Consider the following 69262-nt stretch of genomic DNA (forward strand, 5'->3'; position numbering starts at 1 on the left):
TGGCTGCAACGTACGGTGCAGAAAAGTTCCAACAACATGCATTGTTTGGCGCCTGCCAGAATCGTTCTAATCCCGGGATTTCTGCGCTTGGAGTCGTCCTGAGCGTTTGCCACCGACCTGTTTCTAGCGATGACTTGTTTAGTAGAGAGGTGGTGATTATTGGCGGCACGCTTTGATCGCCATTTTGCACAACGTCAGTGTCAAATGATGGTACGGTTTTGAAGTCTTCCCCCCCCCTCCATTTACCAAGCAGTGTATAGAGTTATGCACTGCGGACGGTTTAGCAGGTCAAGAGTGGTGGGGTAGTGTGGGTACACGATCACCCTGGAAAACGATTCTCATCGTTTAAGGGTAGACCCAAGTATCCCTTGCAGCGAGCGCGATGTCGCCCCACGTCGCCAGTGGCGTGAGCGAGCAAGTGCAGGGGCCGTCTGCGTGCCGACTAGTACACCACCACGAGAGGGCAGTGTCGGTGCGGACTCTGCTGCTGGGAATGTATTGTGAGTTGTGCATTATAGATGCGGTGACGGCGTGTGTAAGGCACACACGCACAGCCTTTAACCCTAAAGTGCTGATTTGTTAGCAAACTTAACTATTTACCAGGTAAAACTTGCTAAGCTATGGCTCTTCAGAAGCAACCTGGCCATATGACGGCGCAATGAGGTGGCTTATTGCGTGGATGTTGATGGCAGCCAAATAGTCTTGTACCGTTTTTTAATGTGGAGGGAAAAACCGGAGGAAAATTCATGGGGAAAACATGCAAACTCCAAATACATATATAGGAGGCAGGGTGGGGATCTAGCCCACGTGTATACCAGGGGAGATTAGTTAACGCGTTCCTTCCGAGTGGGCAGGCGGTCGGGGGGGGGGCAGTTTGAGTGGGCGTGTTTACCCCCCACCCTCCCCGACATCGTCAACCAATCGCGGCGTTGCTCGGAGGGGAGTGCCTGAGTGGGCGTGTTTACACCTCACCTCAACCAATGGCGGCCCCGCTCGGCGTTTGGGGGGGGGGAGTTGGATGAGTGGGCGTGTTTACCCTTCCCCCCCCACCCTCCCCAACATCCTCAACCAATCGTGGCCCTACTCGGCGGTCGGTGAGGGGGGGGATGCATAAGTGGGCGTGTTTACACCCCCCCCCCCCCAACATCCTCAACCAATCGCGGCTTTGCTCGGCGTTCGGGGGGGGGGAGGTGCATGGGTGGGCGGAATTTCGATGCACGACAGACGGACACACAATCCCTGGTGGGCAGTGTGGCGCCTGTTCATCTACCTGTAACATCTCGCCACTGCAGCACACCCAGTCCCGACCTCACTGCTCTCAGATGGAAGCCAGTTGATGGTCTCGGCATGACTATCGATGACTCGCATGGAGACCCGTGGAGTTTAAGTTGAGACCGGGTTTTCTCATGGAACGCGTTGATCTCGGCCTGGTCACTAATTCTTCGGCCCATTGACTCTCACTGCCATAGACCGAGTGAAAGGCTCGAGGCAGAAGATCCCCTGGGATTTCGATTTAAAGCTTTCGTGACTGCAGGGATTCATCTTCTTGTTTCTTTCGGTAAAGTCACGTAGAAGGGAAATAATAAAATAAAAAAAATTAAACAAAATAATTCTCACGACGTTTCGGCCACAACGCAAGCAGCCGTCCTCAGGTGAAGACCAGGTCTGTCGGGGAGACGGCGTCATTCAGACGCTAATTATTTTATTATGTTTTATTATTATTACTTTATTACTTCCCTTCTACGTGACTTTACCGAAAGAACCAAGAAGATGAATCCCCTGGGATTTGATCTTCCCCGATGCTGATCATGGCCCCACCCTAAACCACAACACCAACTACACAAAGCAAGGCGTAGTCAAGGAGTCAACATTGGGGGGGACCAAATCTTCTTGGGCCCCCCCCCCCCCCCCCCAGAAAAAATAATCTAAATTTGAACACGAATTTCCAGCCTAAAATATAAGAAAAATTCACTAACACACAGGATGGACTTTTTATCTTTTTAAATGTCTAATGGTGTATTGTATTCCATTGCTCTGTTTTTTTCATATTTACCGTTTGTTTAATTGTATGTAATGGCAGAGATTAGAGATTCATAAAGTACAACCATAACCACACTCAACCATAACCACAATCATATAAACAGAAATAAATGTTATAGCAATATATTGGGTGGGGGGGGGGCATTGTGAGCATATTTGAATGTATATTATATAATTACGGCCTTTGGCACAAAGCATTGTCAGCAACAGCCGCTGCGGGTCGCTGATCACACTGGTCAACACACGTTTTTCTGGCATGAGGTATTCCAGCGGTTGTAAGGTAATCTTGGGGTGCTGATTCCAAATCTGGCATCAGTTTTTGTCTATCACATCAGGTTTTTGAGATATCAAAGATTGCATTTTCAATAAAAAGTGCAGAAGAAAATTATTAAATAAATGTGGATATCTACATAAAATTATATTATAAACGCACTATCCTAAAAATGCAGCACCATATTTTAACACTAAAGCAGTCACTGACCCGCAACAACTTGCAATCATAAGTGACAGAGTTAATTTCGGGTAAAATCAATGAAAATGGGGTATGCCGATAGCATAAAAATGAGATGTGATAGAGCAAATCTGAGATCAGATTTGGAATCAGCACCCTGAAATTAGTCTAAAACAGCTGCAAAAGTCCAGGCCAGAAAAAAATGATTTTTTGTTGTTGACCAGGGCAATGCACGAATCGGAAAGTTGACGTCTCCAGCGGTGGTGTGGGAGCTGTGCAGAGCGGAGAGAGTGCAAAGCAGCAGAGACTTGGCAGCGCGAATGCATTCTAGATTTGAAGCTTTCGTGACTGCAAGGATGCATACCCTTAGTTCTTTCGGACTTTACCGATAGCGCTAATGCACTCGGATGCGGTCATCTCGGCGTGGCCATCTGAATGTGAAATTGTCGTCGTCTGCTCTGCATCCAACATCGACAGCCACACGACAGAGGACGCGCTGAGTTGTTGTCAGTGCCGGATGAAGCAAAGTGCGGGGCCTGTAGCATCTGTTGTTATAAAGGAGCCCTACATATTAAACACAAATATTACAACACCACATTTTTACTTGCTTAGTAAAGTAATTGTATTTTCTCGTTTGCGAAACAGACAGACAAGACGACAAATCGACAACCTTAGGCACCTGACTGCTATTAACTGTGTATCTTGTGTTCTCCACAGGGAATGCTTTATTTGCTCCGCTGCGGATCTCCTGCCACCGTTTTCCCATTCACATGTGTCATTGCTTCTACATACTATTAACATGCCCTCCCTTTGTTAATGCTACCCCCCCTCCCTTTGGTGCTGCTGATCCTGCATAATGCATGGGCATAATATGACTTTGAAACCCCCCCGCCCACCTCCTACGCATTTCCCATGAATATGCTAAATTCCTCTTGATATGCACATTCTTTTGTTAAGGCTCTCTTCTTCTTCTTCCACCTCCAACTCAGCTTATATATAAGCTCCTAGCTTGGCAGTGTCTCATTCTTCACCTGAAGACGGCTGCTTGCGTTGTAGCCGAAACGTCGTGAGAATTGTTTTATTATGTTTTATTTTTATTATTTTATTGCTCCCCTTCTACGTGACTTTACCGAAAGAACCAAGAAGACTTAAGCACCTGGTCGTTCGTAAAAGTTGAAGGCGGTATAGTACTATAGTAATAGAGCAAGTGCAGAATCACTCAACCGGAATTGATTGCTCGAAAGCGTTTAGCGCGGGGCCCTTACATATGTAGTAGCTACATAAGTAGTAGTAGCTACATAAGTAGTAGCTACTGCATATGTAGTCGTAGCTACTACTACATATGTAGTCGGTACTACTACATAGCTACCACATATGTAGTAGTAGCTACGACTACATATGTAGTAGTAGCTACTACATATGTAAAACACAATAGTCGGTACTACTACATAGCTACCACATATGTAGTAGTAGCTACGATTACATATGTAGCTACTACATATGTAAGGGGCCCGCGCTAAACGTCGTAGCTAGTAGTAGCTACCACTACATATGTAGTCGTAGCTACTACTACATATGTAGCTACTACTACACCCGTAGCTACTTTTGCTGCTACGATAATCCGGCACTGGTTCCATGGGAGCGATTGAGCGAACTTACATCCGTTTGCTGAGCGGGAGCAATTGCGGCTTTGGTGAGAGGGTCTTCGTCATCCAGCAGCGGGTTGACCCTCGGCTGACGACGAATCAACCACGGGCGGTGGCCCGGCCGCCCCGCGCCTCACCCTCCTCGTGGTTCGGATTCCAAAAAATAAACTTTTCATGTCGCAATGGGGAACAAACGACCCCTCTGTGATCGTGAGGGATTACGGCGGGAGGCGGTGAGGGCACAAGCTGGGGGCCTTGTGATGAACGCCAACAAACAAGACGAGCTCCAGCCGGGGGAGCAGCAGCCTCCCTCTGAAGCCACGTGCAGCCACAGCGGTGGCAGCCTCACTCGCTCACTCGCTCGCCTCTCTCCCACGCCCTCTCTCTCGCTCGCTCGCTCTACGTGGTGGCGTTGTTGTTGTTCGGCGCGATTGTGCTGACGTTTCGGCTCCCCCCCCCTTCCCCGCCGTGTGAATCGGGAGTTTCTTGAGCGACTGAACGAGGAGGGATTGCTGTCGAGCGGTGGCGAGGGATGTTCACGGTGTGTTGAGATTTTCAGGGTTGCTGGGTGGGTGGGGTGAGAGGGTTTGTTGGGTGGGTGAGTGGTTGGATGGATGAGTGGGTGAGTGAGTGGTTGGGTAAATGAGTGGGTGAGTGAATTGTGGGCTGCAGTGTGAGTGGGTGGATGAGTGGACGAGTGAATTGTGGGCTGCAGTGTGAGTGAGTGGTTGGGTGGATGAGTGGGTGAGTGAATTGTGGTCTGCAGTGTGGGTGGGTGAGTGGTTGGGTGGATGAGTGGACGAGTGAATTGTGGGCTGCAGTGTGAGTGGGTGAGTGAGTGGTTGGGTGGATGAGTGGGTGAGTGAATTGTGGGCTGCAGTGTGAATGAGTGAGTGTTTGGGTGGGTGAGTGTGAGTGGGTGTTGGATGAGTGGGTGAGTGAAGTATGGCCTGCAGTGTTCGTGCGGTGGGTGAATGGGTGGGTGAGTGAATTGTGGGCTTCAGTGTGAGTGGGTGAGTGGTTGTGTGGATGAGTGGGTGGGTGAGTGGTTTAGTGGATGACTGAGTGGGTGGGTGATTGATTGCGTGAATGAATGGGTGAGCGAGTTCATTGTGGCCTGCGGTGTAAGTGGGTGAGTGAGTGGTTGGGTGGGTGAGTGGTTTAGTGGATGAGTGGGTGAGTGGTTGGGTGGGTGAGTGGTTTAGTGGATGAGTGGGTGAGTGAGTGGTTGGGTGGGTGAGTAGTTTAGTGGATGAATGGGTGGCTGAGTGAATTGTGACGGGCAGTCTTGATGCGAGGGTGGATGTGAATCACTGCAGCGGTTAGCGCCATGCTCTACGAACCCGGCGGCCCGAGTTCGACTCCAGCTCACGACCTCTCACAGCGGCGAATATTGGAACCGGCCCCGTTACCTCCCCGAGGTCGACTCATCCTTCGACTGAGCACCTGGTGCGGTGTGTGAAACATCGGCACTGGGGAGACAAAGGCGGCCGGGCGCGGCGTTAAGCCACCCACCCCCTCGTGTGCCCTGTCCGGTCTTCATCGGTGCTCATGAACAGCACTGACCCCAATAGTCTGTTTAGGCGATCCCAGCAATCTTTGTGTGAATGATTGATTGGGCGAGTTAATGGGTGAGTTAGTGGGTGAGTTAGTGGGTGAGTTAGTGGGTGAGTTAGTGGGTGAGTTAATGGGTGAGTTAGTGGGTGAGTTAGTAGGTGAGTTAGTGGGTGAGTGTGTGAATTGTGCCCTGCAGTGTGCTGGTAGTGGTTGACTTAAGTGCGCACGTTTGTTGAACTTATTTCGCACCGTACGTACGTGATCGGAGGTGCAGTGTTGAGTCTATGAGCAGTGTTGAGTCTATGGGCAGTGTTGAGTCTATGGGCAGTATAAATTTCGATTTAAAGCTTTCGTGACTGCAGGGATTCATCTTCTTGGTTCTTTCGGTAAAGTCACGTAGAAGGGAAATAATAAAATAATAAAACAATAAAATACAATTCTCACAAAATAAAACAGATTAAAATACAATTCTCACAAATTGTATGATGAGAATTGTATTTTATTATGTTTTATTTTTATTATTTTATTAGTTCCCTTCTACGTGACTTTACCGAAAGAACCAAGAAGATGAGTCTATGGTACAATGTTGAGTCCTCCCGCCCCCACTCCCACGTCCCCCCGAGCCCCCCCACCCACCAAGCCCCAAGTTCACAAGAACAACAAGATGGCTAAACAAGATGTTTAAATCTCCCCCCAAATCCTCGTCCAGCGCATTCCTGAGACGCAGCGGCTCCCTCTGTAGCCCGGCGCACAGAGCTGGCTGGGAGTCGCCGTGAGTCCACAACCACCACAACCACCAACACCACCACATCCACCACCACATCCACCACATCCACCACCACAACAACCACCACCACATCCACCACCACAACCACCACCACATCCACCACCACAACAACCACCACCACATCCACCACTACAACCACCAACACCACAACCACCACCACAACTACCACCACATCCACCACCACATCCACCACCACATCCACAACCACCACCACAACCACCACCACAACCACCACCACCACATCCACCACATCCACCACCACAACCACCAACACCACAACCACCACCACAACCACCACCACATCCACCACATCCACCACCACAACAACCACCACCACATCCACAACCACCACCACCACAACCACCACCACAACCACCACCACAACCACCACCACAACTACCAACACAACCAACACAACCAAAACCATCGTGTGAGTCCCCCTACCCGAGTTCCCGAGTCGGCGTGTGAGTCTGTGAGTGTCTGTGAGTGTGAGGGTGAGAGGGTGAGTGTGTGAGTGAGTCTGTGAGTGTGAGTGTCTGTGAGTGTGAGTGTCTGTGAGTGTGTGAGTGTCTGAGTTTGAGAGTGTGAGTCTGTGAGTGTGAGTCTGTGAGTCTGAGTCTGTGAGTGTGAGTCTGAGTGTGAGTCTGTGAGTGTGAGTCTGTGAGTGTGAGTCTGTGAGTCTGTGAGTGTGAGTCTGAGTATGAGTCTGTGAGTCTGTGAGTGTGAGTCTGAGTATGAGTCTGTGAGTCTGAGAGTGTGAGTCTGTGAGTGTGAGTCTGTGAGTCTGTGAGTCTGTGAGTGTGAGTCTGTGAGTGTGAGTCTGTGAGTGTGAGTCTGAGTGTGAGTCTGTGAGTCTGTGAGTGTGAGTCTGTGAGTGTGAGTGTGAGTCTGTGAGTGTGAGTCTGAGTGTGAGAGTCTGTGAGTGTGAGTCTGTGAGTGTGAGTCTGTGAGTGTGAGTCTGAGTGTGAGTCTGTGAGTGTGAGTCTGTGAGTGTGAGTCTGAGTGTGAGTCTGAGTGTGAGTCTGTGAGTGTGAGTCTGTGAGTGTGAGTCTGTGAGTGTGAGTCTTTGAGTGTGAGTCTGAGTGTGAGTCTGTGAGTGTGAGTCTGAGTGTGAGTCTGAGTGTGAGAGTCTGTGAGTGTGAGTCTGAGTGTGAGTATGAGTCTGTGAGTCTGTGAGTGTGAGTCTTTGAGTGTGAGTCTGAGTGTGTTGTCTCTCTCTGAGTCGTCCTCTTTCTCCGAGTCGTCCTCTCTCTCTGAGTTGTCCTCTCTCTCTCTGAGTCGCCCTCTCTCTCTCTGAGTCGTCCTTTCTCTCTCTCTGAGTCGTCCTCTCTCTCTGAGTCGTCCTCTCTCTCTCCGAGTCGTCCTCTCTCTCCGAGTCGTCCTCTCTCTCTGAGTCGTCCCCCCTCTCTCTCTGAGTCGTCCTCTCTCTCTGAGTCGTCCTCTCTCTCTCCGAGTCGTCCTCTCTCTCCGAGTCGTCCTCTCTCTCTGAGTCGTCCCCCCTCTCTCTCTGAGTCGTCCTGTCTCTCTGAGTCGTGCTCTCTCTCTCTCCGAGTCGTCCTCTCTCTCTGCACGCGAGCGAGGAGTGACCGCTGTGTGGTGGCGGTGGCGTGCACAGGGACAAGTCGACGTCACCACCACCGCTGCCGTCGTTCAACCCGCAGTGTCAACCCCGGGGCGGGGCCGCTGGAAACCCAACCGCCAACCTCTGCAACTACAACAACAACGACAACAACAACGACGACGACAGCAACAACGACGACAACAACGACAACAGCAACAACGACGACAACAACGACAACAACAACGACGACAACAGCAACAACGACAACAACAACAACAACGACAACAACAACGACAACAACAACAACGACAACAACAACGACAACAACAACGACAACAACAACCACGACGACAACAACGACAACAACAACGACGACAACAGCAACAACGACAACAACAACAACGACAACAACAACAACGACAACAACGACAACAACGACGACAACAACAACGACAACAACAACGACAACAACGACAACAACAACGACGACAACAACGACAACAACAACGACGACGACAACAACGACAACAACAACAACAACGACGACAACAACGACAACAACAACGACGACAACGAGCGATGTCATCGCCCATTGGTGGCGGCGGCGGTGACGTCGGCGTCTGTGACGTCACAGACGCCTCCCGCCGTCGGCCCGTGGCCGTCCCCTCGGCGGCGTGCGCGGGCCCCGTGGCCTTGCGCCGCAAGATCGGCCTGTGGCGCGGGGTGGCGGTGCTCGTGGGCACCATCGTGGGCAGCGGCATCTTCATCTCGCCCTCGGGGGTGCTGCGCCACGCCGGCTCGCCGGGCTGGGCCCTCGTCGTGTGGCTCGCCTGCGGACTCCTCTCCCTGCTCGGTGAGGACGGGGACCAACACGTGGTGGCCGCCATTTTGTCTCTGTTCTCACTCGTCGTCGTCGTCGTGACGGTGGCTAGGAGATGTTGACTGCCTCGCCGGGTGTACAGGAGGTGTCGTGGGTTCGATCCCGACCCTGACGCCTGCTGCTGTGTATTTGGAGTTTGCGTGTCTCTCTCTGTCTCCGCTCCACATTTATCATCAACCTCACGCCTTTTAGAGTATTTGTCTGCTGCTGCTGCTGCTGCTGGAGATTTCCACGCGCCGATGACTACGATGATGGCGATGTTTGTGGCCAGGTCGCTTCTGAAAAAGAGCCACACGGCTCAGTGTTTGGTGCCTTGCGTCTGCTATGATCACGAAGAGCTCAGAGTAGTTGAGTCCAGTGGCTCTTCGCCTTGACTGCAGCCTTGCACCCCATTTGCTTCTGAGTCGTCAAGAAAAGCGACGATGTCAATACAGGCATGGGGTTGGGTGCAACGACAAAGTTGTAACTTGATGTGTGCCCAGTAGCTTCAATTTGTGTTTTCGATTATTAAATTTTCGAAACAAAAACTCTGTCCCTGTCTCGCCGCACCCCTAGAGAGGGCATCTCGCACCCCCACGGCGGTGTGGCAGGCACCCCCAGGGGGGTGTGGCAGGCACCCCCAGGAGGGTGTGGCGTGCACCCCCAGGAGGGTGTGGCGTGCACCCCCAGGGGGGTGTGGCAGGCACCCCCAGGGGGGTGTGGCAGGCACCCCCCCCCAAGTTACGATCAAGAAGAGCCGCTGGCTTAGTTTGAGACACACACACACAGGATGGGAGTGCTACACAGAGTAGAAAGTCGAGCAAGTCACTAATATAAATGTAATATAAAAAGTTATTTATATTAACTCGTGGGTGATTGGGGGTCTCTGTGGCGCGGGGGGGGGGGGTCCGCAGGGGCTCTGTCGTACGCCGAGCTGGGCACCACGTACCGCAAGTCTGGCGGCCACTACACCTACCTGCTGGAGACGCTGGGGCCCGCGCCCGCCTTCCTGCGCCTCTGGACCGAGTTCATTATCGTGCGGTGAGCTCACAACCTCCCCCCCTTAACCCACCAGCAACAACAACCGCCATTCGCAACTAAGTGGCGGTGACGTCACCACGACGCTCGTGCCAGGCCATGTGCACCTTGAGGCCACGTGAAGTGTCGAACGCCTGCCGGCAGGAGGTCACGAGGCAGACCCAGCAGGTGCCATGGGTCGACTGACCGAGATGACCGAGATGACCGAGATGACTGGCTGATGCACCACCTGTGCCCCCTACTGTGCCAACTTGCAGTGCTTTAGCCACCCGCCGCTCCGCTCGTTGTTGTGAGCGTCGCTCCTCCGCCCTCCGTTGTTGTTGAGGGCGACTGCCTCCAACTGCCCAGTAGCGTCCTTCACGAGCCTCCTCCACTGAGGCCGATCTTGACACCGCTGGTACCAGTCATCGGCAAGTCCACTCAGACTCCACATCCTCCTGTACCACGTCACTCCATCTCCTTTCTAGTACGTGCCGCGCCCGTTTAGCCCCCTCGATCCGGCCAAACAAAAGCTGTTTCGGCATGCGGTGGCTGGGCATGCGGGCTACATGACCCAGCCAACGCAGCCTTGCCTGCCGGAGGAGCTCACCGATGGGACTTTGCCCAGATCTTTCAAGGATTTGTGAGCTCCTCACACAATCCAGCCTGGTTAAACCGAGGATGGATCGTTGGCAGGCCAGAAGAAATGTTTCCAATCAGCGAATATTCTCCATTAGGGGGGGTCCACGTTTCGCAAGCGTAGAGAAGGGAGGGAATGACTGTGGCCGAGAAGACCTGAAGCTTCGTGTGGAGCGACAGACCAGGTAGCTTCCACACAGCATTACGCATCCGATGAAAAGATAATGCCGCTCGACTGATTCGGAGTGAGACCTCTGCTGTCAAACCGGAGCCGGTCATGAGCACACTGCCCAGGTGTGGGAAACTCTCCACTCTCTCCACAACTGTCCCATCACCGATTGGCAGCCTCTCCTCCGCAGTGAGCGTTCGAACATTCCACGTGGCCATCCGTAGTGGCTTTTTGTTGTTTCTGGAGGAGCCCCGAGGGTAAAGATTCAATCTCCTGACTCCGCCAAATGGGGTTTGGCCAGGAGACGTCATAGACGCCTGTCCCCCCTCCACCCCCCCCCCGTGTTGCCCCCCCCCGTGTGTCTCCCCCCCCCTCCCCGTGTGTGTGTGGTGTGGAGCAGGCCGGCCATCACAGCCGTGGTGGCTCTGGCGTGTGGCCGCTACGCCCTGGCCCCCGTCTTCTCCCCGTGCCCCCCGCCGCTGCTCGCCGTGCAGCTCGTGACGGCCCTCGCCGTCAGTGAGTCCCCGACTCCTCCTCGAAACCCAGTGTCTCCATGTCTCCATGTCTCCCCGTGTCTCCCCGTCTTCCAGTGTCTCCATGTCTCCCCGTGTCTCCCCAGTGTCTCCCCGTCTTCCAGTGTCTCCATGTCTCCCCGTGTCTCCCCCGTGTCTCCCCAGTGTCTCCATGTCCCCGTGTCTCCCCCGGGTCTCCCCAGTGTCTCCATGTCTCCCCGTGTCTCCCCGTCTTCCAGTGTCTCCATGTCTCCATGTCTCCCCGTGTCTCCCCAGTGTCTCCCCGTCTTCCAGTGTCTCCATGTCTCCCCGTGTCTCCCCCGTGTATCCCCAGTGTCTCCATGTCCCCGTGTCTCCCCGTGTCCCCCCCGGGTCTCCCCAGTGTCTCCATGTCTACCCGTGTGTTCCCGTGTCTCCCCGTGTCTCCTCCGTGTCTCCCCGTGTCCCCCCGTGTCTCCCCCGTGTCTCCCGTGTCCCCCCAGGTCTCTTCCATGTCCCCCCGTGTCTCCCCGAGTCTCTCCGTGTCTCCCCCGTGCCCCCCCCCCCCATGTCTCCCCCGTGCCCCCCCCGTGTCTCCCGTGTCTCCCCCGTGTCTCCCCCGTGCCCTCCCGTGTCTCCCCCGTGTCTCCCCGTGTCTCCCCCGTGTGTCCCGTGTCTCCCCGAGTCTCCCCGTGTCTCCCGTATCCCCCCGTGTCTCCCGTGTCTCCCCGTGTCTCCCCGTGTCTCCCGAGTCCCCCGTGTCTCCCCCGAGTCTCCCCGTGTCTCCCCGTGTCTCCCCGTGTCTCCCGAGTCCCCCGTGTCTCCCCCGTGTCTCCCGTGTCTCCCCGTGTCTCCCGAGTCTCCCGTGTCTCCCCCGTGTCTCCCGTGTCCCCCGTGTCTCCCCCGAGTCTCCCCGTGTCTCCCCGTGTCTCCCCGTGTCTCCAGCTCTCGTGGTGGTTGTGAACGCGTGGAGTGTGTCCTGGACGGCGCGCATCCAGACCGTGCTGGTGGCGGTGAAGCTGGGAGCCATCGCCCTCATCGCGGTGCCAGGCTTGGTGCACATCGCCCATGGTGAGCAGCCAGTCACTCGCTCTCTCCTGCCCCTCCCCTCTCACCTCACTCCACTCCCCTCCACGCACTCTCCTGCCTCTCCCCTCTCATCTCACTCTACTCCCCTCTCATCTCACTCCACTCCCCTCCACGCACTCTCCTACCTCTCCCCTCTCACCTCACTCCACTCCCCTCCACGAACTCTCCTGCCTCTCCCCTCTCATCTCACTCCACTCCCCTCCACACACTCTCCTGCCTCTCCCCTCTCACCTCACTCCACTCCCCTCCACGCACTCTCCTGCCTCTCATCTCACTCCACTCCCCTCCACGCTCTCTCCTGCCCCTCCCCTCTCATCTCACTCCACTCCACAGTGAGAAGTGCTCCACAACTCGTGATGCGATTCCCATGCTTCCACCCCCCACCCTTGCCCCCACCCTGGCCCCCCACCCTTGCCCTCCCCCACCCTGGCCCCCCCCCACCCCCGCCCCCACCCCCCAGGCCACACGGAGAACTTTGTGGGGGCGTTTGAGGTGCCGCCGGAGCGCAGCGTGGGGACTCTGCCCCTCGCCCTCTACGCAGGGATGTTCGCTTACGCCGGCTGGTACCACGTGGCACCTACCACTCACCACGTGACACTCACCACTCACCACCTACCACTCACCACGTGACACTCACCACTCACCACCTACCACTCACCACCTACCACTCACCACGTGACACCTACCACTCACCACCTACCACTCACCACGTGACACCTACCACTCACCACGTGACACTCACCACGTGACACCTACCACTCACCACGTGACACTCACCACGTGACACCTACCACTCACCACGTGACACTCACCACGTGACACCTACCACTCACCACCTACCACTCACCACACGGCAGGTTATATTGTTGTTGCTTCAGGTTCTGTTGTTGTTGTTGTTGTTGCTTCAGGTTCTACATGAACTTCGTCACGGAGGAGGTCAAATCACCCGAGCGGTGAGTCACGTCGCGCGACTCTCGTACACACACAACACACTCTGCACACAACACACACAACACACTCTGCACACAACACACACACAACACACTCTGCACACAACACACACAACACACACACAACACACTCTGCACACAACACACACACAACACACTCTGCACACAACACACACAACACACTCTGCACACAACACACACACAACACACTCTGCACACAACACACACAACACACACACAACACACTCTGCACACAACACACACAACACACTCTGCACACAACACACACACAACACACTCTGCACACAACACACACACAACACACTCTGCACACAACACACACAACACACTCTGCACACAACACACACAACACACTCTGCACACAACACACACAACACACACACAACACACTCTGCACACAACACACACAACACACTCTGCACACAACACACACAACACACACACAACACACTCTGCACACAACACACACAACACACACACAACACACTCTGCACACAACACACACAACACACACAACACACTCTGCACACAACACACACACAACACACTCTGCACACAACACACACAACACACACACAACACACTCTGCACACAACACACACACAACACACTCTGCACACAACACACACACAACACACTCTGCACACAACACACACACAACACACTCTGCACACAACACACACACAACACACTCTGCACACAACACACACACAACACACTCTGCACACAACACACACACAACACACTCTGCACACAACACACACAACACACACACAACACACTCTGCACACAATACACACACAACACACACAACACACACACAACACACACACAACACACTCTGCACACAACACACACAGCACACACACAACAAACACACAACACACACACAACACACTCTGCACACAACACACTCTGCACACAACACACTCTGCACACAACACACACACACAACACACACAACACACACACACAACACACTCTGCACACAACACACACACACAACAAACACACAACACACACAACACACACTCCGCACACACAACACACACACAACAGAACACACACACCACACACCGCACACAACACACACACATAGACACAACACACACACAACAAACACTCCGCACACAACACACACACACACCGCACACAACACACATACACAACACACACGCGACACGCACAACAAACACTCCGCGCACGCGACACGCACAACACGCACAACACAGTCAGAATCTGCATCTACACTGCAGCAGGAATCCGATGAGCTATAAAGCTCTTTCACATCCCCCGCCACCCCCTCCCCCCGTCCCCGGCGGCGCGTGCGATCAGCACCCTGCCGCTGGCGATCTGCATCTCGATGGCCATCGTCACGGCATCCTACCTGGTGATGAACGTCGCATACCTCGCCGTGCTCAGCGAGCCGGCCATCCTCGCCTCGCCCGCTGTCGCCATGGTGAGTGGTCCTCCTGTCTCTGTGGGTCTCTCTCTGTGTGGCGAGTCTGTGGGTCTCTGTGTGGTGAGTCTGTGGGTCTCTGTGTGGTGAGTCTGTGGGTCACTGTGTGGTGAGTCTGTGGGTCTCTGTGTGGTGAGTCTGTGGGTCTCTGTGTGGTGAGTCTGTGGGTCTCTGTGTGGTGAGTCTGTGGGTCACTGTGTGGTGAGTCTGTGGGTATCTGTGTGGTGAGTCTGTGGGTATCTGTGTGGTGAGTCTGTGGGTCACTGTGTGGTGAGTCTGTGGGTATCTGTGTGGTGAGTCTGTGGGTCTCTGTGTGGTGAGTCTGTGGGTCTCTGTGTGGTGAGTCTGTGGGTATCTGTGTGGTGAGTCTGTGGGTCTCTGTGTGGTGAGTCTGTGGGTCACTGTGTGGTGAGTCTGTGGGTATCTGTGTGGTGAGTCTGTGGGTCTCTGTGTGGTGAGTCTGTGGGTCACTGTGTGGTGAGTCTGTGGGTCTCTGTGTGGTGAGTCTGTGGGTCTCTGTGTGGTGAGTCTGTGGGTCACTGTGTGGTGAGTCTGTGGGTATCTGTGTGGTGAGTCTGTGGGTCTCTGTGTGGTGAGTCTGTGGGTCTCTGTGTGATGAGTCTGTGGGTCTCTGTGTGATGAGTCTGTGGGTATCTGTGTGGTGAGTCTGTGGGTCTCTGTGTGATGAGTCTGTGGGTCTCTGTGTGGTGAGTCTGTGGGTATCTGTGTGGTGAGTCTGTGGGTCTCTGTGTGATGAGTCTGTGGGTCTGCGCGTTGCCAGAACTTTGCAGAGAAGACCCTGGGCAGCTTCTCCACCATCATCCCCATCCTGGTGTCGCTCAGCTGCTTGGGCAGCATGCTCGGTGGCTTCTTTGCCTCCGCCAGGTGAGTTCCATCGTCCAGGGGCATCATCAGTAGCTCGCTCCCATCGCCAGGTGGGTCACATCGCCAGCTGGGCACCATGGCCGGCCTTTGTAGTTGCTACTCGCAAGCAGCGCTTGCAACAGCGGCCTGTCCGAAGGCTTTGTGTGTGTGGCGTCGTGGATCTCTGTCCGTGTGCAGGATGGTCTCAGTGTTGTCGTAGATCTCTGTCCGTGTGCAGGATGGTCCTAGTGTTGTTTTGGATCTCTGTCCAAGTGCAGGATGGTCTCAGTGTTGTTGTGGATCTCTGTCCGAGTGCAGGATGGTCTCAGTGTCGTTGTGGATCTTTGTCCGAGTGCAGGATGGTCTCAGTGTCGTTGTGGATCTCTGTCCGAGTGCAGGATGTTCTTCGTGGCGTCGCGTGAGAGCCACTGGCCCCGGCTCTTCAGCATGATCCACGTGCGCAGGCACACGCCGCTGCCTGCCGTGCTCCTGCTGGTGAGCGTGCACCTAGCCTGGCACACACACACACGCACAGACCCGCTGTGAGTGGTGAATGGCGGCCGCTGTTGGCGTGGTGACGAGTCTTGCCCCGGCAGCCTGTTAAGGCTACGCGGGGGATCTTTGTCTTCATGCCCGTGGGTACTGTATCAGCAGCCGGTTTACTCAACTGACAATTCAGACGTCGACTGCCTTAACACCCTGCCGCCTTGCTCTGCTGCCCTCCCCCGCCACCCTTCCCCGCCACCCTGCCATGCCACCCTGCCATGCCACCCTCCCCTGCCACCCTGCCATGCCACCCTGCTGCCCTCCCCTGCCACCCTGCCATGCCACCCTGCTGCCCTCCCCTGCCACCCTGCCATGCCACCCTGCCATGCCTCCCTGCTGCCCTCCCACCCTGCCATGCCACCCTGCTGCCCTCCCCTGCCACCCTGCCCTGCCACCCTGCCATGCCTCCCTGCCCCCGCCCTCCCCTGCTGCCCTTCCCCGCCGCCCTGCCATGCCACCCTCCCCTGCCACCCGACCCCGGCGCCCTCCCCTGCCACCCTGCCACCCTGCCATGCCACCCTGCCCTGCGGCCCCCGCTGCCAGTCCCCGCTGCTGCTGTGCATGGTGTTTGTGGGCGACGTGTACAGCCTGCTGCACTTCTGCAGCGCCCCGCGCTGGCTCTTCATGGGGCTCGTCACGCTGGGCCTCGTGCGCCAGCGCCTGCTCAGCCCCGGCACCCCGCGGCCCTTCCGGGTGAGACGCAGCAGCAGCAGCAGCAACTCGACACTGTGTTCAACTGTTTATATTCTACCAGGTGTAAGGCCCCACTGAGACATATGGCTCTACTTCACAAGCCACTCTGCCACCCTGCTTCCCTTCCCTGCCACCGTGCCACCCTGCCCTGCCACCTTGACACCCTGCCCTGCCACCCTGCCCTGCCACCCTGCAACCCTGACTTGCCACCCTGACTTGCCACCCTGCCCTGCCACTCTGCTCTACCACCCTGCCCGCCACCCTGCCCTGCCACCTTGCCCTGCCACTCTGCCAAACGGAGTGGATTTATTATCGAGTGGACTTTCATAGAAGCCACTCCACTGGAGGAATCCAATGAGCTATGAAGCTCTTTTTTTCACAGATGTCCAGTAGGGGCCACTCGGTCAGAACGTTACAGCAACAAACGGTACAATAACACGATAGGAGTGTAAAGCATAGGAAAGAGAGGGAGACACGCAAACTCCAAATACACAGCAGCAGGCGTCAGGGTCGGGATCGAAACCACGACCTCCTGCACACCAGGCGAGGTAGTTAACATCTCCCAGCCACCGTGATGATGATGAGAGAGAGAGACATGCAAACTCCAAATATACAGCAGCAGGCGTCAGGGTCTGGATCGAACCCACGACCTCCTGTAGACCAGGCGGCTTCGTTGAGATGTCACTTGTGGCCAGGTCGCTTCTGAACAGCGCTACGTAGCTCAGTGTGAGTTTAGTTTCCCCCTCTCCCCGTCTCCGCCGGAAGGTCCCGCTGCTCGTGCCCGCGACCTTCACCCTCTGCTGCCTGTGCATGGTGCTGGCGTCGCTGTACGCCGACCCGGTGAACGTCGGCGTGGGCTTCCTCATCACGCTCACCGGCGTGCCGGTCTACGTGCTCACCGCCTCGCCGTGGGGACGACGCCTGCGCCGCCGCTGGAGATGCGCTGACCGCCTCCTCGGTGAGGGCACCGGAAAAGCCGCCAACGACGACGATGATCATGACGACGACGATGATCATGACGACGATGATCGTGACGACGACGATGATCGTGACGACGATGATCGTGACGACGACGATGATCGTGACGACGATGATCGTTACGATAATGATCGTGACGATGATCGTGACGATGATGATCGTGACGATTATCGTGACGACGATGATCGTGACGACGATGATCGTGACAATGATCGTGACGACGATGATTATTCCACAGGGTGGAAGGGAGTGAGATGGAACAGATGAAGATTAGTCCACACACTTTGCTGTGCCGCCTGCTACCTGGCAGAGCCACGGGGTGGGAGGGAGTGAGATGGAACAGATGGAGATTAGTCCACACACTTTGCTGTGTGCCTCCTGCTACCTGTCAGAGCCACGGGGTGGAAGGGGGGGAGGGAGTTTCGAGGGTGGAGGCGCTGCCTCGCGTTGACGATGTCACTCCGCCCGCCGCCCTGTCTTCACAGCGCGCCTCACCGTGGAGATGCAGCTGCTGCTGGAGGTTGTGCCCCAGGAGGTGGTGACCTACTGAGGCGGCCGCCCCCACACCCCCCACGCAGTGACGGATGGAGCTCAGTGCCGGGCCTGTAGCGCGTCTTGTTGTTGTTGTTATCAAGGGGCAATAAATAAAAAAAAACACATCAATATTTAAAAAACGTATTTTTAACTCGCATAGTAAAGTGATCGTGTTTTTTTGTATTTTCTATACGGGCAGATAATACGACGAATCGTTAAACTTAAACACTCGGTCGTTTGTAAAAGTTGAAGGCGGTATAGTACTATAGTCAGAGCAAGTGCAGAATCACTGAACCGGGATTGATAGCTTGAAAGCGTTTAGCGCGGGGCCCTTGAAAGTGAGGGGCCCGTAGCTACTACACGTGTAGTAGCAGCTACTGCTACTACTAGTAGCTACTACACGTGTAGTAGCTACTACTACTACACGTGTAGTAATAGTAGTAGCTACTACTACTACTACACGTTTAGTAATAGGCCTCGGCAAGGTAAGGTAAAAGCAACGAGCCTACCTTTACCCCATACAAATTACCCGATTACAGGGTAATTACTGGGGTACGACTACACATGAAAAAGGTTTATAATGGTAAATGCTGGGTAGAGCGCTTTATTCATATAGAATACTGTCGATGATTCCAATTTTACACACTTTTTGTTGTTGTCGTTGTATCCTCAAATCTTGTAACTCAATTTAACCCACTTCCCAATGTGGTATCGACTGCAAACCTGGTATACTTATGTCATACTGATGACAATACTATTATTTACCATTGGAACCTCAGTATTATTATAATACTATATTCTATTATTAAAAAATATATATTTTTCAACGTTTTTTTGTTCATATGTTATGTTTCGGCTTGGGTTTAATTGTCCACGCTCAACTGACGTTGGCTGTGATTGGCCACGGCCCCTCACGTTGTGGCGAGTTTCGGGGCCACTTCCTGGAGTCGTGGAGTTCTGCCATTACTAGCACATTCCACTGAAGCGTGTTTAAATTTATATATTTTAGAAATATTACTTGTTAAATGGAAGCCACGGACTGCGCCACGGAGCTTCTAGCGGTAAACAAGGCACCGTATTTACCGGGTAATACTTCGCGCTATCTTTACCCTACCGGGTAATACTTCACGCTACCTTTACCCTACCCTTTACCTCACCCCTTGGCATGTCGACACCTTTACCTGGTAAAAAGGGTAAATGACCTTACCCTGTCGAGGCCTAAGTAGTAGTAGTAGCTACTTTTGCTGCTAGGATAATCAGGTGTTGCTTCCACCACAACCCCCCCTCGCCCCCCCCCACCCCCCCGTGGGTGCCGCTGTCGGGTGGCGGAGGGAGAACGACACGAGATTTTTGATGCGGAATCCGAAAACGTAAAAAAAAATTCGTAGCGTTGGTCACAAGAATCCTGCGCTGCGTAAACAAAAAAAAAGACCCCCCCCTCCCCCACGACGGCGTAGAAACCACGCGGAGGGAGTGTATAATAGTGTATAGTGTACAGTAGTGTATAGTGTAGTGTATAGTAGTGGTGTATTGTAATGTATGGTATTGTATGGTAGTGTAGTGTATAGTGTAGTGTATAGTGCAGTGTAGTAGCGCCGGCTGGTGACCACAAGCGGCAACTGCGGTGTACAAACAGCACGCGCGAGCCAGTGAGCGGCTGCACGCACGTGCGGCTGTGTGGGCTGTGTGGGCTGTGTGGGCTGTGTGGGCTGTGTGGAGCCAGAATGAACGCACTGGGGCCAGGGTCACGGAGGGGTCCATCGGGAAGCCCCTAGGACCTGCTGGTGAGTTCGAGAAGGGGGGTGGGTGGCCAGCACCATGCCCGGCCGCCTTTGTCTCCCCACACACACACACTCGCCAGAGTGAGTCGGACAGGTGCAGGAGGAATTGAATAATTTTAATGGCCGACGACGGAATGTCAATGACAGCGACTACTGACGGCTGCCGTGCTTTGTAACGAACGGGGTGAGAACCGAGATTCACCAAATCTTACAAGCGGTGAGTGGGGGGGGGGGTGGCGCTTGTGGCGGGGAGCTTCTCACAGAGACATGTGGGCGTCGCGGGTAGCGAGATGTTAACTCCCTCGCCTGGTACGCAGGAGGTCGTGATGTTTGATCCCGACCCTGACGCCTGCTGCTGTATATTCAGAGTTTGCGTCTCTCTCTCTCATCATCATCACGTTGGCTAGGAGATGTTAACTCCCTCGCCTGGTACGCAGGAGGTCGTGGTGTTTGATCCCGACCCTGACGCCTGCTGCTGTATATTCGGAGTTTGCGTCTCTCTCCCCGAGGTCGCGTGGCTTTTTCTCGGGTTCCTCCCGTTTTTCCCCTCCACAATTTCGAACCAACGTCACCGCGCTCAAGAGCATTTGGCTGCTGCTATGAATGTCCAAGTGATGATGACGTCATCAGCCACTCTGTCGATGCGATCATTTGCGGTGGCCAAGTCCCGCTTGTGAAAGAGCCACGCAGCTCGGTGGGGACCTCGTCTGGTTAAGCGACAACCTCCACCCCCCCATCTCTCTCGCACCCAACCACCACCACCACCGCCACCACCGCCACCACCACCGCCACCGCCACCACGCGCACGGCAGCGACGGCTCACCCCCCCTCCCCCGCTCAGTCCCACGCACATGCTCGTTATAAAACAGTGATTTTTTTTTAAAACGTCGACAGGATTCTTCTTCACCACGTCAATTTAACTTCATTATCATTATTAGCGTTCACCGCAAATGAAAACAACCTGCGGCCTGACGTGACTAGGGGCTTCAAGTTTGGGCGGCGCTCGGCCGACGACGACGAAACCCCCCAGCGCGAAGGCGTTCGCGTGTGTGGAGCGCGAACGCACGAGCGGCGAGCAAAAATGACGCTCGCGACCGTCGGTACCGCCCCCCCCCCTCGCCACGACAGCCCGACGCGGGCCGCGAGCTCCGCACGACCCGCAGGCCACGCGGGCGGGGAGACTGGGCGCCCCCCCCCACTCCTCAATTCTTCCCCTTCGCTTTCCCCCGGGTGCCACGGCCCCGACCCCTCTTGGGGGTCAGCGTCGCCCTCTTGGGTGCCGCTGCCGGCTGCTGCTGCTGCCCAACCTCCCCCTCCCCCGCCACCACGGTGGGGGGCTCCACCGCATCCCCCGTGGGGGGCTCCGCCGTGTCCCCCGTGCTGCCCTCCGTGCTGCCCCCTGCGCCCGCCTGACCCTCCGTGGACGCGTCCGGCGCGTCGACGGAGATCGGGATGACGGCGGCGGCGCCTTCACTGCCCACCTCCATCGCCTCCTCCAGGAGCGCCGATCCCTCCCCACCCTCGCCACCCTCACGACCCTCCCCACCCTCGCCACCCTCACGACCCTCCCCACCCACGCCACCCTCACGACCCTCCCCACCCTTGCCACCCTCACCACCCTCACGACCCTCACCCTGCGATGCGCCCGCTGCCACCTCTGCTGGCTCAGCCTCTGCTACTGCTACGCCGTCCGCATCTCCCTCCCCGGCCTCCTCCTCCTCCCCCCCCGTGCCTCCCTCCACTCCCTCTTTCCCCTCCGCTCCTCCCTCCGCCGCTCCCCCCTCAGCTTCGCCACTCTTGGCAGCGGCGGCGGCGGCGGTGACGGCGGTGGCCGCCTTCCGCTCGCTCTCCTTCTTGGCGTTCTCCACCATCTTCTTCTCGTGCTCCTTGAACTCCACCGAGAAGGGGTCCTCACCCTGCCAACACCACAACCGTCAAAGACGCGCGGCGGCGAGATGTTAACTCCCTCGCCTTGTACGCAGGAGGTCGTGGCTTCGACCGCGACCCTGACGCCTGCTGCTGCTGCTGAATATTTGGAGTTTGAGTGTCTCTCTCTCTCTCTGTACCCGCGGTCGCGTCGATTTCTCTCCGGGTCCTCCGGTTGTTACATTTTCCCCTCCACATTCAGAATCAACGTCACGCGTTTAGAGGATTTGGCTGCTGCCACAGATTTTCACGCGACGATTACGATTCGTGGCTTCTGAACAAAGAGCGACGTAGCTCAGTGGGCCTTACCTGGTCAAATAAAAAAGAGTTTCATGATTGAACAAACCCCCCACCCCCAACGCCGAAACAGAATGTTGGGCCAAGTGCTGTTAGCGAGCAGCAGCGCCTGCGAAGGCCGGCACGGCGCGCCATCGGAGTGGGGCAGAGGTCGCAACCGGGTACCCGATACCCGTACCCTACCCGATACCCGGCTGGGTACGGGTACCCGTTTGCGACCCTGGTGCGGCCAGGTACGGGTAGGCCGTGAGTCACTGGTGAGTCACCGTTTGTCACTCATTTCGGGTAGGGTACGGGTAGAGAACCCGTACCCAGCCGGGTACGGGTACCCATTTGCGACCCTGGTGCGGCCGGGTACAGGTAAGGAATCAAAACACGTTTGCAACCTCTGGTGGCCAGCACCACGGCCGCCTTTGTCTCCCCCAGTGACGATGTTCACCAGACACCGCGCTGGGTGATCATTTGAGGCCAATTCGACCTACGAGGAGGGGCGGCCAGAACCGCTTCAGATAATCGTCACCGGTGCGTCGGTGTCGGCCGCAAGCGGGAATCCAACTCGGGTGGCCGGGTCCGAAGCGCGGCACAGCGCCGACCGCTACGCCGCTCCCGAGAGAGAGGCACCCGGGTCGGGAATCGAACCCAGGGACACTCGGGAAGACGACCCACAGTGGGTAACGTTTGCTCCGTCACTTGCCTTCTTGAATTTCTCAAACATCTCCTCCACGTCCGGCTGGTTGAGGATGCTCCTGGCTATGTGGAGGATCTCCGACTTCTTTTCAAACATGTACTTCTGCAGGAGCACACGCACAGGGACCACGCGCCTCCAATTAGCGCGGTTGGCTCCGTACGGTGCGAAACAAAGTTCAATACACGGACACACTGACCATAGACTCAACACTGCCCAAAGACTCAACACTGCCCATAGACTCAACACTACCCAGACTCAACACTGCCCATAGACTCAACACTGCCCATAGACTCAACACTGCCCAGACTCAACACTGCCCATAGACTCAACACTACCCAAAGACTCAACACTGCCCATAGACTCAACACTACCCATAGACTCAACACTGCCCATAGACTCAACACTACCCATAGACTCAACACCGCCCATAGACTCAACACTGCCCATAGACTCAACACTGCCCATAGACTCAACACTGCCCATAGACTCAACACTGCCCATAGACTCAACACTGCCCATAGACTCAACACTGCCCAAAGATGGAGAGAGAGATGGAGAGGGAGAGAGACCGCGACAGGCACGTGCAAGCGACTCGCCTCCCTCTTGTTGACGTGCGACGTCGCCGCCATGTGGCCCTCCACCTCGTGTGCCGACAGGGGGATGTAGACGTTGCAGATGTAGCAGGCCACCACCTCCTCGCGCTGCATCAGATCCTCCAGCTCGAGGCCTGCAGCAGCAGCAGCAGAGAGACGGTGGGAGCGTGGAGGGCGCACAGACGGAGAGAGGGAGAGCGCGGAGGGGCGGCGGTCGGCTGGTGACGGGGACCGGGGGGGCGGCTGCGACGCCAGGCGGGGGAGGCTCTCTCGCTCTCTCAATTCTTCTCTAGCCTCTCGGACGCGACTCCGCGGCCCGCCCGTCTGGAACGCTCTTCCCCGTCCGATATTAGGAAGCCGCCGGAAGCTGAGATGAACTTCTAAATCGTCGTCTAAGATGGACAAGCTCACTTGTTTAGAACTGGTGTTGTTGTCCTTCCCCCGCACCTCTGATTAGCGCGGTTGGCTACGTACGGTGCGAAAGAAGTTCAACGTACACACTGCCCATAGACTCAACACTGCCCATAGACTCAACACTGCCCAGAGACTCAACACTGCCCATAGACTCAACACTGCCCATAGACTCAACACTGCCCAGAGACTCAACACTGCCCATAGACTCAACACTGCCCAGAGACTCAACACTGCCCATAGACTCACACTGCACCTCCGACGAGCATGGTTGGCTACGTAGGGTGCAAAAGAAGTTCGTACCGTTCCCAGCAATTGCTGTTAGTGAAGAAATGAAATGTTACATCTGCCCCTTGATGTCGCATCCTCCACTACGCACGATTCCCCGCACACACACACACACGCACGCACACACACACACACACACGCACACACACACACACGCACACACACACGCACACACACACGCACACACACACGCACACACACACACACGCACGCACACACACGCACACACACACACACGCACACACACACGCACACACACACACACACGCACACACACACACACACACGCACTCGCGCACACACACACACATGCACATGCACGCACACCCCTAGATCGGCACATGTCGCATACGTACACACACACGCGCTCGTGCACGCACAAGCGGATACACGACGTCGCACGCGTGCATACGCACACACGCGCGCACGCACCCCCACGCACAACGCAACTGGCTGGCCAAGCGAGCGTGGTGGCGCTCATCGACTTTGGGTCTGGCGGCGTGTCACTGCTTTCGCTTTGCTTGTTTTGACTTTTTATTTCGTTTCGGTTTAGAAAAACGCACGAGGGCCCCAAACGGAATCCAAACGGAATTTCCCCTCCTCCTCGTTTTTAAACCGCAGAGGGTTTACCGAGGCGCGCGCGCGGGCGGCACCGGAGGGGAGGAGGAGGGGGTGTGGGCGGGTGGCGGGGGGGTGGGGGTGAGGACGCGGAGCTGCCCGGCGCTCGTCAGCGCTCCCTGCGACAGCCCTCTCCGGTTTACCTGCCAACGGGTCAAAGCTCTGCTCGGCCGGATCAACCGCGGCCTCTCCCGCCTCATTCGTGGCTTCTGCCGGCGCCTTCTGGGCGTCTTGCTGCGCTTCGGCCGACGCCTCTGGCCGCTTCTCCGCCGCTTCCTCGACAGAAGACGACGAGGCTGGCGCTTCCGCACCCTGCGTGGGCGCGTCGCCCTTCGTCGCCACGGACCCCTCCTCTTCTTTGCGTTCGGCGTCAGCGGCGGTGACGGCGGCGGGTTCGGCGGAGGTGGAATCATCGGCGGTGGCGGCGGCCTCCTCCGCGGGAAGAACAGCAGTGCTCTCAGAGTCTGCCACGTCGCAGGCTTTACCGCCCGTTGTTGTTGTTGTCGTTGTTGTCGTTTCCCCCATTGTTGTTGTTTTCCCCCCCGTTGTTGTTTCGCCGGGCACCTCGGCCGCGACTTCTTCGGTTCCCAAGCCCTCGGCCGTCACGGCGGCTGCGACAACGGCGGAGGCCTCTACCACTGTCCCAGTCGTGTCCATAGATTCGTCGTCTTCTCGTTGCGGTTTGGCGTCGGCGGGGAGACCGGCGGCGGTTTGGTCGGCCGCGAGTGCCGGGTCGGCACCGGCCACCTCGACGGCGGCTGTCTCTTCGTCCTCGGCGCCGACATCGCTCAAAGTCTTCTCCTCCTCCTCCTTCGACTTGGAGCTCTGTGGCTTCTCGTGCCGGTTCACTTTGCCATACTCCTTCTTGCGAGTTGCCAATTTCTTGTTTTTCAACGTTATGTATTGCTACAAGACAAGAAGGGAAAATGTAAAAGTAGATCTGCAAAAGATCGCTCTTTCTCGAGTTGTGACTTCGTTGCGCAGTGCCGTTAGGGTTACACGCACGCAGACGCGCACACGCTGACGGACCACCCCACAAACCCCTCCCTCCCCGCCCAGCAACAGCACAAACACGACAACACGGCCCTGGCTTGCTGTGTGCGGGCTGTCTCACACCCACCCCAGTCCCGGCTCTCCAGAACAACATGCGGCGTGCATCTCAAGCCTACTCCACGCAGACTGCCCCCCACCCCCCACACACACACTCCACCCCCCACACACACACACTCCACCCACTCGCCCCCTACTGTGAAAACTTGTGAGCAAACTATAAGACTAATAAAAACATTGATTTGACCAGGTAAGGCCCACTGAGCTACGATGTGGCTCTTATTCAGAAGCGACCTGGCTATCACGAACCACAGCTCAATCAAGTGGCTCCACATCATCGTCGTCGCGTGGAAACTTCTAGCGGCAGCCACTTACTCTCAACACGTCACGTTCATCCTAAATGCGGCGGGGAAAAAAACAAAGAGGACCCCGAGGAAAATCCACGAGACCACGGGGAGACGGACAGACGCGCAAACTCCAAATATACAACGGCAGGCATAGTCAGGGTCGGGATCGAAATCTGAGCCTGGGTCGTCGTACCCCAGCACTGACGCTCATCTAAGAGCAATTAAGGCCGAACGCTTTACTCACGCGGCGCAACCGTCGGACAAATAAAAAGAACGGATTCTCCGCATCGCATTCGGAGGGCACACGGCCAAACCCGTACCCACGCATTCCCAGCATACGCGGTGTAGAAACCTCCGTACCATCGATTAGAAATCTCCAATTAGAAACCTCCCATTAGGATAGTTGGCTTACGTACAGTGCAAAGGAAGCTCAATAGAGCACAACGGGCAGCTGCGTGCACGCATACTCAAACAGGAAAACACAAATGCACACACACACGCACGCAGACAAAAGATCCCTCATATAGCCTTAACAGACCGTAGGGGCAAGTGCTGTTAGCGAGCACCTATGAAGGCCAGAACGGTACACGAGGGGGTGGGTGGCCAGGACCACGCCAGGCTACCTTTGTCTCTCCAGTGGCGATGTTTACACACCGCACCAGGTACTCACTTGAGGCTGAATCGACCTAGGGGAGGTCCAGGACCGGTTCAGATAATCGTCACTGGTGTTGGCCGTGAGCGGGAATCGAACCCGTGTCGCCGGGTTCATACCGCAGCTCGCTAACCGCTACACTACCGCTCCTCACACACTCGCACACACGCGCACTCACACACAAACAGGAAAACACACACACACTCACAGCCTCTCCCAAGACCCTGAGAAAATAGGGGAGGAGACCCTTTGCCCAACAAGTAGGAAGTTGGCTGACGGAGACAACTGTGGGCTGACTACAGTGTTCACTACCAACGGTTATCAGAAGCAATCAACGACATCTCGGTGACCCAGGTCGTGGGTCACTCTTGCGTACAGGGGACTCATCGCCATCTCCGCTCGCGCTCGCTCTGCCCTGCTTAGACAAGGTCAACTTGAACTGGACAACGGCAGCAACTGATAAAGTGACGGGGCGGGGTGGTTGGGGGGGCGGGAGCGGAGGGAGGGAGAAAGCAGAGGGAGGGAGGGAGGGAGTGGAGGGAGCGGAAGGAGCGGAGGGAGGGAGCGGAGGGAGCGGAGGGAGTGGAGGGAGGAAGCAAGCGGAGGGAGTGGAGGGAGTGGAGCGAGCAGAGGGAGGCGTTGGGGTGCAGGCGATGCAGCCTTACGTGCAGGAACTCGGACATGCCCTTCTCATCGGGGAAGGACTCCTTGATGAGGCGCAGGATGAACTGGTGGCAGGGGCTGCCCAGGTGGTATTCGATGTCAGCCTCCTCCGCCGTGCCGTACTTGCACACGGCGCAGTAGTACTGCTGCCTGCAGACACGGAGCCCGCGTCACGGACTCGCCGGTTCACGGACTTGCGCTACTACCCGGTAAAACCAGTAAAGCGCAAGCGACCTTGGCTAACGATGAAAACATCATTTATAGTACTCTTTGGTTCTTTCGGTAAAGTCACGAAGGTAGAAAAATAATAGATCACGACGTTTCGATGGTAACGCAAGCAATCGTCATCAGGTGGGACAACCACAGCAAGAAAAAACACCCGATGACGATTGCGATTGAAACGTCGTGACCTATTATTTTTCTACCCACGTGACTTTACCGAAAGAACCAAAGAGTATGGATTCCTGCAGTCACGAAAGCTTTAAATCATGATCAATTATAGTATTTGGCTCTGGTGAAGGCCAATCAGTTTCAAAGACAATGCAAATATTATCAGAGCATCTTTGTTTGCATGTTTTGCCACAAGCGTGTTTGCGATTAATGCAGACTTGACGCCTTGCGATAGGGATCTTATTTGGCGTTCGAACATCTAAACACCTCCTGTTTTACATTGCCAGGAAGGGTGAAGCCTATTCTGAATTTTTTCATCATTTTGATAATGGCAAAAAAAGCGTCCCATAGGTATCAACTGCCGCCCTGCAACGTGTGTTGGTCACCATGGCCACCACGCACGCTCACGTTAGCTGCGTGGAAGTTCCACCCACACTCTTTGGTTTTTCGGTAAAGTCACGTAGGTAAAAAAAATTTAAAGAAATTAAATCACGACGTTTCGGGCGCAACACAAGCGTCCTTCTTCAGGTGGGGACAACTTAGGGAAAGCACACCGCTTAAGCTTAAGCTTTGTACCTACGTGACTTTACCGAAAAAACCAAAGAGTATGAATCCTTGCAGTCACGAAAACTTCTAATCTAGTTCCACCCATCTTGACACAGCCACTCATCCCAACCGGCCCTGCCACTCCGTGGCGGTGACGTCACCGCCCCGGGAGAGAGAGGCTCGTGCCAGGCTAGGTGGCACTTTTGAGGACGTCACGCGTGAAGTTTGCAAGGCTTCTCGCTGCTGGCTGGCTGGAGGGAGGTCACGGGACCCCAAGCGGATGACCGACTGGGGCATGTGCATGGGGTGCCGGCAGTGGCTAGGAGATGTTAACTCTCTCGCCTGGTAAGCAGGAGGTCGTGGGTTTGATCCCGACCCTGACGCCTGCTGCTGTATCTGTGGAGTTTGCGTCTCTCTCCTCTCTCTCCAAAGAGTAGAGTGGATTTTACTCAGGCCCCTCCCCATGTAGAATCGACGTCGCGCGTTTAACGAGTATTTGGCTGCTGCTATAAATTTCCACGCGATAAGCCACTTCGTTGAGCTACCATTACGTGAGGCCAGATCGCTTCTGAAAGAGAGCTACATAGCTCGGTGGGCCTTAGCTGTCGTCTAAAAAAAGTACGCAAAATATACACTCGCATCCACGTGTCAGTATACAATAGGACACGGGGGAAATAGTAATTGATGACATCTGGTTTTACTCTGAATGTGAACCTTACTTGAAGGACTCCCGTCTGTTCTTCATCCTGCCTGTGGAGAGACGTGAAACACAGCGGGGATGATGGCGATTAGAATGCGCGCACGTAAACATCGTCACTTCCGAGATCACGGTCACAACAACAGCAACAAGAGTGATTTCCTGCCCTCCTGTTTACAGCTCCTGCAGAGCCAGTGCTGGAAACTCCACATTACTATGGCGGGGGACAAGTATCTCCACAGGACAACCACACGGTTGAACTTCCTCACTCAAAGTGGTACTCGTTTTACCCACTCCGGAGGGATGATGATGATGGGCCAAACACACTACTTCATTACGGATCGGTTATGAGTATTTGTTTACCTATTTGACAGGAGCGTGATGTTCAGCGCATGAATAAAGCAGCCCCCGTGTAGGTGACAGACCTAACGACGTTGTGTAGGCGCGTCATCACGCGCTTGCTGCGTGCGTGTGCGCCGCGCACTCATCCAGCGACATCCCTGGGCCACGGGGAACTTCCAAGTGCGACGTGTGGACGGCTTGACAAGCCAGCCGGTCTCTCTCTCTCTCTCCACCAAAGACAAAGATCCCCCGTGTAGCCTTAAAAGACCCGAGTTCGATTCCCGCTCACGGCCAACACCAGTGACGATTATCCGAACCGGTCCTGGGCCTCCTCCCCTAGGTCGACTCGGCCTCAAATGAGTACCTGGTGCGGTGTGTGAACATCGCCACTGGGAGACGAAGGTGGCCGTTCCGGCCTTCATAGCCGCTGGCTGCTACTCGCGATCAACACTTGCCCCTGACGGTCTGCTAAAGGCTACACGGGGGGAGGGGGGGATCTTGGTGTTGTTGTGGATGAGGTTGTGAGAAACTCACGGCCAGAATCATCGTAGTCCAGCTTCTCAGAGCGCTGCCTCTGTGAACAGACACAGCACAACGATGAGCAGATGCCCACCCCCCACCCTGCACAGCCTACAACTGGGTACATTTGTTGTTACATCAACCACGTGACAAGATGAACTCATTGCACACTCACCCCGTGCTTGTCATCTCGGTCGAAACCTGGGCACAGCAACAGGGCAAACAAGGCAAACGTTATTCACACGGACAGGGGACGCGCCCCCCCCACCCAGAGAGCCGCAGGGGAGCGTGAAGCGCCCTGGCGACGCCCACTCACAACTGGGGCGCCACGCAGAGGTCGCAACCGGGTACCCGATACCCGTACCCTACCCGATACCCGTACAGGTACGGGTACCCGTTTGCGACCCTGGTGTGGCCGGGTACGGGTAGACCGTGAGTCACTGGTGAGTAACTGTTTGTCACTCATTTTCCAACGTTTTGTCTCTTCTCACAATTCAAGTTCCTAGAATCAACCCACCCGCGCCTGCAACATGGCTTCATCCCAGAGGTCGCAATCAGGTACCCGATACCCGTACCCTACCCGTACCCAGCCGGGTACGGGTAAGGTACGGGTACCCGTTTGCGACCCTGGTGCGGCCGGGTACGGGTACGGGTAAGGAATCAAAACTCGTTTGCGACCTCTCGCGCCACGGTGGCAAGATGCCAGCTCCCTCGCCCGGCACGCAGCAGGTCGTGGCTGCGGTCACGAACCTCACGACGCCTGCTGCTGCTGCTGCTGCGTGTTTGGAGTTTGCGTGTCTCTCTCTCTCCGTGGTCACGTGGATTTTTTCCCCGGGTCCTCCGGTTTTTCCCACCACATTTAGAATCGAGGTCACGCATTTTAGAGTGTTTGGCTGCCACTATATATTTCCACACGATGACGATGAGCCGCTGCGTTGGGCTATCGTGTGTGACAGCCAGGTCGCTTATTAAGAACGGGCTACATAGCTCAGTGGGCCTTACCTGGTATCATAACAAATAGTTTTTTGCAAAGGGACATGGAAATGTGATAAATGGTCACCCAGGCAGTGCCGAGAATCGATTCAATGATCGACTCTGAGTTATGTCTAATTTTTGTTCGTCTTGGTTTGTGTTGCTTTGTCATTTATTTCCGTTCAGTTCGTACCACTGAACCTCTACGCAGGGCACAATCAATGCAAAGACAAAGATCCCCTCTAAAGCCCTAAAAGACCGTTGGGGCAAGTGCTGTTAGCGAGCACCTATGAAGGCCACGCCCGACCGCCTTTGTCTCCCCAGTGGCGATGTTTACACACCGCACCAAGTGTGATGGTTGTGGGGCGCGGCAGTGTTTTGGTTGGCGCACTGCGCTACCAACCAGACGACCCGAGTTCGATTGCCGCTCATGACAGATAAGAGTGGCGAATCTCTGACAGGTATTCGACCTTCCTCTAGGTCGACTCAGGCTTAAATAATGAGCTGGTGCGGTGTGTGCGAACATCAGATATGGGGGGTAGACAAAGGCAGCCGGGCGCGGAACTGGCAACCCACCCCCTCGTGTTGCGTGCCGTGACGACCTTTGTAGGTGCTGCTCGCTAACAGCACTTGCCCCAACAGTCTGTGAAAGGCTACACGGGGGATCTTTGTCTCTTCTTGTTGTGTGACGGTGAAGAGGTGCGATCTGTAGGCAGGTGTGCGCTGTACTTACTGCGCCCATCGGTGTCGCGGTCGCTCCTGCTGTGTCTCTGCAAAAAAAAAAGAATACAACCACGGTGAGCGGGTGTTGGAAATTCCACATTCCCTACGGCGAGAGCGAGTCTACCCGTAGCGCACAACCACCGTTGATCCTTCCCCACACAGAGTGGTGCTCAATGTATTGACCCTGGAAAGAGGGATGACAATGATGACGATAACGACAATGATGACGACGATAATGACGATAACAATGATATTGTCGATGACAATGATGATGATATTGACAACGACGATGATGACAATGACGGCGATGACAATGATGATGATATTGACAACGACGATGATGACAATGGGCCGAGTTCCACCCCCACCGCAGCCAGGAGGTGAACTCGCGCGACCCTTCTGAATGCGAGCCGCTCGCTCTACGCCCGAGCAGCCACCTGGCCCACAGGCAGGTAGGCGACGTGACGTCGTCGTTGCTCGTGCCAGGAAGTCCTTACTCTAACAATCGGTAAAGTGGCCCTTTTCATCCGTAGATCCCAATGCGCCACAGCGTATGCAAAGCCACGAAATAACCAGAACCTGTAAGGTGCACGGCCAGAAGAAGGCAGGGAGTAAGAGCCAATTTAAAGAGGTGAGTTTTCCCTCGTTATTCACGAACTTGGCTCTCCGCGAATCGCATCTGGAAGTCTACACGACGACTGCATCGAGAGAGAGAAAAAAAGTGACGAGAGAGATAAAGTGATGAGAGAGAATGTGATGAGAGAGAATGTGAAATAAAGTGATGAGCATGTGATGAGAGATAACGCGGTGAGATATAAAGTGATGAGAGAAAGTGATGTGTTATTCTGATACTTTGCACGTATTTAATAGCTTATTTATGGGTTTATTTAAGGCAATGCAAAATGAAGGACTCCCGTAACAGGGCACTTGATGAGGTCGCGACGAGGAGTGGAGTGATGACGCTGAGAAAGCCAGCAGACACCAAACTTGCTCACCTCCTCCTTGTCGTAGCGTTCGTGCTCTGCAGGAGAGAACGGCACAGACACGCTGGTGAGCACTTCATCTGCGGTGCGGTGGTGCTGCTGGTGGCTGAACACAGCGCGAACGAGACAAAACCGTCAAGTCCGGTAGACCGAGTTTACTCAACGCGGGCGGAGGAAGAACCGGTGCGTGGTTGTAATAGCGAAAGAAGAGCGCCGAGGAAGCGAGTGACCGCACACACGCAGGGCGCACGCACCGTGCGTGTGGGGGGCGGGGGCTACCTCTGCTGTCGTCTCGACGCGGTCTCTTGGGCTGCGACCCGCCGGACCAGGAGCGGTCGCGGCGCTGGTAGCTGCCGCCCTCTCGGCCGCCGCGGTCGTGATCCTGGTGGTGGTGGTAGTGGTGCTCGCGCTCCCCGTAGCCGGAGCGCCTGAAACCGGAACCGCCGCCACCGCCGTAGCCTCCGCCATAGCCGCCTCCTCCGCCGTAGTCCCTGCCGTGCTGCACCGAGATGTTCACAAAGAATTTCACTCTGAACACACGGACCCCTCGGCAAGACACTGGCGCTGACGGTCGTCGCGCCAACGAGCCGCGGGTCGTACTCACGAGCACGAGCGTCAACGAGCGTCAACGAGCCCAAACGCTCGCACGTCGCGACGGGTCGTGGCGCGCCCTCACCCCGGAGGCTGCGGCGCGGTGCGGTGGCCCCCCGTAGTCGCGCGACGAGGACCCCCCGCCGACCCCGCTGCCGCCCCCCTCGTAGTAGTCTTGGCGGCCCCCGTATCCGTACGAGGCGGGCGCCTTGGCTGGGTACGGCGCCGCGTGGTGGCGCTCGTACGCGCGGTCGTCCGAGCGCCACCCGGCGGGTCGCGCGTAGCCCGTGTGGTGAGCGCCTCCTCCTCCTCCGGGGCCGTGGCGGTAGTCGTCCCCCCGGGAGTCGTACGGCTGGTAGCTGCACCGCGTTCACACGCAGAGACAAGAAGCCCACGGGCTGTGAACGCGGACGCAGGGCGACGGCGCGTTCGTTCGCAAAGCGGTTCGGTTCCCGGCAGGCCGCCGAGGTTCTTTATGCGTTTGGTTTTGTTGTTGATTTGCGCGGTTGACTATGTATGGTGCAAAAGAAGTTCAACATACGTACATGCAGCCCATAGACTAAGACTACCCATTGACTCAACACTGCCCATTGACTCAACACTGCCCATTGACTCAACACTGCCCATAGACTCAACACTACCCATTGACTCAACACTGCCCATAGACTCAACATTGCCCATAGACTCAACACTACCCATAGACTCAACACTGCCCATAGACTCAACAATACCCATTGACTCAACACTGTCTATTTGCGCGGTTGGCTATGTATGGTGCAAAAGAAGTTCAACATGTGTACATACAGCCCATAGACTCCACACTGCCCATAGCCTCAAACACTGTACCTCGATTAGCACGGCTGGCTACGTATTGTGTGAAAGAAGTTCAACATACATACAGCCCATAAACTCAACACTACCCATAGACTTCACACTGCCCATTGACTCACCATTGCATCTCCGATTAGCACGGCTGGCTGGGTACACACGTGCGCACAACACACGTCGCTAGCTCAGCAACATAAAACCAGTTTCGCGTAAGCATTAGCAAAATCCCGTGTGCGATGATGCAAAGGCGTCACGGTTCGAATCGCGTCCCGCGCCAACACCGCGTGGAGAGCGCACCGTGGTGGGAATGGCGGCAGACGCTTGTGAACTGCCGTGAAGGGGAGAGCGAGCGAGAACGAGCGAGAACGAGCGTGGAATTACTCACTCCTTTGGGTGGCCTCCGCCGTAGCTGGTACCGGAACCTGCGCACGGCGACAGAAACGCGCGCGGGAGAGAGACAGTCTGAGCGTTATTTATTTTGAATGGCCAGACAGGCGAGTTGTCATTCGCAAGGGTGACCCCCCATGGGGGGGCTCGGAAAACAACATGACAAAATGCAAATAGAATACAAGTACTGCAATGCAGTAAACAGGAATCGCACCACCGCAAATCAACTAAGCGAAAATACTCAACAACTATTTTAAACTAAGCTTTTTTTTTATTTCACCAGGTAAGGCCCCAATGAGCTTCTACGTAGCTGTTTCAGAAGTGACCTGGCCACAAATGACAGCTCAACGAAGTGGCGTATCAAGTGAAAGTGTATCGCTTTAAATGCGCGATGTTGATTCTATAAATGTTTAGGGAAAACCCGGAGGACCCAGAGAAAAATCCAGGCGACCACGGGGAAAGAGAGACACACAAACTCCACACACACAGCAGGTATCGTCAGGGTCGGGATCGAACCCATGACATCCTGTATAACAGGCGAGGTAGTTTACATCTCGCCACCCAGCACAGAGAGCAACACGAGCGGATTTCATCGCTCCATCTCTACAGTGGGCGGCCCCGCTATTGATCTCGACCTTCGCCCATCATCTGGACTTGTGAGCAACAAAAACAGAGAACTTCATAGCTCATCGGATTCCTCGTGCAGTCTAAATACGGCGGTGCCTCGGCTTACAATGCCATCGATTAACTATATTTAGACTCACGGTCCGCCTCCCATAGGGGTCCCATTGTTTCTATTAACGGCAAATGTTCGATTAACGATCATGTTTACGAGATCACGCGGACCCGCCAATTTCGGCCAATCGGAGCAGTCCCTACGTGTGACTCTGCAGACCTCAGCCAATCAGCGATCGCTTCAGCCATTCATCTTCTTAGCCTCAGGTAAGAATTGTTACTTCATGCACCTTTTTATGCTCTATTAATTATTTATCCGCGTTTCCATTAATATTAATGCTTTAATGCGTTTTCATAACGTTTATGTATTAAATTGCGTGGTTAAATGTCAAGGTATTTTTGTTAGGGTGAAAAACATCAACTTCCGATCGTCTTGGAACAAATAAAGTCTTTAACATGTATTTCCTATGTTCGATCAACGACAATTTCAATTAACGATGGGTTTTCGTGGAATCATACTCTTAGGGGTTTTCGGTAAAGTCACGTAGGTAAAAAAATAATAGAAATATAATAATAATATATGAAAATAAATCAATTAAATCACGACGTTTCGGAGGCAACACAAGTCTCAGTCTTCAGGTGGGACCATCACAGATACATTTACTGTATCAATCACTTGATTTTATACTTATTTATTTTTATTTATTATTTTTTTACCTACGTGACTTTACCGAAAAAACCTAAGAGTATGAATCCTTGCAGTCACGAAAGCTTCAAATCTAGAATTCCGTGGAATCAATTAATATCGTTCACCAAGGGACCGCTGCATTGATTGATCCGACACCTCAATTCCGGAAGAGCTGCCGGCGTTTCGGTGGCAATCTTCCGGAATCCGTTCCATTCACAATAATTGCCATTCCCAATTCCGGAAGATCGTTCCCTATCTTCACAGCGTCTTCCGGAAGACCTGCCCGGGTTTCGGTGGCAATCTTCCGGAATCCGTTCCATCCACAATAATTGCCAATCCCGATTCCGGAAGATCGTTCCCTATCTTCACAGCGTCTTCCGGAAGAGCTGCCTGCGTTTCGGTGGCAATCTTCCGGAATCCGTTCCATCCACAATAATTGCTAATCCCGATTCCGGAAGATCGTTCCCTATCTTCACAGCTTCTTCCGGAAGAGCTGCCCGCGTTTCGGTGGCAATCTTCCGGACGCGGCAGACCGTTTGTTAAAAGTGGCCGCCATTTGCTGCGTTCGCTCGCAGGAACCCAAACAAACAAACTCCGTCGGCTGCCCAAGACGATCGCCAACGCGCCGCAATACACTGCCCCCCTCACGAAATTCGCCTCGACGATTCGTTTCGCCAGTGCCGGATTTAGCAGTGCCACCGCTGTCACTCTGCGTGTATCTCCCGCGGAACTTTGTACATTCGGTAGGGCCGGATTAAGCTAAGTGCGGGGCCTGTAGCACATAAAGGGGCCCAAGTAAAAGAACCACGTAAAGATTAACATTTTTAACTCGCACAGTTGTAAGTAATTGTATTTTTCATTTGCTATACAGCCAGATAATACAACAAATCGCGAACCTTAAACACCCAGTCGTTTTAAACAGTTGACGGCGGTATAGTACTGTCGTAATAGAGCAAGTGCAGAATCCCTGAAGCGGAATTGATATCTTGAAAGCGTTTAGCGCGGGGCCCTTACATATGTAGTAGCGGTAGCTACTACTACATATGTGGTAGCTATGTAGTAGTGTACCTACTACATATGTAGTCGTAGCTACTAATGTAGTAGCTACATTAGTAGTAGCTACATTAGTAGTAGCTACATTATTAATGTAGTAGCTACTACATATGTAGTCGTAGCTACTACTACATATGTAGTAGCTACATTAGTAGTAGCTACATAAGTAGTAGTAGCTACATAAGTAGTAGCTACTACATATGTAGTCGTAGCTACTACTACATATGTAGTAGTAGCTGCGACTGTGGGGCCCGTAGCCACATTGGTAGCGACTTGTGCTGCTACTACGATAATCCGGCAGTGGCCGTCAGGGCAACTGGCTTCACATTCGGGCCGAACAAGACAGCGAACGCGCAATTGCGTCAGGAGCCGGAGCGATGTTTCATTTCGTATTTATCGGTGTGGGGGGGGCGAGGGTGTCACGGTGTCTGGTGTGTAACGACAATGAATGCGTGAGGGGATGGCACCGGGGCTCGCTCTCCGCAGCAAAACAACCAACGCCCCCCCCCTCTCCCTCCATCCCCTCACGATAAACCCGTGGAGGAGTTGGACCGCCGCCTCACCTCGTTCAAAATACGCCATCGCTGTTGTGAACGGCCGCCGCTGATTTTTTTTTGGGCGGGAAGCGTAGCGAGTGTGGTGACGTCAGCCCGCTAGCGTAGTGACGTCACCTCCCACCTCGCGTGATGACGTCAGCGCGCTAGTGCAGTGACGTCGGGTGGCGTCTTGACGTCCGCGCCCACCTCGCGTGGTGACGTCACCACGCTAGCGAGCGCGCTGACGTCACCGCGCTAGGCGAGCGCGCTGACGTCACGCTCCCCCCCCACAAAGCAGCGCCCCCCCCCCTTCCCGTCACGAGGGACAACAGCGATGGCGTATTTTGAACGAGGTGAGCTACCGGTCCCGACTCCTCCACGGGTTTGTCGTGAGGGGATGGAGGGGGGGGGCGTTGGTTGTTTTGCTGCAGAAAGCGAACCCCGGTGTCATCCCCTCACGCATTCATTGTCGTTGCACACCAGACACCGTGACAACGTATATCGACGCAATGCCCACCCTCGCCCCCCACACACGAAAGTAAACATCGCGGCGATAACGCTGCTTCGCTGGCTCCTGACGCGGTTGCGCGTTTGCCGTCTTGTTCCGCCTGAATGTGAAGCCAGTTGTAGTCGTGCCCAGTGGCGTCTCGCGGCTAGCCGTGCGATCGCCTTCGCACGCCGTCGAATCGAATCGTCGAGCCGACTAAACGAATCTAGGCGGTGTATTGCGGCGCGTTGGCCATCGTCTTGGGCAGCCGAAGGAGTTTGTTTGTTTGGGTTCCTGCGAGCGAGCGGAGCACTTTGGGGACGCCGCCGCGACAAAATGGCGGCCCCTCTTAACAAACGGTGAGCGCCGGCAGTCTGCCGCTTCCGGAAGATATCCACCGAAACGCGGGCAGATCTTCCGGAAGAAGCTGTGACGATAGGGAACGATCTTCCGGAATCGGAATGGCAATTTTTGTTGGTGGAACGGATTCCGGAAGTTTGCCACCGAAACGCCGGCAGTTCTTCCGGAAGACGCTGTGAAGATAGGGAACGATCTTCCGGAATCGGAATGGCAATTTTTGTTGGTGGAACGGATTCCGGAAGATTGCCACCGAAACGCCGGCAGTTCTTCCGGAAGACGCTGTGAAGCTAGGGAACGATCTTCCGGAATTGGAATGGCAAGTTTTGTTGGTGGAACGGATTCCGGAAGATTGCCACCGAAACGCGGGCAGATCTTCCGGAATTGGGGTGTCGGAACAATCAATGTAGCGGTCCCTCGGTGAACGATATTGGTAATTGGTTCCACGAAAACCCATCGTTTATTGAAATTGTCGTTGATCGAACATAGGAAATACATGTTAAAGGAAGTTGATGTTTTTCGCCCTAAAAAAATAGCTTGACATTTAACCACGCAATTTAATACATAAACGTTATGAGAACGCATTAAAGCATTAATATTAATAGAAACATGGATCAATTATTAATAGAGCATAAAAAGGTGCATGAAGTAACAATTCTTACCTGAGGCTAAGAAGATGAATGGCTGAAGCGATCGCTGATTGGCTGAGGTCTGCAGAGTCACACGTAGGGACTGCTCCGATTGGCCGAAATTGGCGGGTCCGCGTGATCTCGTAAACATGATCGTTAATCGAACATTTGCCGTTAATAGAAACAATGGGACCCCTATGGGAGGCGTGTCGTGAGTAATATTGTTAATCGATGGCATTGTAAACCGAGGCACCGCCGTATTTAGACTGCACGAGGAATCCGATGAGCTATGAAGTTCTCTGTTTTTGTTGCACTCATGTCCAGATGATGGGCGACGGTCGTGGAGATGGAGCGATGAAATCCGCTCGTGTTGCTCTTTGTGCTGGGTGGCGAGATGTGAACTACCTCGCCTGTTATACAGGAAGTCATGGGTTCGATCCCGACCTTGACGATACCTGCTATGTGTGTGGAGTTTGTGTGTCTCTCTCTCTCTGTCTGTGGTCGCGTGGATTTTTTAAAATCCTTTATATTAAGTTCGCTTGCTTGCTTAGGACCGTGCAAATCTTTCAGTCGTTTTTTAACCCACTTCCCGTGATCCAATCGAGCTGACATTTTCCACACAGACTCGTTGTGCGTGACAATGAATTTTCGTGAAATTTTTTTTCCAAAATTTTACACTGTTTAGGGAAAATGTTTTAAATATTTATTTACCAATTGGTTAATGCTGCCACACAATCATCTGACCCATAGGTGGCAGCCATCTCAAGCCAGAGGACGAGAGGACTCTAGCCGCCCCGATGCCACGCATATAAAGTATTTATAGTGAAAAACTTTGTTTTTACGGGTTAATTTTTTTTTCCCTCCGGGTTTTCCCTCGACATTTAGAATCAACATCACGCGTTTAAAGAGATAAGCTTTCACTTGATGCGCCACTTCGTTGAGCTGTCATTTGTGGACAGGTCACTTCTGAAACAGAGCTATGTAGTAGCTCATTTGGGCCTTGCCTGGTGAAATTAAAAAAGCTCAGTTTAAAATAGTTGTTGAGTATTTTCGCTTAGTTGATTTGCTGTGGTGCGATTCCTGTTTACTGCATTGCAGTACTTGTATTCTATTTGCATTTTGTCATGTTGCTGTTTTCCGAGGCCCCCCCGCCCCCCACGGGGGGACACCCTTGCGAATGACAACTCGCCTGTCTGGCCGTTCAAAATAAATGACGCTCAGACTTTCTCTCTCTCCCGCGCGTGTTTCTGTCGCCGTGCGCAGGTTCCGGTACCAGCTACGGCGGAGGCCACCCAAAGGAGTGAGTAATTCCACGCTCGTTCTCGCTCGCTCGCTCTCCCCTTCCCCTTCACGGCAGTTCACAAGCGTCTGCCGCCATTCCCACCACGGTGCGCTGTCCACGCGCTGTTGGCGCGGGACGCGATTCGGACCGCGACGCCTTTGCATCATCGCACACGGGATTTTGCTAATGCTTACGCGAAACTGGTTTTGTGGTGCCGAGCTAGCGACGTGTGTTGTGCGGTGTGTGTACCCAGCGAGCCGTGCTAATCGGAGATGCAGTGTTGAGTCAATGGGCAGTGTTGAGTCTATGGGTAGTGTTGAGTCTATTGGCAGTATGGAGTCTATGGGTAGTGTTGAGTCTATGGGCAGTGTTGAGTCAATGGGTAGTGTTGAGTCTATGGGCAGTGTTGAGTCAATGTGCAGTGTGGAGTCTATGGGTAGTGTTGAGTCTATGGGTAGTGTTGAGTCTATGGGCAGTGTTGAGTCAATGTGCAGTGTTGAGTCTATGGGTAGTGTTGAGTCTATGGGTAGTGTTGAGTCTATGGGCAGTGTTGAGTCTATGGGTAGTGTTAAGTCTATGGGCAGTGTTGAGTCTATGGGTAGTGTTGAGTCTATGGGCAGTGTGGAGTCTATGGGTAGTGTTGAGTCTATGGGTAGTGTTGAGTCTATGGGCAGTGTTGAGTCTATGGGCAGTGTTGAGTCAATGTGCAGTGTTGAGTCTATGGGTAGTGTTGAGTCTATGGGCAGTGTTGAGCCAATGGGCAGTGTTGAGTCAATGGGTAGTGTTGAGTCTATGGGCAGTGTTGAGTCTATGGGTAGTGTTGAGTCTATGGGCAGTATTGAGTCTATGGGCAGTGTAGAGTCAATGGGTAGTGTTGAGTATATGGGCAGTGTTTAGTCTATGGGTAGTGTTGAGTCTATGGGCAGTGTTGAGTCTATGGGTAGTGTTGAGTCTATGGGCAGTGTTGAGTCTATGGGCAGTGTTGAGCCAATGGGCAGTGTTGAGTCAATGGGTAGTGTTGAGTCTATGGGCAGTGTTGAGTCTATGGTTAGTGTTGAGTCTATGGGCAGTATTGAGTCTATGGGCAGTGTTGAGTCTATGGGCAGTGTTGAGTCAATGGGCAGTGTTGAGTCAATGGGCAGTGTTGAGTCAATGGGCAGTGTTGAGTCAATGGGCAGTGTTGAGTCAATGGGTAGTCTTAGTCTATGGGCTGCATGTACGTATGTTGAACTTCTTTTGCACCATACATAGTCAACCGCGCAAATCAACAACAAAACCAAACGCATAAAGAACTTCGGCGGCCTGCCGGGAACCGAACCGCTTTGCGAACGAACGCGCCGTCGCCCTGCGTCCGCGTTCACAGCCCGTGGGCTTCTTGTCTCTGCGTGTGAACGCGGTGCAGCTACCAGCCGTACGACTCCCGGGGGGACGACTACCGCCACGGCCCCGGAGGAGGAGGAGGCGCTCACCACGCGGGCTACGCGCGACCCGCCGGGTGGCGCTCGGACGACCGCGCGTACGAGCGCCACCACGCGGCGCCGTACCCAGCCAAGGCGCCCGCCTCGTACGGATACGGGGGCCGCCAAGACTACTACGAGGGGGGCGGCAGCGGGGTCGGTGGGGGGTCCTCGTCGCGCGACTACGGGGGGCCGCCGCACCGCGCCGCAGCCTCCGGGGTGAGGGCGCGCCACGACCCGTCGCGACGTGCGAGCGTTTGGGCTCGTTGACGCTCGTTGACGCTCGTGCTCGTGAGTACGACCCGCGGCTCGTTGGCGCGACGACCGTCAGCGCCAGTGTCTTGCAGAGGGGTCCGTGTGTTCAGAGTGAAATTCTTTGTGAACATCTCGGTGCAGCACGGCAGGGACTACGGCGGAGGAGGCGGCTATGGCGGAGGCTACGGCGGTGGCGGCGGTTCCGGCTTCAGGCGCTCCGGCTACGGGGAGCGCGAGCACCACTACCACCACCACCAGGATCACGACCGCGGCGGCCGAGAGGGCGGCAGCTACCAGCGCCGCGACCGCTCCTGGTCCGGCGGGTCGCAGCCCAAGAGACCGCGTCGAGACGACAGCAGAGGTAGCCCCCGCCCCCCACACGCACGGTGCGTGCGCCCTGCGTGTGTGCGGTCACTCGCTTCCTCGGCGCTCTTCTTTCGCTATTACAACCACGCACCGGTTCTTCCTCCGCCCGCGTTGAGTAAACTCGGTCTACCGGACTTGACGGTTTTGTCTCGTTCGCGCTGTGTTCAGCCACCAGCAGCACCACCGCACCGCAGATGAAGTGCTCACCAGCGTGTCTGTGCCGTTCTCTCCTGCAGAGCACGAACGCTACGACAAGGAGGAGGTGAGCAAGTTTGGTGTCTGCTGGCTTTCTCAGCGTCATCACTCCACTCCTCGTCGCGACCTCATCAAGTGCCCTGTTACGGGAGTCCTTCATTTTGCATTGCCTTAAATAAACCCATAAATAAGCTATTAAATACGTGCAAAGTATCAGAATAACACATCACTTTCTCTCATCACTTTATATCTCACCGCGTTATCTCTCATCACATGCTCATCACTTGATTTCACATTCTCTCTCATCACATTCTCTCTCATCACTTTAATATCAATATCGTCAACATTGTGATTGTCATCATTGTCAACAATATCATCATTGTTATCGTCATTATCGGTGTCCTCATTGTCATCATCGTCGTCATGATTGTCATCCCTCTTTCCAGGTCAATACATTGAGCAACACTTTTTGTGGGAAAATTGTCAACGGTGGTTGTGCGCTACGGGTCGACACGCTCTCGCCGTAGGTAATGTGGAATTTCCAACACCCGCTCACCGTGGTTTTTTTGTTTGCAGAGACACAGCAGGAGCGACCGCGACACCGATGGGCGCAGTAAGTACAGCGCACACCTGCCTACAGATCGCACCTCTTCACCGCCACAACAAGAAGAGACAAAGATCCCCCGTGTAGCCTTTCACAGACTGTTGAGGCAAGTGCTGTTAGCGAGCAGCACCTACAAAGGTCGTCACGGCACGCAACACGAGGGGGTGGGTTGTCAGCACCGCGCCCGGCTGCCTTTGTTTCCCCCATATCCGATGTTCGCACACACCGCACCAGCTCATTATTTAAGGCTGAGTCGACCTAGGGGAAGGAACGAATACCTGTCAGAGATTCGCCACTCTTATCTGTCATGAGCGGCAATCGAACTCGGGTCGCCTGGTTGGTAGCGCAGTGCGCCAACCAAAACACTGCCGCGCCCCACAACCATCACACAGCAAATCACACGCACCCACCCTCCATTAACATATCACACTACGACAGATAACACACACAACACAACCGTCACACACAGTGTACACGGGGAGAGAGAGAGACACGCAAACTCCAAATACACAGCAGCAGCAGGCGTCGTGAGGTCCGTGACCGCACCCACGACCTGCTGCGTGCCGGGCGAGGGAGCTGGCATCTTGCCACCGTGGCGCCAGAGGTCGCAAACGGGTTTTGATTCCTTACCCGTACCCGTACCCGGCCGCACCAGGGTCGCAAACGGGTACCCGTACCTTACCCGTACCCGGCCGGGTACGGGTAGGGTACAGGTATCGGGTACCTGATTGCGACCTCTGGGATGAAGCCATGTTGCAGGCGCGGGTGGGTTGATTCTAGGAACTTGAATTGTGAGAAGAGGCAAGACGTTGGGAAATGAGTGACAAACAGTTACTCACCAGTGACTCACGGTCTACCCGTACCCGTACCCGGCCACACCAGGGTCGCAAACGGGTACCCGTACCTGTACGGGTATCGGGTAGGGTACGGGTATTGGGTACCCGGTTGCGACCTCTGCGTGGCGCCCCAGTTGTGAGTGGGCGTCGCCAGGGCGCTTCACGCTCCCCTGCGGCTCTCTGGGTGGGGGGGGCGCGTCCCCTGTCCGTGTGAATAACGTTTGCCTTGTTTGCCCTGTCGCTGTGCCCAGGTTTCGACCGAGATGACAAGCACGGGGTGAGTGTGCAATGAGGTCATCTTGTCACGTGGTTGATGTAACAACAAATGTACCCAGTTGTAGGCTGTGCAGGGTGGGGGGTGGGCATCTGCTCATCGTTGTGCTGTCTGTTCACAGAGGCAGCGCTCTGAGAAGCTGGACTACGATGATTCTGGCCGTGAGTTTCTCACAACCTCATCCACAACAAGACAAAGATCCCCCCCTCCCCCGTGTAGCCTTTAGCAGACCGTCAGGGGCAAGTGCTGATCGCGAGTAGCAGCCAGCGGCTATGAAGGCCGGAACGGCCACCTTCGTCTCCCAGTGGCGATGTTCACACACCGCACCAGGTACTCATTTGAGGCCGAGTCGACCTAGGGGAGGAGGCCCAGGACCGGTTCAGATAATCGTCACCGGTGTTGGCCGTGAGCGGGAATCGAACTCGGGTCTTTTAAGGCTACACGGGGGATCTTTGTCTTTGGTGGAGAGAGAGAGAGAGACCGGCTGGCTTGTCAAGCCGTCCACACGTCGCACTTGGAAGTTCCCCGTGGCCCAGGGATGTCGCTGGATGAGTGCGCGGCGCACACGCACGCAGCAAGCGCGTGATGACGCGCCTACACAACGTCGTTAGGTCTGTCACCTACACGGGGGCTGCTTTATTCATGCGCTGAACATCACGCCCCTGTCAAATAGGTAAACAAATACTCATAACCGATCCGTAATGAAGTAGTGTGTTTGGCCCATCATCATCATCCCTCCGGAGTGGTTAAAACGAGTACCACTTTGAGTGAGGAAGTTCAACCGTGTGGTTGTCCTGTGGAGATACTTGTCCCCCGCCATAGTAATGTGGAGTTTCCAGCACTCGCTCTGCAGGAGCTGTAAACAGGAGGGCAGGAAATCACTCTTGTTGTTGTTGTTGTGACCGTGACCTCGGAAGTGACGATGTTTACGCGCGCACATTCTAATCACCATCATCCCCGCTGTGTTTCACGTCTCTCCACAGGCAGGATGAAGAACAGACGGGAGTCCTTCAAGTAAGGTTCACATTCAGAGTAAAACCAGATGTCATCAATTACTATTTCCCCCGTGTCCTATTGTATACTGACACGTGGATGCGAGTGTATATTTTGCGTACTTTGTTTAGACTACAGCTCAGGCCCACCGAGCTATGTAGCTCTCTTTCAGAAGCGATCTGGCCTCACGTAATGGTAGCTCAACGAAGTGGCTTATCGCGTGGAAATTTATAGCAGCAGCCAAATACTCGTTAAACGCGCGACGTCGATTCTACATGGGGAGGGGCCTGAGTAAAATCCACTCTACTCTTTGGAGAGAGAGGAGAGAGACGCAAACTCCACAGATACAGCAGCAGGCGTCAGGGTCGGGATCAAACCCACGACCTCCTGCTTACCAGGCGAGAGAGTTAACATCTCCTAGCCACTGCCGGCACCCCATGCACATGCCCCAGTCGGTCATCCGCTTGGGGTCCCGTGACCTCCCTCCAGCCAGCCAGCAGAGAGAAGCCTTGCAAACTTCACGCGTGACGTCCTCAAAAGTGCCACCTAGCCTGGCACGAGCCTCTCTCTCCCGGGGCGGTGACGTCACCGCCACGGAGTGGCAGGGCCGGTTGGGATGAGTGGCTGTGTCAAGATGGGTGGAACTAGATTTGAAGTTTTCGTGACTGCAAGGATTCATACTCTTTGGTTTTTTCGGTAAAGTCACGTAGGTACAAACTTAACATAAATTAGATCGCGACGTTTCGGGCGCAACACAAGCGTCCTTCTTCAGGTGGGGACAACTTAGCAATAGCACATCGCTTAGGGAAAGCACACCGCTTAAGCTTAAGCCCGAAACGTCGTGATTTAATTTATTTGAATTTTTTACCTTCGTTACTTTTTCCGAAAAAACCAAAGTATGGGTGGAACTTCCACGCAGCTGACGTGAGCGCGCGTGGTGGCCATGGTGACCAACACACGTTGCAGGTCGGCAGTTGATACCTATGGGACGTTTTTTGCTATCGAAATGATGAATGTCTGCAGGCAGCAGTACTACTGTGCCGTGTGCAAGTACAGCACGGCTGAGGAGGCTGACATCGAATACCACCTGGGCAGCCCCTTCCACCAGTTCATCCTGCGCCTCATCAAGGAGTCCTTCCCCGACGAGAAGGGCATGTCCGAGTTCCTGCACGTAAGGCTGCATCGCCTGCACCCCAACGCCTCCCTCTGCTCGCTCCACTCCCTCCACTCCCTCCGCTTGCTTCCTCCCTCCGCTCCCTCCGCTCCCTCCCTCCGCTCCTTCCGCTCCCTCCACTCCCTGCCTCCCTCTGCTTTCTCCCTCCCTCCGCTCCCGCCCCCCCCAACCACCCCGCCCCGTCACTTTATCAGTTGCTGCCGTTGTCCAGTTCAAGTTGACCTTGTCTAAGCAGGGCAGAGCAAGCGCGAGCGGAGACGGCGATGAGTCCCCTGTACGCAAGAGTGACCCACGACCTGGGTCACCGAGATGTCGTTGATTGCTTCTGATAACCGTTGGTAGTGAACACTGTAGTCAGCCCACAGTTGTCTCCGTCAGCCAACTTCCTACTTGTTGGGCAAAAGGTCTCTCATATTTTCTCCCGGCTGTGTGCGTTTGCCTGTTTGTGTGTGTGTGCGTGCGCGTGCATGTGTGTGTGTGCGTGCGTGTGTGTGTGCACGTGTGTGCGTGCATGTGTGCGTGCGCGAGTGTGCGTTTGTGCTTTCCTGTTTGTGTGTGTGAGTGCGCGTGTGTGCACATGCAGCTGCCCGTTGTTCTCTGTGTATGTTAAGCTTCTTTTGCATCGTACGTTAGCCAACTGTTCTAATGGGAGGTTTCTAATTGGAGATTTCTAATCGATGGTACGGAGGTTTCTACACCGCGTATGCTGGGAGTTTGTGGGTACGGGTTTTGGCCGTGTGCCTTCCGAATGAGATGCGGAGAATCCCTTCTTTTTATTTGTCCGACGGTTGCGCCGCCGGATCGTCGGCGGTTTGGGCTGAATCTCCGAGCTGTACAGAAACAGACTTATGGTTAAGCAGTGTGGCTTCATTTGTGAAGCCAAATCTACATTTCCTCGCTTTTTAAGACGAGAAACCCCAGCCTAGCTTGAATGTCGGACTCTCAAAGTTGGCAGCCTCGTTGAGGAACGAGAGCCTCATCCCCCAAAGTGCCACGGCAACGAGGAGATGCTCACTACCTTGCTTGGTATACAGAAGGTCGCGGGTTCGATCCCAACCCCGACGACGCCTGCTTTATCTTTGGAGTTGGCATGTTCTCTCCGTGGTCGTGTTGATTTTTCTCCGGGTCCTCCAGTTTTCCCATGCACATTTAGAATCACGCGTTGAGAGTATTTGCCCGCTGCTATAAATGAACACGTGACGATAAGCCGCTTCATTAAGCTGTCAGTTGTGGCCAGGTCACTTCTGAAAAAGAGATGTATAGCTTAGTGGGCCTTGCCTGGTAAAATAACAAAAATAGTTTAGGGTTTAGTGGGCAGGAGATCATGAGAGCTGGGGAAAAGAGATGATGGGGAAGAGAAGTGAGGTGACCTGCTGTGTGGTGGGTGAGTTTGGTGAGTGGGTGAGCGGGCGAGCGAGTTGTTGTGACCTGCGGTGTGGTGATGGTGGGTTTGGTGAGTGAGTGAATTAGGGGGTGAGTGGGTGAGCGGGTGAGCGAGCGAGTTGTTGTGACCTGCGGTGTGGTGATGGTGATGACGATATGAAATGGTCGGTCCGGTTAGACCGCGCGTCCTCAACGCGGGTCGATGAGAGGTCAGCTCGGTGTAGACGTTGGTGAATATCGCATGTCGGCTCTAAGAGATCTGATGAAGACGCAGAGCAGCAACTACAATGTCACATTCAGGGGGTCAAGCCAGATGACCGCGTCGGGAGCAGCGTAGTGTTTCGCCGTGAGGTCTCTCGTCTTGAGAGCAGCAGCATTAATCTTCTATCGTAGAGTCTAGCATGTACCGTGGATGTGTTTAATCCAGGCTTGGGCTTTTTCCAGGCAGGGCTCTTGTTGTGTCTGTGAAGCGCTTGTCCTTAATTACATTGCAGAGAACCTTCGCAAATGTGCGTGTGTAACCCCCTAAGCTCTGTGCGTGCGAGCGTGCGTGTGTGTGCATGCGTGCGAGTGTGCTCTTAGATGAGCGTCAGTGCTGAGCACGACGACCCAGGCTCAGATTTTCGATCCCGACCCTGACTATGCCTGCCGTTGTATATTTGGAGTTTGCGCGTCTGTCCGACTCCCCGTGGTGTCGTGGATTTTTCTCGGGGTCCTCTCCGTTGTTTTCCCCGCCGCATTTAGGATGAACGTGACGTGTTGAGAGTAAGTGGCTGCCGCTAGAAGTTTCCACGCGACGACGATGATGTGGAGCCACTTGATTGAGCTGTGGTTAGTGATAGCCAGAGCCACATCGTAGCTCAGTGGGCCTTACCTGGTCAAATCAATGTTTTTATTAGGCTTATAGTTTGCTCACAAGTTTTCACAGTAGGGGGCGGGTGGGTGGAGTGTGTGTGTGTGTGGGGGGTGGAGTGTGTGTGTGGGGGGTGGGGGGCAGTCTGCATGGAGTAGGCTTGAGATGCACGCCGCATGTTGTTCTGGAGAGCCGGGACTGGGGTGGGTGCGAGACAGCCCGCACACAGCAAGCCAGGGCCGTGTTGTCGTGTTTGTGCTGTTGCTGGGCGGGGAGGGAGGGGTTTGTGGGGTGGTCCGTCAGCGTGTGCGCGTGCGCGTCTGCGTGCGTGTAACCCTAACGGCACTGCGCAACGAAGTCACAACTCGAGAAAGAGCGATCTTTTGCAGATCTACTTTTACATTTTCCCTTCTTGTCTTGTAGCAATACATAACGTTGAAAAACAAGAAATTGGCAACTCGCAAGAAGGAGTATGGCAAAGTGAACCGGCACGAGAAGCCACAGAGCTCCAAGTCGAAGGAGGAGGAGGAGAAGACTTTGAGCGATGTCGGCGCCGAGGACGAAGAGACAGCCGCCGTCGAGGTGGCCGGTGCCGACCCGGCACTCGCGGCCGACCAAACCGCCGCCGGTCTCCCCGCCGACGCCAAACCGCAACGAGAAGACGACGAATCTATGGACACGACTGGGACAGTGGTAGAGGCCTCCGCCGTTGTCGCAGCCGCCGTGACGGCCGAGGGCTTGGGAACCGAAGAAGTCGCGGCCGAGGTGCCCGGCGAAACAACAACAACAACAACGGGGGGGAAAACAACAACAATGGGGGAAACGACAACAACGACAACAACAACAACGGGCGGTAAAGCCTGCGACGTGGCAGACTCTGAGAGCACTGCTGTTCTTCCCGCGGAGGAGGCCGCCGCCACCGCCGATGATTCCACCTCCGCCGAACCCGCCGCCGTCACCGCCGCTGACACCGAACGCAAAGAGGAGGAGGGGTCCGCGGCGACGAAGGGCGACGCGCCCACGCAGGGTGCGGAAGCGCCAGCCTCGTCGTCTTCTGTCGAGGAAGCGGCGGAGAAGCGGCCAGAGGCGTCGGCCGAAGCGCAGCAAGACGCCCAGAAGGCGCCGGCAGAAGCCACGAATGAGGCGGGAGAGGCCGCGGTTGATCCGGCCGAGCAGAGCTTTGACCCGTTGGCAGGTAAACCGGAGAGGGCTGTCGCAGGGAGCGCTGACGAGCGCCGGGCAGCTCCGCGTCCTCACCCCCACCCCCCCGCCACCCGCCCACACCCCCTCCTCCTCCCCTCCGGTGCCGCCCGCGCGCGCGCCTCGGTAAACCCTCTGCGGTTTAAAAACGAGGAGGAGGGGAAATTCCGTTTGGATTCCGTTTGGGGCCCTCGTGCGTTTTTCTAAACCGAAACGAAATAAAAAGTCAAAACAAGCAAAGCGAAAGCAGTGACACGCCGCCAGACCCAAAGTCGATGAGCGCCACCACGCTCGCTTGGCCAGCCAGTTGCGTTGTGCGTGGGGGTGCGTGCGCGCGTGTGTGCGTATGCACGCGTGCGACGTCGTGTATCCGCTTGTGCGTGCGTGCGTGCACGAGCGCGTGTGTGTGTACGTATGCGACATGTGCCGATCTAGGGGTGTGCGTGCGCGTGTGTGTGTGCGCGAGTGCGTGTGTGTGCGTGTGTGTGTGTGTGTGCGTGTGTGTGTGTGTGCGTGTGTGTGTGCGTGTGTGTGCGTGTGTGTGTGCGTGGAATCGTGCGTAGTGGAGGATGCGACATGAAGGGGCAGATGTAACATTTCATTTCTTCACTAACAGCAATTGCTGGGAACGGTACGAACTTCTTTTGCACCCTACGTAGCCAACCATGCTCGTCGGAGGTGCAGTGTTGAGTCTCTGGGCAGTGTTGAGTCTATGGGCAGTGTGAGTCTATGGGCAGTGTTGAGTCTCTGGGCAGTGTTGAGTCTATGGGCAGTGTTGAGTCTATGGGTAGTGTTGAGTCTATGGGTAGTGTTGAGTCTATGGGCAGTGTTGAGTCTATGGGTAGTGTTGAGTCTATGGGCAGTGTTGAGTCTATGGGCAGTGTTGAGTCTATGGGCAGTGTTGAGTCTATGGGTAGTGTTGAGTCTATGGGCAGTGTTGAGTCTATGGGCAGTGTTGAGTCTATGGGCAGTGTTGAGTCTATGGGCAGTGTTGAGTCTATGGGTAGTGTTGAGTCTATGGGCAGTGTTGAGTCTCTGGGCAGTGTTGAGTCTATGGGCAGTGTTGAGTCTATGGGTAGTGTTGAGTCTATGGGCAGTGTTGAGTCTATGGGCAGTGTTGAGTCTATGGGCAGTGTTGAGTCTATGGGCAGTGTTGAGTCTATGGGTAGTGTTGAGTCTCTGGGCAGTGTTGAGTCTATGGGCAGTGTTGAGTCTATGGGTAGTGTTGAGTCTATGGGTAGTGTTGAGTCTATGGGCAGTGTTGAGTCTATGGGCAGTGTTGAGTCTATGGGCAGTGTTGAGTCTATGGGTAGTGTTGAGTCTATGGGCAGTGTTGAGTCTATGGGCAGTGTTGAGTCTATGGGCAGTGTTGAGTCTATGGGCAGTGTTGAGTCTATGGGTAGTGTTGAGTCTCTGGGCAGTGTTGAGTCTATGGGCAGTGTTGAGTCTATGGGTAGTGTTGAGTCTATGGGTAGTGTTGAGTCTATGGGCAGTGTTGAGTCTATGGGCAGTGTTGAGTCTATGGGCAGTGTTGAGTCTATGGGTAGTGTTGAGTCTATGGGCAGTGTTGAGTCTATGGGCAGTGTTGAGTCTATGGGCAGTGTTGAGTCTATGGGTAGTGTTGAGTCTATGGGCAGTGTTGAGTCTCTGGGCAGTGTTGAGTCTATGGGCAGTGTTGAGTCTATGAGCAGTGTTAGTCTATGGGCAGTGTTGAGTCTATGGGCAGTGTTGAGTCTATGGGCAGTGTTGAGTCTATGAGCAGTGTTAGTCTATGGGCAGTGTTGAGTCTATGGGTAGTGTTGAGTCTATGGGTAGTGCTGAGTCTATGGGCAGTGTGTACGTTGAACTTCTTTCGCACCGTACGGAGCCAACCGCGCTAATCAGAGGTGCGGGGGAAGGACAACAACACCAGTTCTAAACAAGTGAGCTTGTCCATCTTAGACGACGATTTAGAAGTTCATCACAGCTCCCGGCGGCTTCCTAATATCGGACGGGGAAGAGCGTTCCAGACGGGCGGGCCGCGGAGTCGCGTCCGAGAGGCTAGAGAAGAATTGAGAGAGCGAGAGAGCCTCCCCCGCCTGGCGTCGCAGCCGCCCCCCCGGTCCCCGTCACCAGCCGACCGCCGCCCCTCCGCGCTCTCCCTCTCTCCGTCTGTGCGCCCCCCACGCTCCCACCGTCTCTCTGCTGCTGCTGCAGGCCTCGAGCTGGAGGATCTGATGCAGCGCGAGGAGGTGGTGGCCTGCTACATCTGCAACGTCTACATCCCCCTGTCGGCACACGAGGTGGAGGGCCACATGGCGGCGACGTCGCACGTCAACAAGAGGGAGGCGAGTCGCTTGCACGTGCCTGTCGCGGTCTCTCTCCCTCTCCATCTCTCTCTCCATCTTTGGGCAGTGTTGAGTCTATGGGCAGTGTTGAGTCTATGGGCAGTGTTGAGTCTATGGGCAGTGTTGAGTCTATGGGTAGTGTTGAGTCTATGGGCAGTGTTGAGTCTATGGGCAGTGTTGAGTCTATGGGCAGTGTTGAGTCTATGGGCAGTGTTGAGTCTACGGGCAGTGTTGAGTCTACGGGCAGTGTTGAGTCTGCTCAGTGTTGAGTCTATGGGCAGTGTTGAGTCTATGGGCAGTGTTGAGTCTATGGGCAGTGTTGAGTCTATGGGCAGTGTTGACTCTATGGGCGGTGTTGAGTTTATGGGCGGTGTTGAGTCTATGGGCAGTGTTGAGTCATTGGGCAGTGTTGAGTCTATGGGCAGTGTTGAGTCTATGGGCAGTGTTGAGTCTGGGTAGTGTTGAGTCTATGGGCAGTGTTGAGTCTTTGGGCAGTGTTGAGTCTATGGTCAGTGTGTCCGTGTATTGAACTTTGTTTCGCACCGTACGGAGCCAACCGCGCTAATTGGAGGCGCGTGGTCCCTGTGCGTGTGCTCCTGCAGAAGTACATGTTTGAAAAGAAGTCGGAGATCCTCCACATAGCCAGGAGCATCCTCAACCAGCCGGACGTGGAGGAGATGTTTGAGAAATTCAAGAAGGCAAGTGACGGAGCAAACGTTACCCACTGTGGGTCGTCTTCCCGAGTGTCCCTGGGTTCGATTCCCGACCCGGGTGCCTCTCTCTCGGGAGCGGCGTAGCGGTCGGCGCTGTGCCGCGCTTCGGACCCGGCCACCCGAGTTGGATTCCCGCTGGCGGCCGACACCGACGCACCGGTGACGATTGTCTGAAGCGGTTCTGGCCGCCCCTCCTCGTAGGTCGAATTGGCCTCAAATGATCACCCAGCGCGGTGTCTGGTGAACATCGTCACTGGGGGAGACAAAGGCGGCCGTGGTGCTGGCCACCAGAGGTCGCAAACGGGTTTTGATTCCTTACCCGTACCTGGCCGCACCAGGGTCGCAAACGGGTACCCGTACCCAGCCGGGTATCGGGTAGGGTACGGGTATCGGGTACCCGGTTGCGACCTCTGCCCCACCCCGATCGCGCGCCGTGCCGGCCTTCGCAGGCGCTGCTGCTCGCTAACAGCACTTGGCCCAACATTCTGTTTCGGCGTTGGGGGTGGGGGGTTTGTTCAATCATGAAACTCTTTTTTATTTGACCAGGTAAGGCCCACTGAGCTACGTCGCTCTTTGTTCAGAAGCGGCCTTGGCCACGAATCGTAATCGTCGCGTGGAAATTTGTGGCAGCAGCCAAATCCTCTAAACGCGTGACGTTGATTCTGAATGTGGAGGGGAAAATGTAACAACCGGAGGACCCGGAGAGAAATCGACGCGACCGCGGGTACAGAGAGAGAGAGAGAGACTCAAACTCCAAATATTCAGCAGCAGCAGCAGGCGTCAGGGTCGGGGTCGACGCCACGACCTCCTGCGTACAAGGCGAGGGAGTTAACATCTCGCCGCCGCGCGTCTTTGACGGTTGTGGTGTTGGCAGGGTGAGGACCCCTTCTCGGTGGAGTTCAAGGAGCACGAGAAGAAGATGGTGGAGAACGCCAAGAAGGAGAGCGAGCGGAAGGCGGCCACCGCCGTCACCGCCGCCGCCGCCGCTGCCAAGAGTGGCGAAGCTGAGGGGGGAGCGGCGGAGGGAGGAGCGGAGGGGAAAGAGGGAGTGGAGGGAGGCACGGGGGGGGAGGAGGAGGAAACTGGGGAGGGAGATGCGGACGGCGTAGCAGTAGCAGAGGCTGAGCCGGCAGAGGGGGCAGTGGGCGCATCGCAGGGTGAGGGTCGTGAGGGTGGTGAGGGTGGGGAGGGTGGCAAAGGTGGGGAGGGTCGTGAGGGTGGGGAGGGTGGTGAGGGTGGCGAGGGTGGGGAGGGTCGTGAGGGTGGCAAGGGTGGGGAGAGTCGTGAGGGTGGCGAGGGTGGGGAGGGTCGTGAGGGTGGCAAGGGTGGGGAGAGTCGTGAGGGTGGTGAGGGTGGAGAGGGTGGGGAGGGTCGTGAGGGTTGTGAGGGTGGGGAGGAGGCGATGGAGTTGGGCAGCGAAGGCGCCGCCGTTGTTGTCCCGGTCTCCGTGGACGCGCCGGACGCTTCCACGGAGGGTCAGGTGAGCGCGGGGGGCAGCACGGGGGACACGGCGGAGCCCCCCACGGAGCCCCCCGCGGGGGACGCGGCGGAGCCCCCCACCGTGGCGGCGAGGGAGGGGGAGGGTGGGCAGCAGCAGCAGCAGCCGGCGGCGGCAGCAGCGGCACCCAAGAGGGCGCTGACCCCCAAGAGGGGTCGGGGCCGTGGTATCCGTGGGAAAGCGAAGGGGAAGAATTGAGGAGGGGGTGGGGGGGGGCGCCCAATCCCCTCTCCCCGCGTGGCCCGCGTCAGGCTGTCGCGCTAGGGGGGGATGAGGAGGAGGAGGTGGCGTTTTCGACGGTCGCGAGCGTCGTCGTCGGCTCGTTTGCTCGCCGCTCGTGCGTCAGCGCTCCACACACACGAGAACCCCTTCGCGCTGGGGGGTCTCTTTTCCTCTTTTTTTGTTGTCGATTTTCGTCGTCGACGGCAGCCGAGCGCCGCCCAAACTTGAAGCCGCTAGTCACGTCAGGCCGCAGGTTGTTTTAACTTGCGGTGAACGATAATAATAACAATGACGTTAAATTGACGTGGTGAAGAAGAATCCTGTTGACGTTTTAAAAAACTTTTATAACGAGCATGTGCGTGGGACTGGACGGGGGAGGGTGTGGTGAGCCGTCGCTGCCGTGCGCGTGGCGGTGGTGGTGGTGGTGGTGAGCGCTCATCAGCGGCGATCGGTCGCGCGACCTCGAGGTTCGCGTTCGACCGCTGAATCCGTTTTTTTGCGCAGACCGTGCCCCCCGCAACCGGTTGCCGCAACCCGGTCGCAAACACGGCAGGGACGAGAGCGGAACGTTGAAGCGTCGGTCCGCTCGCCGATGTGCGGTGGCTCATCGCCGCGTTCGCCCAACTCGCGGTCGTCGCAATGCCGATTGAGAGGCGGGCGGGGAGTGGGTGGTGGAGCTGCGCGAGGCGTAGGCGGCCCGGTCACGTGCCCCACCCAACCCTCCCTTGCGCAGCTGCTGGCTCGGATGTGGACAAAGCGGTTGCCGTGGACGATCGAGTTGCGCGGTTTCAAACGGTGGCACCCTGCCCCCCCCCACCCTGCCCCGCCCCCACCCTGCCCCCCCCGCCCCCCCCACTCCGCCCCCCCCACCCCGCCCACCCCGCCCACCCCGCCCCCCCCCACCCCGCCCACCCCGCCCCCCCCACCCCGCCCCCCCCCACCCCGCCCTTCCCACCCCGCCCACCCTTTGTGATTTTAGCAGGGAAGCAGTGAGAGGGCGCGGAAGGAGCTGTTGGATGTTGTGGTGGCGGTGGTGGCGGTGGTGGCGGTGGTGGTAGTCGTGGTGGTGGTGGTGGTAGTCGTGGTGGTGGTGGTGGTTGGGTGTGAGAGAGGGGGGGGGGGGAGGTTGTCGCTTAACAAAACGAGGTCCCCACCGAGCTGCGTGGCTCTTTCACAAGCGGGACTTGGCCACCGCAAATGATCGCGTCGACAGAGTGGCTGATGACGTCATCGTCACGTGGACATTCATAGCAGCAGCCAAATGCTCTTGAGCGCGGTGACGTCGGTTCGAAATTGTGGAGGGGAAAAACCGGAGGTACCCGAGAAAAATCCACGCGACCTCGGGGAGAGAGACGCAAACTCTGAATACACAGCAGCAGGCGTCAGGGTCGGGATCAAACATCACGACCTCCTGCGTACCAGGCGAGGGAGTTAACATCTCCTAGCCAACGTGATGATGATGAGAGAGAGAGACGCAAACTCTGAATATACAGCAGCAGGCGTCAGGGTCAGGATCAAACCCACGACCTCCTGCGTACCAGGCGAGGGAGTTAACATCTCGCTACCCGCGACGCCCACATGTCTCTGTGAGAAGCTCCCCGCCACAAGCGCCACCCCCCCCACTCACCACTTGTAAGATTTGGTGAATCTCGGTTCTCACCCCGTTCGTTACAAAGCACGGCAGCCGTCAGTAGTCGCTGTCATTGACATTCCGTCGTCGGCCATTAAAATTATTCAATTCCTCCTGCACCTGTCCGACTCACTCTCGCGCGCGTGCTTGTGTGTGTGTGTGTGTGGAGACAAAGGCGGCCGGGCGTGGTGCTGGCCACTCACCCTCTCGTGTGCTGCGCGTTCGTGATGGACTGGACTCGTAAGAGTGCGAAACATCAAATGTTCTTGTGTAGTGACGACAGGGACGGCCGAGCTTGAGGCAACACACGTGTATTGACTGACGTAGGCACAGCGCATAACAGAAGTGGTAGCAGCGGCCCATTCACCCGTTCTCTAAGGGTCAGTAATCCCAGGCTCGCTCCCACGTATTCTCACACCCGTCCTCTCAAGGAGACGACCTGATCTGGCCCTGGCTAGGCACAGATTCCGACCACCAGCCACACGAAGCCGGCCCTTCGAAGGACAGCGACCAGAGGGAGTTCCAGGGGCGAGCTGGCTGGCCTTCGATCTTCACCGGCTCTTCGTCTTGACCCGTTCCCAACGTCTGCCTCGAGCTCTCTGGCTCTCTCCGCCTTTTATACCAACTTGCCACCGAGGGGCGGGGCTGTGTGGGATCACAGCATCCCCCCACAGCCCCCCAGGGTGGTAACCGTTTGTGGATGTGGACACCCCCCCTGTGTGACCGTCCGTTTTCCTCCCGTAACACCGCTACACTTACTCTGCCGGCCTTCATAGGTGCTCGCAGACAGCACTTGCCCCAACAGTTTGTGCACGCTAGACGGGGCATCTTTGTCTTTGCCAGTCATCGCAATCGGTCCACACATGGCACCGGGGTATGTCGCGTGACCTCGTGCCAGCGAGCGTTCGACGCTGCACGTGGACTTAACGTGCACCTAGCCTGGCACAAGCGCCGTGGTGACGTCACTGCCACTTAGTGGGATTGAACCCAGGACCTCCTGTAGACCAGGCGAGGTAGTTAACATCTCACCACGGGGAGGGAGAGACACGCAAACTCTAAATATACAGCAGCAGGCGTCAGGGTTGCGATTGAACCCCATGGTCGATCCACTGCTGGATGAAGAGGCTGCCTCCTGCATCAGGGAGTCACTGAGAGCAGCGACGTTATTATCCAATAGGCCGCAGTAGGCACTGTGCCTCGAGCCTCCTCACTCACCCAGACACCCACTCACTCATTCACCCACTCATTCATTCATCCACCCACTCACTCACCCACTCGTTCTCCCACTCATTCATCCAGCCACCCACTCATTCAACCACTCACTCACCCAGCCACCCACTCACTCATTCAACCACTCATTCACTCATTTACCCACTCGTTTACCCACTCATTCATTCATCCACTCATTCACCCACTCACCCAGCCACCCACCCATTCACTCATTCACCCACTCACTCACCAGCCACCCACTCATTAAACCACTCACTCATTCACCCACTCATTTACCCACTCACTCAGCCACCCACTCATTCAACCACTCATTCACCCACTCATTCATCCACTCACCCACCCACTCATTCACCCACTCATTCATGCACTCACCCACCCATTCATTCACCCACTCACCCAGCCATCCACTCACCCAGCCACTCACTCGCTCATTCACCCACTCGCTCATTCACCCACCCACCCACTCATTCACCCACTCAACGAGCCACTCGCTCATTCATCCACTCGCTCATTCACACCCACTCATTCATCCACTCACCCACCCATTCATTCACCCACTCACCCAGCCATCCACTCACCCAGCCACTCACTCGCTCATTCACCCACTCGCTCATTCACCCACCCACCCACTCATTCACCCACTCAACCAGCCACTCACTCGCTCATTCACCCACTCACTCGCTCATTCACACCCACTCATTCATCCACTCACCCACCCATTCATTCACCCACTCACCCAGCCATCTACTCACCCAGCCACTCACTCGCTCATTCACCCACTCGCTCATTCACCCACCCACCCACTCATTCACCCACTCAACCAGCCACTCACTCGCTCATTCACCCACTCACTCGCTCATTCACACCCACTCATTCATCCACTCACCCACCCATTCATTTACCCACTCACCCACTCATTCACCCACTCACCCAGCCCCCCACTCACCTAGCCACTCATTCATTCATCCACTCATTCACACCGCTCACATACTCACCCGCTCAACCACCCATTCACCCAGCCACTCATCCACCGGCCCACCCACCCACTCACATCAATCTACCCGCCCGCCCCACCCACTCACCCATCCACCCGCCCCACCCACTCACCCATCCACCCGCCCACCCGCTCACCCATCCACCCGCCCACCCACTCACCCAATCACCCACCCACCCACTCACCCACTCACCCATCCACCCGCCCACCCACTCACCCACCCATCCACCCGCCCACCCACCCACCCACTCAATCTACCCGCCCACCCACTCACCCACCCACTCACCCATCCACCCGCCCACCCACCCACTCACCCACCCACTCACCCATCCCCCCGCCCACCCACTCATCCACCCGCCCACCCACCCACCCACTCAATCTACCCGCCCACCCACTCACCCACCCACTCACCCATCCACCCGCCCACCCACCCACTCACCCACCCACCCACTCACCCGCCCATCCACCCGCCCACCCACCCACCCACTCAATCTACCCGCCCACCCACTCACCCACCCACTCACCCATCCACCCGCCCATCCACCCACTCACCCACCCACCCACTCACCAGGGTCGTGTTATCCAACAGGCCACAGTGGGCACTGTGCCTCGGGCCTACGAAAAACAAAATGTTGACCACGCGGTTTTTTGTTTGTTTAATGAAAAATGTAACCGAGATATCGTGAATAAATATATGTGTGTGTTTATATAGCAAGGATAGGCACAGTGTAGATACAAAGAGGCAAAGTCGTGTCAATCGTTTTTATTTTTCATCATAAGGCGAGAGGGAAATTAACACTTGGGATGAACTTTTCGAGATGTTTTGGTTCATTGCAAAATGAACATCTCACGCAGTGCCGGATTATCGTAGTAGCACAAGTAGCTACATATGTAGTTGTAGTAGCTACTACTACACATGTAGTAGCTACTACAAATACATATGTAGCTACGGGCCCCGCAATAAACGCTTTCGAGCTATCAATTCCGGTTTAGTGATTCTGCACTTGCTCTATTACTATAGTACTATACCGCCTTCGACTTTTACGAACGACCGGGCGTTTAAGGTTAGTGATTTGTCGTATTATCTGGCCGTGTAGCACTTGAAAAAATACAATCACTATACTATGCAAGCAAAAAATGTGTGTGTTTAATATTGATGTGTTTTTCTGTATTTAGGACCCTTTACAACAACAACAACACGTGCTCCAGGCCCCGCACTGAGCTGGATCCGGCACTGCATCCCACATGGTGCTGTGTCTCTGTCTCTCTGTGTCTCTGTCTCTCTGTGTCTCTGTCTCTCTGTGTCTCTGTCTCTCTGTCTGTCTCTCTGTCTGTCTCTCTGTTTCTCTGTCTCTCTGTGTCTCTGTCTCTGTGTATCTGTGTCTCTGTATCTCTGTGTCTCTGTGTCTCTGTCTCTCTGTGTCTCTGTGTCTCTGTGTCTCTGTATCTCTGTGTCTCTGTGTCTCTGTGTCTCTGTGTCTCTGTGTCTCTGTGTCTCTGTCTCTCTGTCTCTCTGTCTCTCTGTGTCTCTGTGTCTCTGTCTCTGTGTCTCAACTGTCCGTCTTATCATCACTCCGTCTCCCTGCTGTTTGGGTTGTCTCAGTGAGTTGTCTCAGTGAGTTGTCTCAGTGAGTTGTCGCAGTCAGGATGCCGCTCCCCCAACTCTCTCCCATCTCTCTAAATCTCCCTTCCTCTCTCTCCCTCTCTGTCTCCCCCCCCCAGTCTCTCTCCCTATGTCTCCCCCCCCCCGTCTCCCTCCCCCCGTCGGTTTCTCTCCCCCCGTCTGTCTCCCCGCTTCTCTTCGCGACGCGTCGCGTGACTCTCGACTCCGTTCGACGCGTGTACCTTGAACTTCTTTCGCACCGTACGTAGCCAAACGTGCTAATCAGAGGTTTGGTGTTGAGTCTATGGGCAGTGTTGAGTCTATGGGCAGTGTTGAGTCTATGGGCAGTGTTGAGTCTATGGGCAGTGTTGAGCCTATGGGCAGTGTTGAGTCTATGGGCAGTGTTGAGTCTATGGGCAGTGTTGAGCCTATGGGCAGTGTTGAGTCTATGGGTAGTGTTGAGTCTATGGGTAGTGTTGAGTCTATGGGTAGTGTTGAGTCTATGAGCAGTGTTGAGTCTATGGGCAGTGTTGAGTCTATGGAAGTGTTGAGTCTATCGGCAGTGTTGAGTCTGGGCAGTGTTGAGTCTATGGGCAGTGTTGAGTCTATGGGTAGTGTTGAGTCTATGGGCAGTGTTGAGTCTATGGGCAGTGTTGAGTCTATGGAAGTGTTGAGTCTATCGGCAGTGTTGAGTCTATGGGCAGTGTTGAGTCTATGGGTAGTGTTGAGTCTATGGGCAGTGTTGAGTCTATGGGTAGTGTTGAGTCTATGGGCAGTGTTGAGTCTAGGGGTAGTGTTGAGTCTATGGGCAGTGTTGAGTATATGGATAGTGTTGAGTCTATGGGCAGTGTTGAGTCTAGGGGCAGTGTTGAGTCGATGGGTAGTGTTGAGTCTATGGGCAGTGTTGAGTCTATGGGTAGTGTTGAGTCTATGGGTAGTGTTGAGTCTATGGGCAGTGTTGAGTTTATGGGCAGTGTTGAGTTTATGGGCAGTGTTGAGTCTATGGGCAGTGTTGAGTCTATGGGCAGTGTTGAGTCTATGGGCAGTGTTGAGTCTATGGGCAGTGTTGAGTCTATGGGTAGTGTTGAGTCTATGGGCAGTGTTGAGTCTATGGGTAGTGTTGAGTCTATGGGCAGTGTTGAGTCTATGGGCAGTGTTGAGTCTATGGGCAGTGTTGAGTCTATGGGCAGTGTTGAGTCTATGGGCAGTGTTGAGTCTATGGGTAGTGTTGAGTCTGTGGGCAGTGTTGAGTCTATGGGCAGTGTTGAGTCTATGGGTAGTGTTGAATCTATGGGCAGTGTTGAGTCTATGGGTAGTGTTGAGTCTATGGGTAGTGTTGAGTCTGTGGGCAGTGTTGAGTCTATGGGCAGTGTTGAGTCTATGGGTAGTGTTGAGTCTAGGAGTAGTGTTGAGTCTATGGGTAGTGTTGAGTCTATGGGTAGTGTTGAGTCTGTGGGCAGTGTTGAGTCTATGGGCAGTGTTGAGTCTATGGGTAGTGTTGAGTCTATGGGTAGTGTTGAGTCTATGGGCAGTGTTGAGTCTAGGGGCAGTGTTGAGTCTAGGGGCAGTGTTGAGTCGATGGGTAGTGTTGAGTCTATGGGCAGTGTTGTGTTGAGTCTATGGGTAGTGTTGAGTCTATGGGCATTGTTGAGTCTATGGGCAGTGTTGAGTCTATGGGAAGTGTTGAGTCTATGGGCAGTGTTGAGTCTATGGGCAGTGTTGAGTCTATGGGCAGTGTTGAGTCTATGGGTAGTGTTGAGTCTATGGGAAGTGTTGAGTCTATGGGAAGTGTTGAGTCTGTGGGTAGTGTTGAGTCTATGGGTAGTGTTGAGTCTATGGGCAGTTTTGAGTCTATGGGTAGTGTTAAGTCTATGGGCAGTGTTGAGTCTATGGGCAGTGTTGAGTCTGTGGGTAGTGTTGAGTCTATGGGCAGTGTTGAGTATATGGGTAGTGTTGAGTCTATGGGTAGTGTTGAGTCTATGGGCAGTGTTGAGTCGATGGGTAGTGTTGAGTCTATGGGCAGTATTGAGTCTATGGGCAGTGTTGAGTCTATGGGTAGTGTTGAGTCTATGGGTAGTGTTGAGTCTATGGGCAGTGTTGAGTCTATGGGTAGTGTTGAGTCTATGGGCAGTGTTGAGTCTATGGGTAGTGTTGAGTCTATGGGCAGTGTTGAGTCTATGGGCAGTGTTGAGTCTATGGGCAGTGTTGAGTATATGGGTAGTGTTGAGTCTATGGGCAGTGTTTAGTCTATGGGTAGTGTTGAGTCTATGGGCAGTGTTGAGTCTATGGGTAGTGTTGAGTCTATGGGCAGTGTTGAGTCGATGGGTAGTGTTGAGTCTATGGGCAGTGTTGAGTCTATGGGTAGTGTTGAGTCTATGGGCAGTGTTGAGTCTATCGGCAGTGTTGAGTCTATGGGTAGTGTTGAGTCTAGTGGCAGTGTTGAGTCTATGGGCAGTGTTGAGTCTATGGGCAGTCTTGAGTCTATGGGTAGTGTTGAGTCTATGGGCAGTGTTGAGTCTATGGGCAGTGTTGAGTCTATGGGCAGTGTTGAGTCTATGGGCAGTCTTGAGTCTATGGGCAGTGTTGAGTCTATGGGTAGTGTTGAGTCTATGGGTAGTGTTGAGTCTATGGGCAGTGTTGAGTCTATGGGTAGTGTTGAGTCGATGGGTAGTGTTGAGTCTATGGGCAGTGTTGAGTCTATGGGTAGTGTTGAGTCTATGGGCAGTGTTGAGTCTATGGGCAGTGTTGAGTCGATGGGCAGTGTTGAGTCTATGGGCAGTGTTGAGTCTATGGGTAGTGTTGAGTCTATGGGTAGTGTTGAGTCTATGGGTCGTGTTGAGTCTATGGGCAGTGTTGAGTCTATGGGCAGTGTTGAGTCTATGGGTAGTGTTGAGTCTATGGGCAGTGTTGAGTCTATGGGTAGTGTTGAGTCTATGGGTAGTGTTGAGTCTATGGGTAGTGTTGAGTCTATGGGCAGTGTTGAGTCTATGGGTAGTGTTGAGTCTATGGGTAGTGTTGAGTCTATGGGTAGTGTTGAGTCTATGGGTAGTGTTGAGTCTATGGGTAGTGTTGAGTCTATGGGTAGTGTTGAGTCTATGGGCAGTGTTGAGTCTATGGGTAGTGTTGAGTCTATGGGCAGTGTTGAGTCTATGGGCAGTGTTGAGTCTATGGGCAGTGTTGAGTATATGGGTAGTGTTGAGTCTATGGGCAGTGTTTAGTCTATGGGTAGTGTTGAGTCTATGGGCAGTGTTGAGTCTATGGGTAGTGTTGAGTCTATGGGTAGTGTTGAGTCTATGGGTAGTGTTGAGTCTATGGGTAGTGTTGAGTCTATGGGTAGTGTTGAGTCTATGGGTAGTGTTGAGTCTATGGGCAGTGTTGAGTCTATGGGTAGTGTTGAGTCTATGGGTAGTGTTGAGTCTATGGGTAGTGTTGAGTCTATGGGTAGTGTTGAGTCTATGGGCAGTGTTGAGTCTATGGGCAGTGTTGAGTCTATGGGTAGTGTTGAGTCTATGGGCAGTGTTGAGTCTATGGGTAGTGTTGAGTCTATGGGCAGTGTTTAGTCTATGGGTAGTGTTGAGTCTATGGGCAGTGTTGAGTATATGGGTAGTGTTGAGTCTATGGGCAGTGTTTAGTCTATGGGTAGTGTTGAGTCTATGGGCAGTGTTGAGTCTATGGGTAGTGTTGAGTCTATGGGCAGTGTTTAGTCTATGGGTAGTGTTGAGTCTATGGGCAGTGTTGAGTCTATGGGTAGTGTTGAGTATATGGGCAGTGTTGAGTCTATGGGTAGTGTTGAGTCTATGGGCAGTGTTGAGTCTATGGGCAGGGTTGAGTCTATGGGTAGTGTTGAGTCTGGGCAGTGTTGAGTCTATGGGCAGTGTTGAGTCTCTGGGCAGTGTTGAGTCTATGGGTAGTGTTGAGTCTATGGGCAGTGTTGAGTCTATCGGCAGTGTTGAGTCTATGGGTAGTGTTGAGTCTAGTGGCAGTGTTGAGTCTATGGGCAGTGTTGAGTCTATGGGCAGTCTTGAGTCTATGGGCAGTGTTGAGTCTATGGGTAGTGTTGAGTCTATGGGCAGTGTTGAGTCTATCGGCAGTGTTGAGTCCATGGGCAGTGTTGAGTCTGGGTCGTGTTGAGTCTATCGGCAGTGTTGAGTCTATGGGCAGTGTTGAGTCTATCGGCAGTGTTGAGTCTATGGGTAGTGTTGAGTCTATCGGCAGTGTTGAGTCTATGGGCAGTGTTGAGTCTATGGGCAGTGTTGAGTCTATGGGTAGTGTTGAGTCTATGGGCAGTGTTGAGTCTATGGGTAGTGTTGAGTCGATGGGTAGTGTTGAGTCTATGGGCAGTGTTGAGTCTATGGGTAGTGTTGAGTCTATGGGCAGTGTTGAGTCTATGGGCAGTGTTGAGTCTATGGGCAGTGTTGAGTCGATGGGCAGTGTTGAGTCTATGGGCAGTGTTGAGTCTATGGGCAATGTTGAGCCTATGGGAAGTGTTGAGTATATGGGTAGTGTTGAGTCTATGGGTAGTGTTGAGTCTATGGGTAGTGTTGAGTTTATGGGCAGTGTTGAGTCGATGGGTAGTGTTGAGTCTATGGGCAGTGTTGAGTCTATGGGCAGTGTTGAGTCTATGGGCAGTGTTGAGTCTATGGGTAGTGTTGAGCCTTTGGAAAGTGTTGAGTATATGGGCAGTGTTGAGTCTATGGGAAGTGGTGAGTCTATGGGCAGTGTTTAGTCTATGGGTAGTGTTGAGTCTATGGGCAGTGTTGAGTCTATGGGTAGTGTTGAGTCTATGGGCAGTGTTGAGTCGATGGGTAGTGTTGAGTCTATGGGCAGTGTTTAGTCTATGGGTAGTGTTGAGTCTATGGGCAGTGTTGAGTCTATGGGTAGTGTTGAGTATATGGGCAGTGTTGAGTCTATGGGCAGTGTTGAGTCTATTGGCAGTGTTGAGTCTATGGGTAGTGTTGAGTCTATGGGCAGTGTTGAGTCTATGGGTAGTGTTGAGTCTGGGCAGTGTTGAGTCTATGGGCAGTGTTGAGTCTATGGGCAGTGTTGAGTCTCTGGGCAGTGTTGAGCCTATGGGCAGTGTTGAGTCTATGGGTAGTGTTGAGTCTATGGGCAGTGTTGAGTCTATCGGCAGTGTTGAGTCTATGGGTAGTGTTGAGTCTAGTGGCAGTGTTGAGTCTATGTGCAGTGTTGAGTCTATGGGCAGTCTTGAGTCTATGGGCAGTGTTGAGTCTATGGGTAGTGTTGAGTCTATGGGCAGTGTTGAGTCTATCGGCAGTGTTGCGTCCATGGGCAGTGTTGAGTCTGGGTCGTGTTGAGTCTATCGGCAGTGTTGAGTCTATGGGCAGTGTTGAGTCTATCGGAAGTGTTGAGTCTATGGGTAGTGTTGAGTCTATCGGCAGTGTTGAGTCTATGGGCAGTGTTGAGTCTATGGGCAGTGTTGAGTCTATGGGTAGTGTTGAGTCTATGGGCAGTGTTGAGTCTATGGTTAGTGTTGAGTCGATGGGTAGTGTTGAGTCTATGGGCAGTGTTGAGTCTATGGGTAGTGTTGAGTCTATGGGCAGTGTTGAGTCTATGGGCAGTGTTGAGTCTATGGGCAGTGTTGAGTCGATGGGCAGTGTTGAGTCTATGGGCAGTGTTGAGTCTATGGGCAATGTTGAGCCTATGGGAAGTGTTGAGTATATGGGTAGTGTTGAGTCTATGGGTAGTGTTGAGTCTATGGGTAGTGTTGAGTTTATGGGCAGTGTTGAGTCGATGGTAGTGTTGAGTCTATGGGCAGTGTTGAGTCTATGGGCAGTGTTGAGTCTATGGGCAGTGTTGAGTCTATGGGTAGTGTTGAGCCTTTGGAAAGTGTTGAGTATATGGGCAGTGTTGAGTCTATGGGAAGTGGTGAGTCTATGGGCAGTGTTGAGTATATGGGTAGTGTTGAGTCTATGGGTAGTGTTGAGTCTATGGGTAGTGTTGAGTCTATGGGTAGTGTTGAGTCTATGGGTAGTGTTGAGTCTATGGGCAGTGTTGAGTCTATGGGCAGTGTTGAGTCTATGGGTAGTGTTGAGTCTATGGGTAGTGTTGAGTCTATCGGCAGTGTTGAGTCTATGGGCAGTGTTGAGTCTATGGGTAGTGTTGAGTCTATGGGCAGTGTTGAGTCTATGGGCAGTGTTGCGTCTATGGGCAATGTTGAGCCTATGGGAAGTGTTGAGTATATGGGTAGTGTTGAGTCTATGGGTAGTGTTGAGTCTATGGGTAGTGTTGAGTCTATGGGTAGTGTTGAGTCTATAGGCAGTTTTTGTCTATGGGCAGTGTTGTGCGTGAGTAGGTGAGTGAGTCTGTGGCTGAGTGAGTGAGTGACCAGTCGAATGAGTCTCTAGATGAGTGAGTGGGTAAGTGAGTAGGCGAGTGAGTCTCCTAGCTGAGTGATGAGTGAGTATGTGAGTGAGTCTGTGAATGAGTGAGTCTCTAGCTGAATGGATGGGTGAGTATGTGAGTGAGTCTGTGGGTGAGTGAGTTTATAGCTGTGTGGGTGGGGGGAGTGAGGAGGTCAGCGAGTCTCTAGCTGAGTGGGTGTGTGAGTGAGTAGGTGAGTCTGTGGATGAGTGAGTAGGTGAGTGAGTCTGTGGGTTAGTGAGTGAGTAGGTGAGTGAGTCTGTGTGTGAGTGAGTGGGTGGGTGAGTGGGTGGGTGAGTGGGGTGAGTGAGTAGGTGAGTCTGTGGGTGAGCGAGTAGGTGAGTGAGTCTGTGGGTGAGTGAGTCACACTGATCAGCGAGGAGGACCACGTGGTTGGTGGTTGGGGGGGGGGGCTGGTGGTGGGGGGGGGCTGGGTGGTGGTGGTGGGGGGGGGCTGGTGGTGGGGGGGCTGGTGGTGGGGGGGGGGTTGTTGGGGGGGGGAGGTTGGTGGTGGGGGGGCTGGCGAACCCAGCCACGTGGTGGACCAGCAACAGATCTGGGCAGAGAGAGAGACGCAACACTGCACAGCTCCCCACGATCTCCACCTCCTCCACCTCCTCCACTTCCTCGTCGCCGCCACGAGCTCGGCGTGGGACGTGGCAGGGAGCGAGGCAGCCGCCGAGATCCGAGCCAGGCTTCCCAGTGTGCCGACTGCCTGTGCCGAGCACTCGACATGCGCACAGTCATCTGCACACCGGCCACACTGCGCATCGACAAGCTGCTTCTTCTTCTAACGCCGCTGCTGCTGCACCCAGGAGCGCCACTCCAAGTCTCCCCCCATCTCACCTCACCTACCACCCCCCCACCCTCCACCCACCAGCGCTACAGGTAACGGAGACCCCCTGGAGCTCAAGGTGAGTGTCGCGTCAATTGAGAGGTAACGCAGAGAGACACGCCTCTCTCCATCGGCGTCTTGGCTGTCCATCCCAGACCACGAGGACGTCGCTCTTCTTGTGGTGGGGGTGGAGGTGGTGGGTGGTGGGAGGGGGGCAGAGAGCTTGGGGCCCGGTTTAACTAAAACTAACAAAAGCCGACACACCGGTGAAATTAAAATCACGACCAAGTTGATGTCGGACAGCAGCTGCGGTGTCGCGTGAGCGAAATGTCACGAGGCAAAGTGAAGGACGAACAACGTGATGCTGCTGATGATGCTGCTGATGCTGATGCTGCTGATGATGATGCTGCTGTTGCTGATGCTGATGATGCTGTTGATGATGATGATGCTGATGATGATGATGCTGCTGCTGCTGCTGATGATGATGATGCTGCTGATGATGATGATGATGCTGCTGATGATGATGATGATGCTGATGATGATGATGCTGATGATGATGCTGCTGCTGATGATGCTGCTGATGATGATGCTGATGATGATGCTGATGATGCTGCTGATGATGCTGCTGATGATGATGCTGCTGCTGATGATGCTGCTGCTGATGATGCTGCTGATGATGATGCTGATGATGATGATGCTGATGATGATGCTGCTGATGATGATGATGGTGCTGATGATGCTGATGATGCTGATGATGATGCTGCTGATGATGATGATGCTGCTGATGATGCTGCTGATGATGTTGCTGTTGATGATGATGGTGCTGATGATGATGATGCTGTTGATGATGATGATGGTGCTGATGCTGCTGATGATGATGATGCTGATGATGATGGTGCTGATGATGATGATGATGCTGTTGATGATGATGGTGCTGATGCTGATGATGATGGTGCTGATGATGATGATGCTGTTGATGATGATGGTGCTGATGCTGATGATGATGCTGCTGATGATGCTGCTGATGGTGCTGATGCTGATGATGCTGATGATGATGATGCTGTTGATGATGATGGTGCTGATGCTGATGATGATGCTGATGATGATGCTGTTGATGATGATGGTGCTGATGCTGATGATGATGCTGATGATGATGCTGTTGATGATGATGGTGCTGATGCTGATGATGCTGATGATGATAGACCAGGTCGCTTCCGAAGACGAGCGACGTAGCTCAGTGGGGCCTTACCTGGTAAAATAAAAAACATTATCTCGACTTAACGCTTTCGTGACTAAAGCAATTCATATTCTTTGGGTCTTTCGGTAAAGTCACGTAGATAGGTTCAAAGAAAATAACCAATAAAAACTACGACGTTTCGATCGCAACGCAAGCGGTCGCCATCAGGAAAAGGGGGTTAGCTTCTCAAGGCAAACTGTTGATAGAGGTTTGAAATGGACGTGGTCTAAATGCCAGCAGCGTGGGCGGGGCAGCTGATGTTAATGTTAGTGGTGGGCGGCGACAGTGACGGTGGTGGGTTTTCCACCAATCAAAGGGCTGCCAGGTAAAAATTTGCATGTTAATGTAAGATCGTTGTGCGGCCTCTACGGCGAGCGCGCTGAGGTGGCTATGTTAATGTGAGAGATTAGCATAGATTGAAGCTTTCGTGACTGCAAGGATTCATATTCTTAGGTTTTTTTCGGTAAAGTCACGTAGTTAAAAAAATTAAAATTAAAATTAATAAAAGTAAAATAAAAATTAAATTGTATTTTTATTTTACTTTAATAAAAAAATTTTTTGCCTACGTGACTTTTAAATTAAAATTAAAATGAATAAAAGTAAAATAAAAATAAAATGTTATTTTTATTTTACTTTTATACATTTTTTTAAT

At 54.5% G+C, this 69262-nt stretch overlaps 3 protein-coding genes across 4 annotated transcripts; 2 read left to right on the top strand and 1 right to left on the bottom strand.

The window, feature by feature from the left end:
• The first annotated feature begins 6352 nt into the window (after positions 1-6352).
• Positions 6353-19119, top strand: LOC144951257 (cystine/glutamate transporter-like). 2 transcript variants are annotated; one of them, XM_078881414.1, is made up of 13 exons: positions 6353-6466; positions 8097-8895; positions 9816-9942; positions 11127-11242; positions 12163-12288; positions 12767-12869; positions 13215-13259; positions 14613-14736; positions 15518-15621; positions 15999-16095; positions 16690-16839; positions 17605-17797; positions 18303-19119. In XM_078881414.1, the coding sequence occupies exons 2-13, from the start codon at positions 8622-8624 to the stop codon at positions 18365-18367; spliced, it is 1524 nt and encodes a 507-aa protein (XP_078737540.1). In that variant the 5' UTR covers positions 6353-6466; positions 8097-8621; the 3' UTR covers positions 18368-19119. The 2 variants fall into 2 exon arrangements, with proteins under 2 accessions (XP_078737540.1, XP_078737539.1); XM_078881413.1 differs by lacking the exon at positions 6353-6466 and adding an exon at positions 6732-6911.
• A 2215-nt stretch (positions 19120-21334) lies between these two features.
• On the bottom strand, positions 21335-37675 carry LOC144951227 (uncharacterized). The gene is made up of 15 exons (XM_078881375.1): positions 37623-37675; positions 34642-34678; positions 33514-33787; positions 33117-33336; positions 32850-32875; positions 31865-31901; positions 30335-30360; positions 30175-30214; positions 29321-29351; positions 27668-27815; positions 25097-25859; positions 23640-23770; positions 23050-23145; positions 21710-22048; positions 21335-21625 (listed from the first exon to the last, which is right to left on the bottom strand). Exons 1-15 carry the CDS (start codon positions 37639-37641, stop codon positions 21335-21337), a joined length of 2478 nt encoding a protein of 825 aa, XP_078737501.1. The 5' UTR covers positions 37642-37675.
• A 216-nt stretch (positions 37676-37891) lies between these two features.
• On the top strand, positions 37892-55553 carry LOC144951260 (uncharacterized). The gene is made up of 14 exons (XM_078881420.1): positions 37892-37948; positions 40332-40368; positions 41753-42026; positions 42204-42423; positions 42665-42690; positions 43200-43236; positions 44315-44340; positions 44459-44498; positions 45321-45351; positions 46354-46501; positions 49164-49935; positions 52137-52267; positions 52870-52965; positions 53855-55553. The coding sequence occupies exons 1-14, from the start codon at positions 37930-37932 to the stop codon at positions 54674-54676; spliced, it is 2679 nt and encodes an 892-aa protein (XP_078737546.1). The 5' UTR covers positions 37892-37929; the 3' UTR covers positions 54677-55553.
• Positions 55554-69262: the final 13709 nt, after the last annotated feature.

The sequence above is a fragment of the Lampetra fluviatilis genome, chromosome 61, assembly GCF_964198595.1.
Source record: "Lampetra fluviatilis chromosome 61, kcLamFluv1.1, whole genome shotgun sequence".
NCBI lineage: Eukaryota > Metazoa > Chordata > Hyperoartia > Petromyzontiformes > Petromyzontidae > Lampetra > Lampetra fluviatilis.

Excerpts from the sequence above, each read along its gene's own strand:
- LOC144951260 (XM_078881420.1), top strand. Across the intron at positions 40,369-41,752 it reads GGCGGAGGCCACCCAAAGGA|CTACCAGCCGTACGACTCCC; the intron begins GTGAGTAATTCC and ends AACGCGGTGCAG. Across the intron at positions 45,352-46,353 it reads AACAGACGGGAGTCCTTCAA|GCAGCAGTACTACTGTGCCG; the intron begins GTAAGGTTCACA and ends GAATGTCTGCAG.
- LOC144951257 (XM_078881414.1), top strand. The coding sequence starts at position 8,622 with ATGTCATCGCCCATTGGTGGCGGCGGCGGTGACGTCGGCGTCTGTGAC. Across the intron at positions 12,289-12,766 it reads CTTGGTGCACATCGCCCATG|GCCACACGGAGAACTTTGTG; the intron begins GTGAGCAGCCAG and ends CCCACCCCCCAG. Across the intron at positions 13,260-14,612 it reads GAGGTCAAATCACCCGAGCG|CACCCTGCCGCTGGCGATCT; the intron begins GTGAGTCACGTC and ends GCGTGCGATCAG.
- LOC144951227 (XM_078881375.1), bottom strand. Across the intron at positions 29,352-30,174 it reads GGACTACGATGATTCTGGCC|GCAGGATGAAGAACAGACGG; the intron begins GTGAGTTTCTCA and ends GTCTCTCCACAG. Across the intron at positions 22,049-23,049 it reads TGTTTGAGAAATTCAAGAAG|GGTGAGGACCCCTTCTCGGT; the intron begins GCAAGTGACGGA and ends TGGTGTTGGCAG.